Consider the following 72,089-nt stretch of genomic DNA (forward strand, 5'->3'; position numbering starts at 1 on the left):
CAGCCAATGGACTCAGGTAGTTGCCTACCAGGGTGGCATTCACAAAGGTATGTGTGCCCTTCAGGGATCGCTTCAGGCTGCGGCCTCCTCATTAACAGTAGCCTTATACCCACCCCAGCATTCCACCCCACATCCTTCCTCTACTATATTCCCATTCCAAGACCCCCTACCAAGTGCAAGGCTCCCCTCCCAAACCTGTGCCCACCCTTCCCAAATGCAAACCCCTCTCCCAAATGAGAATATTGAGGTGTCTGGCATGCCCAACAGCTGCCCCTTCCAGGGTATGTTCCCCTGGCAGTGTTCTGTAGGCTAGCTCGGTGGCAAATCCCCCACCTTCACAAATGTGGAATGTCCAATGGCATGAACGTTTTATTGATTTCTGTGATTCTGATGTTTACAATGTGTTTGATACACATGAGTCCTGCCACTGTTTCTGATCTGAATGTGAAGCAGTCATTGTGTTTGTGATGTGTCACTACATTTATGGCTCCAACATGTAGTAGGATTTGTCATTAGCAGAGATTATAGAGCTCCAGTAATATGTACCATTGATGATATGGGATGAGGTAGCAGATCATATGGAGGGTATTTCGACTATTCTTGGACATTGTGAGCCTCATTTGGCATAAAGGTCTAGTGATGGTGTAGTTTAAATATGTTTTGCAGTGACTGACTTGGATCTCCACACATGGATGTATATATGTAGGCCTTGTGTGGTAGGAGTTGTAATAGGCATATATTTCCACTTATCTGTGTTGCCCATTCACCTAAGGCTTCTTCTTGTCTCACACATTCACAATCTGCTGTGGTTGTTGAGACTACTTGCACTTCCACTATCCCATATTTAGCATGACTGTTCTTTGGGATAATGTTAGTCCCCGAGTAACAATTAAACCATAGTTACTGTGCACATGGAGATTTTGAGGCATGTGCATTGTTGACTGTGACACAGGACCTCAAGCTGTCAGGTATCCATGTGGTGGAGTGAGTGTTATGTATGTGGAATACATTTTTGTTTTGTAGTACTTAATGACATCTCTTACTTTCATGCTTTCATATTCTGAACAGGGTAGAGACAGTGAGACCAAGTGTCTAGCTACTGCCCAAAATCAACTATATGTGTGATGAACACATATTTTGACAAGGATCACAGTGGCCATAGGGACATCTGTGAGGCAACAAATGATTTTACTCATGTGCACAAAAAGTTCTGGACGTAGAAGCCTAACACATCCATCGACTTACTTACTGAGTGACGTATTTGTCAAGTCAAGTCAAGTCAAATAATGCTTTATTCGAGGTACACTCATTAAAGCAAGTACACAGCAAAACATTTAACAATCAATTACAATCTTTACAACTAAAAAGTAAGACTTTAAAATTGAGACTTGATGGTAGAATACAATTTAAATGCATTTACAGTGTAAAATTCTATACATAAAATGATTTAAGAAGTACAGGTGTAAAAGTTTATCCGAATTAAAAGTTTTAGATAAAAATAACAGTTTAAAATGCAGACCGACTAATAAAAAGAAACACAATCAAGTGGCTATCAATCTTTGCCTAATAGACCACGCCCATCCAAGGTACTTGGCTATAGCTATCACTAAAGGCATTAAAGTGCTTGTGCGAATGATTCGTAGGGCAATGGTACTACTGGTGGTACCCAGATTTTTGCATGTAGGTGCTAACCAAATGCGTCTTGGGTCAGAGTACACAGTGCAAGAAAATAAAAAATGACCAACTGTTTCTTTAATAGCACCACAAGCAGGGCAGCTATCGTGCAATCCACCACCCCACCTTCCCGTTAATGATCTAAGTGGAAGTGCTCCTGCTCTTAGTTGGAAGAGGAGTTTCCGGTCACCTGGCTTTGTTATAGCATCCCAGTACGGTTCAAGGCAAGGATATAACTTGGCTTCTAAAAATCCTCCAGCCATGGACTCTGCACTAGAGCTGCTCCAGGTCCGAACAGCAACCTTCTCCCAGTAGATTTCTTTTATGATTTTTTTAGCTGGGAAGGGGGTATCTGCTGGATTATTCCACAGTGCCTGGAGACCCAGTTCGCTCAAGGTTAGACAGAGAGTTTTAAGCCACCCGATTTTATGAAACTCGTCCTTTTTGATGATGTCTAGGAAGCCCTCTGCATAATGCAAAAGCTCAGGCGTAGTCCAAAGCCTTCGCCAATACAAAATCGGACGAAGTCTAACCAGGTCTCCAACCGCTTTTCTGCCCAGATCGTACCTGAGAGGCACCAGTGGTGTGCTCTTGGGGACACCGGTGATGGCCCGGAAAAACTTGTTTTCCGAAGATTGGAGGGCTACCACCTTCTCAAAACCCCACAGCTCAGCACCGTATAGTGCAGAGCCGAGTGCCTTAGCTTCGTATACTTGCAATGCAGGTTTTATTGGTCTAGTCAAAGATTTTCTATGTTCTAGACCAAGTATGCCAGCCAATTGCCTGTGCCTAAGTGAAGCGATGTGTATATGCTGGGACCATCTAAGATTGTTAGATACACGGATTCCCAGGTATGTAAAGGCTTCCACTTCCTCTAAAGGACAACCATTCATGATTAACTTGGACTTAAAATTCCGGTGCGGGTTAAAAATCATGAGTTTTGTTTTGGTCACGTTGACTTCCAGACCGTGCTCCCCACAGAATTGGTTGAAAATAGACAGAGCACGCTGTAGACCACTCGGTGTCTTAGATAAAATCAACGTGTCGTCTGCAAACATTAAAATAGGAATTTTCGTGCCAGCTAACGAGGGAGCATCCACGCTCGAAGACAACATACGAGCAACAACCCCATTAATATATAGTGTAAACAGTGTGGGCGCCATCGAGCACCCTTGGCGGACGGCACGCTCAACTGGGAAATCTGCAGTCACCATTCCCTGACCCCCCCCCACTGGATCTTAGCATAATTAGCTTCGTGAAGCCTCATTATCATGGTCAACAGCTCTTCTGGTACACCCTGCTTCTTCAGCACCAGCCACAGCTTGGACCTAGGTACTAGGTTAAAGGCAGCCCTCAAATCGACAAAAGCCGCATACAGATTGCCCCCTACCAGTAACACAGTCCTCCACTGGAGCAAGGTGAAGCGGAACACCTGGTCAACCGTACTAGTTGACCTACGAAATCCCGCTTGGAATTGGGACAGGGCGTTGTTCTCCTCGGCCCAGTCAAGGAGCCTGTTTACAACTAGAAGGCCAACTACTGTTTGGATAGTGTTAATAAGGCTTATGGGCCTGTAATTACCCGGCTGGGATTGATTGCCTTTTTTGAAGACAGGTATTATTACTGCACCCTGCCAGGATGTTGGAACAGCTGTGCCCAGAGCGATTGCGTTGGTAAGGAGATGAATATACTTACACCATCGCTCTTTGTCATTGATAAAAATATCAGCTGGAACACCATCTAATCCTGGGGCTCTGCCACTGGACACTGTATTAAGGGCCATCATTATTTCTTTAATACTAAAGGAGTCATCTTTATAATAAACGGGGCTTAAATCAGCCACCACAGCGGCATGTTGGGTTTCGGCATATTGGGGCTTAAAATAATTCACCCACTCCTCTTCTGGCACATTATTGTTAGGAGGTTCAGGTAGTCCCTCTCTTCCCCATTTTACAACATTCCAAAAATGCCTAGAATCTTTCCTATCGCTGGCTGCCTTTAGTTCTAATCAATAGAGCTCATCCCATGCTTTCTTTGCCTTTATTATACTATCCTTATAATCCTTTCTGGCAAATCGGATGGCCATAGATTGCCTCCCTTTTATAGCAATTCCTAGAGCTAACCGGGCTTTCTTACATTGGGTATTGTACCATTTTGCCTGCTTGCGGGGTCCTACTCTCTTACTTCTCACAGGTTTTACAAAATGATTCTTGATGGCACAAAAGAGAGTGTCATGAATTGCAACTACACTGTTTGAGCCTGGATGAGACGGGTTAATTTGTTCTATGGCCAATATTGCTTTATCAGCTTCGGTGTTAATACTGGCAATGGCCTGTTGGTTAGTTGCAACATGTGCCCATTTTAACCTGCGCATGTCGTTTGAGGGGACAATCGAAGACGGAAGAGCTCCCTCGGTGTTTGAGGTCACACTGGTAGAGGTCCACCATTTGTGATCTACACACAGCGGGTTGTGGTCGCTCTCAATCCGCCATTTGACCTCCATGTCACAAACCAGGGACCATATCTTTAGACTGCATAGTACATAATCGATTCTACTTCTACTCCGACCATTGTCAAATGTACAGGACCCAACCTTATCACTCAGAGTCCTCCCATTTAGTGCTCGCAAACCCTTTTCGTAACATATAGCATTCAGACAGATGACATCCTCAAACCAACGGGAAACTGGTTTTAACTCTAATTTAGGTACTCCCCATTGCCTATCCTCTTCATCTCCTAGGAAGTCATCTTCGATTGCCAAGGGTTCAAAAGTTCGATTTAGGTCACCAGCAATCACAATATTATTATCTTGAGAATGGGTGTCAAGGAGGGAACCCAAGGCCGCTAAAACCTCTGACCTCCCACCCTTGCTACCCCTGACATAAACATTGTAGATATCAAGATAACCCAAAATACCTGAGGCTATTCTGATGAGTTGAATATCTCTGTTTCTGGTTTCTATAACCTTGACAGTTAGCTGAAGACACTGGCGGACCCAAATGGTTAAACCACCCATAGGTCTCCCCTTTGCACCCTTGATGCATGCACAGAATAATTTAGATATCCATGAGCAAAGAATGGTTCACATAGCCAAGTCTCCTGGAACATGCATATATCAAAACTATTGACGAAGTCTACCCAGTCCTGAGAGTCTAGCTTGGCACGTAACCCTGCAATATTTCATGAGACCAACCTCCCCAGCCCCTCCATGCTACCACCAGACGATGTAAATGTATTAATTGCATGGGAAAGTGGGGTGTGACCTTGGTCGGATACACTTGGCATCTCTAGGTGTAAGCTGCTTGTAAAACAGACCTACTCGCAGTATCAATCACTCGGATAAGCTTCAGGGGTGGGGCATCAATCTGCAGTGGAAGCCCTACTGCCTCTACGGTTACTGGGACTTCTATACATTCCCCATCATTCGGAACCACTAAGATTCCACCCGTTGGCATAGGTAATACCGCTTTTTGTCAATCATTATTGTCTAGCCCAGAACAATTCCTAGCATTAGTTCTTCCTACGGTTTTTGGAATTGGGGGCAGAATATGGGAACAAGTTTTCCTTAGTTGGATCTGGGATTTAGATGGAGCACTGGATCTGAACTCCAAGGTAAAGAGGTTATCAGCAAGGAATGCAGATTTTAAAGTTAACTCTATAGAGTCACATGGGAAGATCGGGGAACTTAACCTTTTTTTCTCCACGATGTCCTCCCTAATTACCGAGCGACATCCTCTAACATGGCGTAGCCAGAGGATAGCCTTGTTAGTTAGGGAGTCTGGGTGCTCGTTGTTACCCAACTTCGAAGGTTTTAATTTAGGAACGTTGGTCATATATATTGTGTTCCTTTTATAGTGGGTCTTATTAGAGTACAGGTTCCCCCTATTCCGAGGATTATTGTCATCAACAATTGTCAGACTCACAACCACCCCTGCTGGTTTAGCTTGTGTACAAACTAAATCAAGCGTTTTTTCCCTTACCTCTTGTCTTCTGCCCTCTCTTCCCCGAGCTTGGGTTAAAAGCCCTACATTCCTATCCTTCGGGAATGACGGGCCAGTACTCAAACCAGCAGCATTCCCCGAGGTCTGATCACTGCACTTGTTTAAGCTTTTAGCTAGCGGAAATTTAGTTACTTCATGGGATTTTATGGGGAAAAAAGTTTGTGCAGCAGGTATAACATTGGATGTTGTTCTAGTTACCCTCTCACATTTGTCATTGACAATAGAAGTTAAACTAATGACCAAAGCCCTCAGGGACTCTATTTCAGCCCATAACAGCATGACAAGGTTAGTCAGAGCACCAACTTCCTCGGTTGGTGCCTTAACACTACTATTGGCAATTTAACCTGTTCCATGCTCATGACAAGGTCAGCTCGTCATGCAGTGCACTGATCCTGTGCTAATGACGAGCTGACCTTGTCATGAACAATGGAGTTTTCAATAAATCAGCACAGGAGGGGAAAAGCCTTAGCAGCCAAGGTGTTAAGGGGGCTTGCGGGCTCATTGTGGATTTCGGCCAGGACCGCAAACCTATTGCCAAAAAGTACTTGCGAGTCAGGTGGCAGAGGCTGGTTTGTGCTTTTGGGGTCAAGGTCGAAGTGGATAGACAACTCATCATTATTAGGAGTCTCTACAGAATGATTTAAACAGTCCCCAGTTAAGTTTATCATACTGTCCTTAAGTTTTCTTTTGGCCTTGAACATGTCTGGGATTATAGTTGGGAGTGCAGCGGGATCATGAACTTGCTTTAAGGGGATCCGCCCCTTTGGACTTGAGGCAGTCTAGCTAATGCCTTCTTGCTCAGACACAAGAATATCTCTGCACTCATCCACAAGAGCATCAATACGGTCCATTACATTGTTTCCGGCAGATTGATTTGACTTTTTAGATGGTTTCTTCCCCTTACGGAGCTTCGGCGGTTAACCAGATCCATTCCCCCCCTCCATTGCTTTTCTTTTCCCCATATAGCTTGTATATCGGCCAGTCCCCGCAAAGATCCACTTACAAAGTTGTAGCGAGTGAGTCCTGGGTAGATGGTTGTTAAGGATGTGGCCCGTCCCGTCCCTGGTCGTCCCTGGTCGTCCCCGGACAGCCACAGACGGCCCGCCCTCTGCCCGGGCTCCGCCCGGCACGTCCTGCGCGCGTCCTGCGCCGCGGGAAACGGAAGTTGTTAGATAGTGCCGTTGAGGGTGTGGGCGGTCCCAAGCACAGGTGATGACCCGCACGGACTCCTGGTCAGTGTAGTCCTGTGCCGCTTGGAATATTGGCCCCACAGAAGTTAGGCCGCAAGTTCTTGGCGCAGAGCCCCTCCTGGGGCAGCAGACAGCTCAACTGACGGTAGACAAGCTCGGCGAAGCATGACCCGCGCCAGCGGGTTCCGCAAGTTATTTTCAGGTGCCGGTGAGGGTGTGGGCGGTCCCAAGCACAGGTGATGACCCACACGGACTCCTGGTCAGTGGAGTCCCGTGCCGCTTGGAATATTGGCCCCACAGCAGTTACGCCGCAAGTTCTTGCCGCAGAGCCCCTCCTGGGGCAGCAAACAGCTCAGCTGACAGTGGACAAGCTCCGCAAAGCGGGACCCGCGCCAGCGGGTTCCGCGAGCTATTTTCAGGTGCCGGTGAGGGTGTGGGCGGTCCCAAACACAGGTGATGACCCGCACGGACTCCTCGTCAGTGGAGTCCCGTGCCGATTGGAATATTGGCCCCACAGCAGTTACGCTGCAAGTTCTTGGCGCAGAGCCCCTCCTGGGGCAGCAGACAGCTCAGCTGACGGTGGACAAGCTCGGCGAAGCGGGACGTATTTGTATCCCATTGAAGGAACTATCTGGCCTCCCCGTATGTGCATATCAGTGAGTCACATATTGTACATAGTCCAAATGTGTCATCTACACCCATATGTCCTATACGTGTACATTTGCACCCCGTCTTTTCAGTCATCCCCGTGGTTACACTGGCATCAGAAATGGTGGGGAGATCACAAGGAATGCAATTGAAACAAATATGGGAACGGGTAGTTCCAGAGAACTTATATACATCCGCTGTACACATGTTGTTACATGCTGGTGGGGATTGTGAAGCTGCCTATTACATGAGGTATAATCCACTACCTACCACCAAAATGGCAGCTACCTGGTGTCGCTTTTATGACATTCAATTCCCCAGACCAGTGCAGGCAAAAGTTGACCGCGCGGTAGGTGATATCTGTAACAGCCGATACAGCCATTGGGTTACATATTTAAATTTGAAGGTCGCGGTCCAATGGATGTGTCCATGCATGCCAAAGACTGCATATGTCGCGTACATGTACGGAGTCATGGGCTGAACTCTTCACTTGACTACTGACACTGCTGCAGTTGACACTTCATTGACTTTATCTGCTGCTTGCCATTTCTGTGAGCTAATATGTCCCTGCAAAAGGGGTGAGGGCCCAAGCCTTCTATCATGAGAAACTGGGGAAGCTGGTAGAAGCAGTCCTCCCCCTGTTTGGCCAGCACTATGACTCACCGGATGAGCAGGTAACTTCCTCACATACTTTATTTAGTCTGTTGATCTGCATTGCTTCTTGTCTCCCAGGCTATGACAGGGCTTTGGTTTCTCGTGAGTCATATGATATGAGATATGTTGAATTTCGTGTCCCTACATTACACATCCATGTAATGGATAGTTAAGCACTTTACTCTGTGTACTTCACATCATTATTGTGATGTTTATTTAGGCACAGAACATTCATGGGTAGCATGTACATTTCTGTGCATATTTTCTGGTATTTGTGCCATGTACCACTTGTGTTACAAAATTCTGGTGGAGGGTGGGGGGTATTTCTAGGCTCACAGTCTGTGCTGTTTATGTGTCCTGTAACGAGCAGGTAAGAATGAAGTGATGCATGTGTACACTGGTTGTACTGGTGCAAGACAGATCTGTAGTCATTACAGTATGCTCTTGGAGATTTTATTCTGCAATAGCCTCCTCAGAGTGCCACACAAATGTAATGCCACATTTGGGACGACACAAAGATATACAATCTTCTTTGAAGTGCTGTGTAAGTGTTGTAAATGTTGTTTGAGTCTACACTGCCTGCAGAGGGCAAGGGTTGATGCAGATTTGTGCCAATTATTGGCCATGGCAGAGGCTGGGAAACACAGTTAGCTTGGGCTGGCCATGTGAGTAACGAGTTCAGGTCCATTTAGTCCTGCTCATCCTTGCATGTTTTCAGAATGAGTCATTCCCCCAATGCTATATTAAGATTTACTGTGCAGGTAATATTTTTTGCATGTTCTCTGAGCTCAGCCCCTGAACTGAGACTTCTTTAGTTTGGCCCACACTGTGAGTGTGTGTGATTTGATTAGATCATGCCATTTAGTTCCACTGATGTGTTGTTGCTCTCCATATAGCTTGCATTGTGGATGCCTAATGCTGAGTGACATGTTGCCTGTCCTGGTAGTTGCTCTTGTGTGAGAGAATCAACTTTTGGGGTTTATCAGTTTGCTAAAAGACAACAAATAAAACTGTGTATTCTAAAATGTGTAAATGTCATCCATGTGTCAGTGCCACATGTTGCAGAATGGTATGTCCTGTGATGGTAGTAGTAACCACTCCAATCAGTGACACATTGTATGTTATCCCTTGCAGAAGTCGACACATCCAGAGCATACCAGAGTGGTATATGTCACTGTGACACATGCAAGCCATTTCATTGTGACCTTTCTGTTGGGTGTTACTATGTATGCTGCTGTCAGGCTGTATGTAGGGTATGCATTTTCTTAATGGGTCAGGCGGTTACTTGGTTGATGCATGCCCAAGTGGTCTCCCCTTCAGAAGGTCTGAATGTTTTGGTGTTTTCCACTGTTGCTCAGAGCAGACTACATTTTGGATGGCCTTGCCCTACATAGTGTTGGTGGTCTGTATTCATCAGTGTAGTACACTACCAGGATAGAAGATAGAACGCTGATGACCCCCCTATAAGTGGTGCTAAGCATGTGAGGAGTACAAATGTAGCTTATTATCGTTCTGTTACTTGCTTAGGATAGGTATCTTAAAACTGTGTGAAGCCCATTATCGACCCATTTCCTATCAGTTACAATATCTTGCTTAATCTCGTGCTCCAATGCAGGTCAATGCCAATCAGAAGCAGGGATTGTGGAAAGCCATCGTCCAGAAAGTGTGGTCCCTGGGAGTCTATCGCTGGCGCAGCATCCACTGCAGGAAGAAGTGGGAGGACCTAAGATGCTTGACCAGGACCATTGCAGAAGTTCAGATGGGACGTCCTCCCCAGTTTGTAGAGGCATGCATCAGATCCTGACCCCCTAAAGGTCCGCAACCTGGCAGTTGCCTACCCGGGGCTTATGGGCAATTGTGGGCCCAAAAGTAGCTAGAAGGAGGTGAGTATTGTGCTGAGTTTCGCATTGTGCATTAACATGTTCCTCCTGTTACAAGCTGCAGTTTACCCATCAAACTTGTAGGTGACTCATGTCTCAAGGGTATGTAACGTTTACAACGCAACTTTTACAACGCACTACCATTACAACGAAACTTTTACAACGCAAAAACTATTACAACGCATACATTTACAACGCATGTTTTTACAACGCAGATACTTTTACAACGCATACCATTACAACGTAAGTATTGGTAAGTATATAATTATATTTAAAATGTTATATGTTTGGTATTTTGGGTAAAGGGGTATTTTTAGGGTTCAGGGTCAGTTTTGGGTTTTTGGGTAAAGGGGTATTTTTAGGGTTCAGGGTCAGTTTTCGGTTTTTGGGTAAAGGGGTATTTTTAGGGTTCTGGGTCAGTTTTGGGTTTTTGGGTAAAGGGGTATTTTAAGGGTTCAGGGTCAGTTTTGGGTTTTTGGGTAAAAGGGTATTTTTAGGGTTCAGGGTCAGTTTTGGGTTTTTGGGTAAAAGGGTATTTTTAGGGTTCAGGGTCAGTTTTGGGTTTTTGGGTAAAGGGGTATTTTTAGGGTTCAGGGTCAGTTTTGGTTTTTTGGGTAAAGGGGTATTTTTAGGGTTCAGGGTCAGTTTTGGGTTTTTGGGTAAAGGGGTATTTTTAGGGTTCAGGGTCAGTTTTGGGTTTTTGGGTAAAGGGGTATTTTTAGGGTTCAGGGTCAGTTTTGGGTTTTTGGGTAAAGGGGTATTTTTAGGGTTAAGGGTCAGTTTTGGGTTTTTGGGGTACAGGGTAAAAAAAAAAAAAAAAATTAATTAAATGAAATGAAATGAAATTAAATTATATTAATTTTACTTATATTACATAAAAAAAATTATTATATACTTACCAATACTTACGTTGTAATGGTATGCGTTGTAAAAAATTGCGTTGTAAATGTATGCGTTGTAATAGTTTTTGCGTTGTAAAAATCTCGTTGTAAAGGTAGGCGTTGTAAAAGTATGCGTTATAACGTCATACATCCGTCCTAAGGATTATTAGTTTTGCATGTGTAGGTAGTGACGTTGGTTCATGATGTTTGGGCAGCACGTTTGTCTTGTGGTTCTGATCCAGAGCTGAGTGAAGTCACACGTGAGTCTTCAGAGTTTCACAGACACATTGCGGAGTAATGTGACATTTTGCCTACATATGTTTGATGTTGTGTGTGTCAGCTATCCCACACAGAGCATGTGTCGTCTTTGCTTTGCCACAATCAACAACATTTAGCTTGCCCTTCTCCCTATGATGTAGGTTGTGTATGTGCTAGGTGTGTTGAAGTTAGAAATGTGTGTTTCCACACATGTACTGTGTCAACTCATTCCTTTGTGTATTTCACCATGGACATGTGTCCATTTTGCAGTGTATACATTTCATCTTCTTCCTCTAAATGTGTGCTTGATGCTGTTGGTGCTGTGTTTGCATTCATAAATTGCACTTACCCATTGCCTACACATGCCTGGCACTTGGTTATTCCATTGTTTGTCCCTGATACACATTAGTTTCCAGGCCCAATGCTCTTTGAATTTGTCAGGCATGGGCAACATGAAGTGTGGCCCCCTGCCCCAGGCTTTCAGGCTTCCGCCGATGGATGCATAGGTATCCTGCAGAGAGTGTTTTCATTGTGCTCTAAGGATGTTTTGAACACTGCTTCGATGTAATCCCATTGAGTGACATTGCCTTTTTGATGTGGGATATGTGCGAGAGTCAACTACAGGTTTGTAGGTAAGAAGATTTGTTTGACTTAGAGGACACATCAATACTGATGTTACGTTGAACTCACAAAGGGAGCAGGGATGTGTGCATTGCGATCGTGTCATATTCACTGAAGTTTCTTGGATGGAGTTGGAATTCCAAGGCCTCTTAGTAGTTGTAGTCAATGCAATGTGACTAACAAGACTTGACAAATGGTGAGCTGCACGACTGGTTAAGATGAGTAGTGACATGCCAAACAAATGAGAAAGGTCAAGTCTTGTGTGTGACATACATTGTGGTGCACAAATAAAAGCAGACATCAATACCAGTACAGACACTGTCCAAATCGCCTACTATGCTGGTCAGAAAAGTGGACCAGATCTGTAACTCTTTACAGGCCCATTGCACATTGCCCATTTCCCGAGTGGCTACCTTACCAACCCAACCCTGGGTGTACTTGTGCACTTATATATATTTCAAGAAGGAGGGACTTGGAGCGCATAAAGTTCCAGCCCACATTATCCGATTAGCTAATCATGATTACCGGGGTATGCACTTTCTAAGTACAGATTTGTTTGCTTAGGGCAGTTAAGTTTCACAGAGTCTGCAGGGAGCATTATTTTGTGGAACAAAAATGCCCTCCCACACCTAGATAGGTGTCATGCTTCATCATTACAATTCACAAACACCACATGGGTGATACAACATATATCATGAAATGCCAATACACCCTGTTGATCAGCGAGGAAACTTACACACTGAGGGTATAAATGAGGACTCCTCCAGTATTTTGCCTTGTGACACGCTTATTAGTGTGCTGTAAAATATCAAAATACAGGGTCAATTGACCTGTGTTAACCATCTGGGGAACGGGCGGTTAAATTGCACCCACAATCTCCTTTGGAAAAAAAAAGGGTGGCTATGCCGTACTTATGAACTCCTGAATAGCAACACACTGGAAGACCTACTCATGCCAGCATCCTTGGAAGTGCTGAGTGTGGTGAGTCTCCACTCTTTAAACTGTTTTACATCAACGTTGATTGGAAGCAGGGGTGTCTCGTGCAGTTAAAGCCCAGTTTCAACCACTGGAGCAGAAACCCTAGGGTAGGACATTTGGGTCGTTTTTTTTTATTTCTAATGGGAAAGAAATCTTCTCTCTCATATATGTGTAAATGTAGTAGCCATTTTAACAATGGAGCACAAATCTGTGAACTCAATGTGGGCTAACATTGTCAGTCCAGTCAACCTTAGTTTTAATAGTCAGTTTGACATGAAATCACTTCGATTATAATCTCATGATGTGGTTTTTAGGTCTCGCCTGAGCCAGCGCATGCGCTGCACTGGGCGAGACATATAGTAGGGCTCTGAGAAATGCTATTTGCCGGCGATCAGCTTGCTAGAACGCGCACAAGAGCGCGCTTGATGTGCACAGCTGTCACAGCTTCTTTGATGAAGCGCTCGAGAAAGCTTTACCCTACCCCCAGCTGGCATGCGGCTTCTGTGATCCAGCGCTCATGAATGCACGTGCACACAACTGCCGTTTGCGCCCTTGATCGCAATCGCGATTACTTTTACTTTCGCGGCCGTGTGCCTTTCACGGCCGTGCAGCCAATGCTTGTTTGATTCAGTGTTCTCTCATAGACCTCAGCACGACATCCACAATTGAAGCTACGACTGTGGTTCTTGAGCAGTCATCCTTATAAAACCTTCGTGAGGCATAGGCATGCCTGCCTTTACTTGTTTAAATAATTCCGCTTATTCACTTTTTCGTTGAGTCTTTCCTTTACAAAAGCAGAACAGAAACAGAAATATTGCCTGCCTTTAATATCCCCTCCGCACATTCAGCCGCCAGAGTTACAGGTGTGCCTTTGTGTCCTTAAAATCATTCCATGCTGAGAGCCCACAGCCCAACAATGCGTGCCATTTTCTTCCCTCGCACTGTATGGTCACTTACTCAAGGCGGCATCTTGAAAGGCTGGGGATGTTGCTCAGGTGTTTCCGTGTTTACTCATTTGAAATGTAGAAATCAGGAAGTTCTGTATAAAACCTGAACTTCGTGACAGCATAATCCTTTTCTGTTACTCGGGAAAGATTGTCTTTGTTTCTGAAGCATCTGTTCCTGGGTTTGACTTTGTGTACTGCAGTGGTATAACATGTGTGGTATTTCTCCCTAATTGAATAAGTGTAGAAGCTCAGTATGACATGATGGAATGTATAAGGTTCTAGAAGGTTGTGTGGTCATAGTGTTTTAATCTGAAAGAAAGCAGTAGTTGAAGCTGCTGTGTCAGACAGGTTGGATGGGATCTTCTCTCAAGAATAAAGCTACATTGGAAATACAACTCCTGAGTTCCTGCCTCTTAAATTTCACACTAGCGTAGTCGGCAAGCAAGTTGGAAGAAGGAAGATCCTAACACCTCTCAAGTCTGGAAGTCCGTGGTGAGGTCTACTCCTTTCCCATTATTTTTTTACTTTACATTTGAGATTCACTCCTTAAACAGATCATTTATATTCTTGCGTGTTGGATCACAAAAAAGTTTAATTTAACTTATGAAAGAACATTTTAACATGGATTCTTTAAAATTATTTGCACACAAATGCTCGCTATAAATTTTTAAATTACAGCTGGGAGCAATCGGTGTGTACTTCTTGCGAGAAAATACCGCATTCTTTTAATGCAAGCGTGATTTATCAAGTGTAGACTCTTTATTTAAACATTTGTGGAGACTAGTTTGGCAACCTTCTTCGTTTCTGAAAGAAAGCAACAGTTAAAGCTGCTGTGTCAGACAGGTTGGATGGGATCTTCTTTCAAGAATAAAGCTACATTGGAAATACAACTCCTGAGTTCCTGCCTCTTAAATTTCACAACATACTAAGGTGTAAGTGGTGTATCAAAGACGGCTGTGATAGAAGATGTAGGATTACGTACATTGCACATACGCATTTGTGCAGTAACGGGTCCTATGAAGAATGAAGTGGTTCACCCATCAAAATGGTCCTTATGTATTTGCCTGACATTTGTACAGTCCAGCCAGATGTTTACTGCTAGTAGGCTTCCTTCCTGCTTGTGTTTACCTTTTATCTGATTTTCCATGCATGATTCCAGTTAGTTGTTTTTCCTTATTGGGTGGCTATTCTGAACACTGTTTGCTTCCAGCAGGTTTCTAATGCCTCTCTTGTGTTCTGGGATATTTCCTGGTTACAACAGGGCTCCTTATTGCTTCTTCTTAGCCTACAAGGATGTATGTCCTATTATACCATACAGTTTTGGGGCTTATGACTTCCATTTTTCATGTTAATACTATCACAGTGTCAGCCTCAACTGGTAAAGTCGCACTCACTCTTGTCCTGTTACCATGCTGGGGTCTTCGGTGCTGTGCACATATGAAGTGCAGTGCATGGGAGGTCTTAGGATGTCGGCTATGCTTTGCGAAGTTTCTGTGTCTCTACTTATTTTCTAACAAAGGAAAATGCCAATACTAATAGTTGATTTACAAAATAAATTCCAGATGTAAAGACCACAGTTCAATACATATGTATGCTACTGAATAGCAATTTATTTAAAACGTTTTGTTTGAACACACTTTTAAATTAATCATAGGGTTCAAAAAGACAACGCAAAGTATAAAGGTGCCCACCCAATTTTTAGTTGATTTGGCTACATTCGGTGTTGGATCTAGCCCTGATCTCTTGACTGGGTGAGAGTACTCTGCTTAATTCAGAGACTCTGTCCATCACCACCCCTTGTTGTAAATAATTTTGTCCACCCTAAGCGTGGAAGGGTATACTCAGATGTGAGTCCCTTGCTCATTGCACCATCAGGATTCAAGCAAGCCGGGCCGAAGACGGCTGTAATGCCAGAAACCGGTCCCCGGAAGCTTGTTTCCTTCCCATTGTAAGAATTGGCTATTGTAGTCTGGTCTGCCCTGTTCCCATGATGCACTGGGCCAGGGACAGACTAATTTGCATACAGCCAGGTTCTGAAACTGGGATGGTGCAATGAGCTAAAAAACGGTGTTGGATCTAGCCCTGATCTCTTGACTGGGTGAGAGTACTCTGCTTAATTCAGAGACTCTGTCCATCACCACCCCTTGTTGTAAATAAGCTTATGAGGTGAGTAGCAGCTCCCTCAGCTGCTGATACCCTAGGCAGCCTTGGAGTGATATTGAGAGGCGGGAGCAACAGGAAGAAGTAATTAGTTGACTGAGTGTTTTCGGTTTAGACAAAGTGCTTTGACTCTGTCCATAGAATTCCAATGATCACAATTGCTCAGTTCAGTTCAGTTTTATTATTTCAGTATAATGGGATGAAAGAGATGTACAAATACTGAATGATAAAAACTACAAAACATAATGATCATATTAAAGGAAAATAAGAACTAAACGTAGAAGCATCAAATAAAACATTTAAAACATGTAATTACTACACAAGCATTAAAACACAATTCTTTACTTTGTGGATACATGTACAAACAAGCATTTGCATAGCCAATAGGTCTCGCTTTTTGGACCTGATAAGTACTTAGTTATGCAGCAGAATATCCTTGGTGCAACAACACCAACTGTTGCATTGCTAAACACTTATAAGGTCCCAAATGCAAGACCTATTGCCTGTGCCAATGCTTGTTTCAGTAGTGATTCGAAGATTTTTTTTTCCTTTGAACAATTGTTTATTGTGTCAATGAGGATGGTAATGTAGACATACATGTGTCACTCACTAACTGCAATCTAATTTATATTTTGTCCAAGGAATTTCATCATTGAGACTGATGATGTTCGACGAAAGGCGGAATATCCATGCTGGTTCATGTTTAGGTATGCTTCTAGCATATTTCATTGTATATATCCTCTGCAGTGAATCCCTCAGTGAGGAAACGCATGCTCATATTTGTATTCGTTTCTTGCAGCTTATAGTGCTGCGATGTTTGTTTATTCTCAATTTTACAGGTTGTGTGGTCACCCCTAAGCATTGCTTACCACAGGCACAAGTGATCAAGTAGACATATTTCTTTAGGTGTGTGATTGCTGTGTCCACATCTAATTAATCTTCAACGGTTTCTAACTAGAGCTTTCTGTGAAAGTACAGGTGATACATGATCCACATGGGAAATGTCCCTTTACTGAGGATAGATCTGATAGTAATCTCTGGTCTGATCCCTCATGTTCTCGTGGGCGTATTAGTATATCCTTCAGTTTAAATGCAAACCTAGGTGGTTGGAAGTTTAGTTGCCCAGTTTGTAAGATTTTCCAGGGTTTTTACATTATTTTTGTATCTTTTTTGACTGGGGTGTGTAAGTAGTGACACATATAAGATTCTCGTCTTGTTGTCTAGTACTTGGCTCTAATATTATCTCACTTATACAATTCCTAACCCATTTACGTGCAGTTTTTACACATTAACTAGAGTATTGTCTTGATTCCAAATCTACGTCCAGCTTTTGTGCCTGTGTTTCAAAATCCTTTAGTCTGTTGCAATTGCGCCGCTGGTGCCAAAACTGTACGAATGGTAGGTTGTCGCACAGGTATTTTGGGTGGTAATATTGTAAAGTAGAAGGCTATTCCCGTCTGTAGGTTTTTTGTATGAGCTGACTACTAGCCCGTTGTCTTTCTTCTTGATCAAAAGATCCAGGAACGGTTGTTCCTTCTCACTGATTGTTTTTGAAAATGTGAGCAACAGGAAACCTCTATGTCTTTTTTCCCCACAATTTTTTTTTTTATTGGAAATAATGTCTTCCTCAATCAGCAAAATATTCTTGTTGCAGTTTTTATAATTGATTACTACACACACATTTTTGTCTCATCTTGTAGTGTCCTCTTCAAAGCACACACCCAGCCCTGAGGAAGACCTTCGTGCTAACCAGCAGGCCCCTTATAACGGTCGAAATTAGTCAGCGTATTGTAATAAGTGGTCAAGAGGCGAATATCATCATTCAAGATTACATATTTTTTGTGAAAAAGAACGCAAAATATATCTAATTTAGGAACCCGATAGAAGAAAACATTTGCCTTCACCATCATTCTTTTGTCCCTTACCCCACAGGGCCACCAGATACTTTCAGGATCAATTGTCTGAGGGAGTGTAATACACCCCCATATCTACTGTTTGTGAATTCTATGTTGGACACGCATGTTTTAGCATTATATATGTAAAAGATATAATATATGTAAGCAACATTCTGTAAGATTTGCATGTCTAAATTTATATGAATTGGTACTGTAAAAACGTTAGAAAAGTATATTTTTTTTATGTAACAAGAATCTATACATGAAACAACCTGATAAAAAGAACCAATGGCAGATCAAAGATGTCTTGCCTGTCATAGTATACTTACTATCTGTAGGTGCCTAGATCTTTATTTTTTAATAAGAGATAGACCGAGAGATGCCAACTTAAAGACTAGAATCATGAGAAAGTGAGAAAGATAGAAAGGGGTCAAAAGAGTGAGGAATGGGAGAGATCACACCAAGACACAAATCAGAGTCCCTAATTGCCCTATGGTCCGTGTAAGGTCTACACCCTGACCAAAGTAAAATATCAATCTATGGTGGGGGGGTACATCATAAGTATATTAGTAAATTCTGCAACAGAGCATTCAACACATGAATAAAGAACAGGTCTGAAAGTAGACACGTAACATTGTGAGTTCATAACCAAGAGCAAGTACAGACTATGAGTGATAATCACACTAAGTGAGGGAGAGGCAGCATGACATGGCTAGTGGCGTATGAGATATAACGCTGCTAGGGGACCTAGCAAAAAGCCACAATGTGCTCTGTCTAATGTTACTGCAAGCTGCTTTGAAAACCTATTGATGTTTTTAAAACCATGTAGGGTTAGGAAACATCTACCTCATGGGAAATGTCCTTTTGAACTAAGGCTTTATTATAAAAAGCCTTACGAACAAAAGCGGCATCACTATCATGCCCTAAGACTAAGGGAAGGGAAAGGTGTGCTTTTAGGCACAGGGAAGAGGCGGTTTTAGAGCTAAGGGTGTGGGGAGTGGTTTAGGGCTAAGAAAAAGGGCGGCTTTAGGCTAAGGGAAGGGGCAGTTTTAGAGCTAAGGTTGTAGAGAGGGGTTTCGGGCTAAGGGAAGGTGTGGTTTTAGGCTAGGGGAAGTGGCGGTTTTATGGCTAAGGGGATGGGGATGGATGTAAGGCTAAGGAAAGGGGTGGTTTTAGGCTAAGGGGAGAGGCGCTTTTATGGCTAAGGGTATGGGGATGGGTGTAAGGCTAAGGAAAGGTGCAGTTTTAGAGCTAAGGTTGTAGAGAGGGGTTTCGGGCTAAGGGAAGGTGTGGTTTTAGGCTAAGGGAAGCAGCGGTTTTATGGCTAAGGGGATGGGGATGGGTGTAAGGCTAAGGAAAGGGGTGGTTTTAGGCTAAGGAGAGAGGCGGTTTTATGGCTAAGGGTATGGGGATGGGTGTAAGGCTAAGGAAAGGGGTGGATTTAGGTTAAGGGGAGAGGCGGTTTTAGGGCTAAGGATGTGGGGTGGTTTTATGGCTAAAGGTGTGGGGGATTAGAGCTTAGGGTATGAGGAGGGTTTAAGAGTGTGGAGGTGTAATGAGTACTGCCCAAAACACTCAGCCCCATCCCAGGGAGCAGCGGCACCCATGAGGCAGGTGCAGCCTGCGCCTTCCCTGAATAAAGCTGCAGCTTTGGTATGGGCCTCGGACTGTTGGCCTCGCTACCAGACATGCCCACAATGTCTTCAGTCACCGGTGAGAGGAAGAATGGAGCATAAAGTAAATACTGATCATTGAGGCAGCTTGTAAAATGACCATTAGAAAGGTAGTCAAAAAATAAGTAAGTGAACTGAATAATTACTTGAAGAAGAACTTGTAAGTGGCTCGATTAAGGCATTAATTGTTATAGTAGGTAGCACTCTACATGCCAGTGTACTACTGATATACTTTGCTCTATAAACTTGCCTGATAATGCCGGCTTCAAATGAATGCATTCATTATGAAAGGCATCAGCATAATTGCTTTCATACTAACATCATATATCCCTCCCTCATACCCCTTACCTCGGAACCCATGAATTAAATCTTGGAGCCCACCAGTAAGAGGTCAGAGTCCATGGAATAGATTTCAAGTCTTCCATTTGTACATTGCAACTCTTCTGGTTTTCTTGGGAAGTCACTAGCCATTTCAACTTCAGTTCCAATTGGTTGTATCACAGCTTCAAGATAACCTGCATGCAATCAGTCTGAAGTCAGAACACAGCAGATGAACCTCATAAATAACCACAGAGAACTCTCAACCCACCAAGTGTGACGTAGCAACCATCAGCCACCATCAGGGCCCACCTGCTGTGCATGAAGAATCGCCCAATGGACATTAGAACCCTTCCCCTGCTAGTTAAAAAGCCCACTTGCTTAGTATAAGTATAAGCATGTCAAAGCTCAGACTCCACCAGCCATATCTCAGAACAAATAAGTTGCACTTTGGCAGTCACCAGCCAAGCTGTGGTGCCCACCATGACCCAAACTTCAGATCCCAGGATGGCCATCGCACCAACTAGCTGAAACACAGTTTCCAGCATTCAGGCCTAATCGGCCTAAAGTATTGTTCTTCCATCCTCTTCTTTGGAGTCACAACTAACCGTACCTCATTTCTTGGCAGCCAGACCTCAGCTTTCAACATCTCTTCCGGACACTGCAGTGATTTTCTGCTTTCACCAACTGGGTCACAATTCTAACTACGAATGGTGGAATTCACCAACCAATCGGACTCTATGGTTGACTTGACAGACTCGGAAACCAGTTAGACCTCACATGGTCACTTACCAACCAGACATCATTACTGTTACCTGGATTGTCCGTAGCTGTGCTCTTGACTCTTTGCCACCGGATTACCTCCGCTGCGCGAGTCCCGCAGCGCATTGGGATCAGCAGGACTCGTTAAGGAGGAATTGCGAGGGGAGTTGCTGCGTGCAGGGCTGCAAGCGCAGAGGCAGGGACTCCATCTCCCAGGAGTCCCTGCGTGCCCGATAGTTTCCACCTGGTCCGCTCTCCCTGCTGGACACGCCCCGCGCATACAGGATTAATTGCACTAGTCTTTCCTGACCTGTTGGGACATCATTTCTGTTACCTGGATTGTCCGTAGCTGTGCTCTTGACTCTTTGCCACCGGATTACCGCCTCAGCTCGCCGGACCCGCTGCGCGGGTCCCGCAGCGCATTGGGATCAGCAGGACTCGTTGAGGAGGAATTGCGAGGGGAGTTGCTGCGTGCAGGGCTGGGGGCGCAGAGGCAGGGACTCCATCTTCCAGGAGTCCCTGCGTGCCCGATAGTTTCCACCTGGGCCGTTCTCCCTGCTGGACACGCCCCCCGCATACAGGATTAATTGCACTAGTCTTCCCTGACCTGTTGGGACATCATTTCTGTCACCTGGATTGTCCGTAGCTGTGCTCTTGCCTCTTTGCCACCGGATTACCGCCTCAGCTCACCGGACCCGCTGCGCGGGTCCCGCAGTGCATTGGGATCAGCAGGACTCGTTGAGGAGGAATTGCGAGGGGAGTTGCTGCGTGCAGGGCTGCGAGCGCAGAGGCAGGGACTCCATCTCCCAGGAGTCCCTGCGCGCCCGATAGTTTCCACCTGGGCTGCTCTCCCTGCTGGACACGCCCCCCGGATATCCCAACCCTTACTTTAGCCAGATACCCAACCGGGAGCGCGCCCGGGAGCGTCCCGGGAGAAGCCCGGGACAAGGGCGGGCCGTCTGTGGCCGTCAGGGGCTGCAGGAGGCTGGGCTGGGCCTACTCTCTGACATCGCGTTACTGCCACAGGAATACTGACTCAACTTGTAAGCTATTTATGATATCTTGACTTGCTTACTCTACTATTCATTGTCATAGTCTGTTTCAGGTCCTGAGAAATTTTGTTCTGGTTACATTGTTTTTCCTTTTTTAAGTATATTGCCTGTTAAGTATGCCTTCCCCCTCAATTACCCCTGACCAAAGCTCCCCCCAGCCCTAGGTGGGGTTAACAATTTTGGGTCCCCTAGATAAATACTTTAGCCAGGCAACTCAAGACATTGATAAAGAGATTGCTTTGGCGGAGCGACGAGCCGAGCGCATGCTATCTATAGAACTCCTCAAAATTCCCTTGGAGAAATGGCCATCTCTGGGCTTCCCGGCATTGGTCCCTCCCTTATCATCTCTAATCCTGCCAGCGGTATTAGAAACACCCTATGCTTTCCCCCAGTCACCTGACCCAATGACTAACTTCTCTGCGGGTGATGAAGGGATCATTCTGATTCCTACCTCACCTACTATATTAACTGATTTACCCACTAGTGAGGCAAATACTGCCCAATTGAGTGTGCCACTCCACGTGGTTACCAACAAACCGTGCACCAAAAGAAAAAGATGTATTGCCCCGAAGAAGTGTTATCCTCCTAAAAATCCCCAAAAAATTAGGAAAATTGGAATAGGCTTGTGTACTCCTTGCGAGCCCAAAGGTGCTGGCTCAGATGGGGTCGAGATTATTAAGGACAGAGTTACCCCGGCTAGCTCTGCATTCAATCCTAGTGACCCTTCAGTGATGGGATCGGCCGAGACTTCACTTCCTGCTCCACCCCTGCTCCTACAGTTGGAGAGGTTGATGAGGTCTCTCCTGACTCCCATCGAAGAACAAGTAAAAAGACTAGCCGATCGATTAGACCATTTCGAGCAGGCTACCCTAGATAACTTCTTTTCCACAAAATCCCTAATCAAGTCCCATCTTAGGACGGGGGATAGTAATAACCTACCAAAATCAAGTGGGCTGGCTAACAGTGCATCTGCCGCTGAGCCTCTTCCCCCTGTAGCCACTAATACAAATAGGCCCAGGTTGACGGGACAAATCCCCAAAGACTAACTTACATCCACCGGACCACCAAAGTAGCAATACTTCTCAACCCAAAAAGCGCCCAGATACTGTAGACACGGGTACCAAAGATAGTTCCAAAACTGGCAATCCTGTAGTGAATAACTCTCAAGCCCCGTCAAGCATTTCAACATCCCGCCCTGTTGTTCCTGCCCTTAGTTTGCCCGATACACTTCCTATGAGGGCTCCTCGTGGGGCACCGCCTATGAATCTTCCTCCAGATTCCTATCCTTTTGTTGCTATCCTCACCAATGTACCACCTTTGCAGGATGGGCAAAGAGAACCCTTCCAGATGCTGAAAAACAAGGCAATGCACTGGCTAAGGAGCAATAGACCATTGCCCAGGGAAGTGGACGGGTTGATCGTTGGAGTAAGAAGGACAGATTGGATAGGTTGTACTCCCAAGCGCCTGGAGGGGGACTGTATAGTTGTCAATTTCCAGGATCCTAGGGTGGTACGCTTGATCACGAGGCAAAATTGGGGCACAAGTAATGCTGGAATCGGTGTTGTCGATCTCACATTTTTCTATTCAAGACCAACAGGCATTCAATTTGGTATTGTCCCTGAAGTAGGTTGTTACAATAATCTCCCCTCTCTAGGATTTGTTCCTTTCGCTGCACCCTTCCAACGGGGAAACCATTGTAATGTACCAACGTATAATCATTTTGAAGTGATGGCAGATCCGGGGTGGACTCATTGACCAAAGGGAAAAAATCTCCAGGGCTCGGGGTATGATGAATTTATTTCCGATTATACCACGAACAACTGGGAAAAAATGAATTGTTGGGATATGTGTGGGGAGTCTGTATCAACCCTTTTGACACTCGAAAATGTGGAACTAAATGATATTAGTACTAGTTGGGAAACTGTGAATCTGGTGGCAATATGTGGGGAGTCTATTCCAATTCCCGGGGTATCTGATAATGATGACCTAATAATAACTAACACTGTTGGTATTCGGGAGGTTGTGCATAATAATGAGGGTAAAAATCGAGATAGGGAGGGGCATGAAGGAATTCTAAGAAGCCACTCTGGGGTGCCCTCTACAGAAGCAGTTCTTATAGATGGTCCCTGTTTAGGGAAGATGGTTTCATGGAACATCGCGGGGTTGAGTAGCAAGCTGGCATCCCAAAACTGGATAGACTTCATCAATGGCTTTGATGTATGTCTATTCCAAGAGACATGGGCCTGCGAACCCATATTTCTCCCCGGCTATCTAAACTTTGCAATCCCAGCTACTAGAAGCGGCAGGGGCCGACCGATGGGAGGCCTTACAATTTGGATACGGCAATGCCTACAAGCAACAATTAAAGTGGTGGATTTGGGTTGCATGGACATCCAAATGATAAGAATGGCATCAGAACACTGGGGAGGGATAGATATCTATAACATCTATGCTAGGGGCAGTATCATAGGAAATTCACCTATTATAGAGGCTTTGTTAACTTCCCTGAAAATGCAGTCCATGGGGAATAAAGTTGTAGTAGCTGGTGACCTAAACAGGACTTTCGAACCATTGGATAGCTCCGATGATCCCTTGGGGCAAGAGGAAGACATGCAATGGGGCGATCCAATCTTAAATTTGGCCCCGGTCAGGCGGTGGACAAAAGATATATTACAACTGAATGCCATTTGCCTGGAGCAAGGACTAAGAGCCCTAAATGGGAGAACGAAGAGCGATAGGGAAGGTGCCTGTACATTCGATAATGGTCGCAACCAAAGCAGGATAGACTATGTCCTTTGTAGCCTAAACCTATGGCAGTTGGTATGCGACATGGAAATCAAGGGCCGATTGGAGAGCGATCACAATCCTCTCTGCGTGACCCATAATTGGTGGTTGGTCACATCAAGGAATCCTCAATCGGTTGATGGTCCGCTGCCTACTATGGCCAACAGCATGCGCAGACTTAACTGGGCGAGTGTATTGGCTAATGCAGAATCTATGGCATTTATAAGTTCTAAGGTGGACATTGCAATCACCGCTATGGAGGATGCCAACCCAGTAATCCCAGGGTCTAGGGAAATAACTGACATACATAACAAGCTCTTTTCCCTTTTAAAACCGCACTTCTTGAGGCCCCGTAAGACAAATAGTAAACTACTACCAAAACCGGCTACGTGGTTTAATCAACAGTGCAGGGGAGCGAAGTTAAGTTTGGGCAGAGCAATTAGGAACAGGGACAGGGCAGCGATTAGTGGCGCCAGGATGCACTACAAGGCTAACATATCCCTAGCAAAAAAAACATGGGACGAAAAGCATTGGGCCGAATTAAAGGAGGCATCGGGGGCTAAGGATTCCAGATTATTCTGGAATATTGTTAAGTGGGGTAGAGGTGGAATCCCAGACAAACCCGACAATAACGTTGCTGAGGATGCCTGGGTGGATTATTTCAAACCCCAATATGCAGAGACTGCAGAGTTTAAGAATGTGGAAGCAATTTCAGCTGTATTCCCTACTGGGAATTTATTTACCCTCAAAGAAACCGAAGTAGCAATATGCACTGCTCCCGGGGGGAAGGCCCCGGGTTTAGATGGTGTACCCTCTGATGTTTTTGCAAACGACAAGATGAGGTGGGCCAGATATGTATTCCTTCTGGGAAATGCTATTGCGAAGGGAACAGCTGTCCCCGAACTATGGAGGGGAGCGACCATCATACCTATATATAAAAAGGGGGATCGGTCTCTCCCGGTTAATTACAGGCCGATAAGCTTGATCGCAACTGTCCAAAAAGTGGTAGGGAGGATAGTGGTAAATAAACTAACGAATTGGGTTGAAGAGAACAATGCCCTGTCCCCGTATCAGGCTGGCTTTTGGCGGGCTACAAGTACAGTCGAACAGGTGTTTCGCTTTGCTCTGCTGCAGTGGGGGACGGTGGCGCTTGGCGAAGGCAGCCTGTATGTTGCTTTTGTTGACCTGCGGGCTGCCTTCGACCTGGTCCCAAGGAGATAGCTCTGGGCAGTTTTGAGCAAAATAGGTCTTCCGGCAGAGCTACTTACCCTGATAATGAGGCTGCACGAATGTAACTTCGCCAAGGTCCAATGGGGTATGAATGGCGAATCCTCTGCTGACTTCCCGGTTGAGCGTGGAGTGCGACAGGGGTGCGCAATGGCTCCTCTGCTCTTTTCCCTATTTATAAATGGGATAGTGGCTCCGATGCTGGATGTCAGTGTAGATGCGCCATCGTTGGCGGGCCTCAGGGTTCCGATCCTGATGTTCGCCGACGATACGCTAATTCTGTCCAAAACTCCGGCTGGCATACAGCGAGCTCTAAATATTTTCGATCTTTTCTGCAGGGAGCATGGCCTGGAAGTCAACGTGGGCAAGACCAAGCTGATGGCCTTCTCATCTAAACGTAGACCCCGACAAAAAATATTCCTGAATAACTGTCAGCTTGAGGAGGTTACTGTATTTACCTATCTTGGGATACAGATAGCAAATGACTCGAGATGGTCCCAGCACATAGAAAGGGCGGTTTTGAGGCATCAACAGATCTCTGGGGCACTTCGGGTGGAACATAAAAAGTCGAAGTCCAAGCCAATAAAACCTGTCCTGGCTGTATATGACGCCAAGGCTCTTGGGTCTGCCCTCTATGGGGCAGAGCTGTGGGGATTTGGGAAGCTCCTCCCTCTACAGATATCAAAGAATAGGTTTTTTAGGGGAATCATAGGACTCCCGCAGAGTACACCAATAATCCCACTTGGTCTTGATCTAGGGAGAAGATCAGTTAGTGACCAAGCGAGGTTGCGCCCGATCCTCTACTGGAGACGCCTTTGGACTACCCCGGAGATCCGGCATTATGCAGAGAGGTTCCAGGCCATAATTAAAGCTGATATTTTCCACAAGATAGTTTAGCTAAAAATCTCAGGACTGCGCTAGGCGATCTTGGCCTCTCAAATTTATGGGACAATCCATCTGGGGAACCCTTCCCAAGCAAAAATACTATTAAGGGCCTATACTGGGATTGGGTAGCCGGAAGACTCTGGAATAAAACGAGACCTGACTCCATGACGGGGCGTTTTTTTTAAATTTAAACTGTATCCTGCCTTGGAACCATATTGGGACAGCATTACGAACCCAGGGGACAGGAAGCTTCTCTTCCAGTTAAGATCGGGTGCCCTTCCTTTGAGATCATTGACTGGTCGGTGGAGGAGTTCCATCACCTCTTGCTGCCCAATTTGTGGTACAGCAGACGAAAGTATAGGCCACTTTCTGTTTTTGTGCAAAGCTTACGCCGCCCCGAGAAAAGTCTGGCTAGCCCCGTCTGTAGAAACCTAGGGACATCTAGGGGTGTTGAGGCACTACGAATACTCTGTACCTCCACCGATATGCCTGCTGTCTTGGCAACAGCAAAGTACTTGGGGTGGGCATGGTCCATCAGACGGAGGGCAATCCTTAAAAAAGCAAATTGATTGGGGTATTGTCTGTAGTTTCTGTGTAAATTATGCATCAAAGTTTTTTATTGTATATGTCTGCACAATTGTTTTAAAATTTTGTATAATTAGGATATAATCTTTTAAATGATGTTTTTTAAATGTATGTTTGTGCTTTTATGAGTATAACTCTCGAATAAAGCTTTGATGATGATGACGACTTACCAACCAGACCGCAGTCAGCTCTACAGACACAATAATCTGCCCTGAGAAAAGCCAGAGAACCCTTAGAGGTGTGGCGCCGCGGCCAGGGCGACTGATGCTGAAATCTGGGGATCAGGGTTCGATCCCCGGCTCCGGCGGCAGGTTAGCCCAGCACCATGTGACTCTGGGCAATAGCTTGCTTAATCTTCCCGACGGCCCCCAGCGCCTAGAGACCCTTACGGGTGATTGTGCGCTTTACAAATGTGGATTATTATTATTATTATTAAGACATAACAGTGAGAATTTAGGACATTAAAACCAGCACTCTCAACTTACCAGTTGGGGCTCACAGGCTACTAGTCCAGTCTTCTTACTTACAGGCAAGGCATTGTGCTTACAAGCCACAGTGGGGCACTAAGAACGTGGAAGAAGTTAGATAGTGGAGGTAAAAAGTAAATAGTTGAAGGGGACTGGAGGGAGGACACAAATACCTGTATTGTGGTAGTTAATAAAGGCTAATTTTGGAAGCTTTAGGGGAGGTTTAAGTAAGGTGGGAGAAGGAGGCAGATTTGAGTTTAGCATGAGGACATATGCATTGAGATGTATGTGTGATAGAAAGAGAAAGGGGTTGGTTTAAAGGATTTGCAGGCAAGAATGGAATCCATTCTGGCACATGTAACCAAATGAAAGATATCGAGAAGGAGGCAGTGGGAACTGAGAATGAGTGATAGAGTGCAGTGAAAGATAGAGTAGGATGGTGAGAAAGTGTGATGAGAAATGATGGTGACCAAAAGACTGCAAATGTAAAACATGAGTGAGAGATTTTGGAATAGGAATACGAAATGGTAGATGAGGGAGACACATATTTAGATGGGGAAGTTTGATACAGTTGAAGGAAAAGTGGTACACATTGGTATCAAAAGGAGGAAGATGCGGGTGGGTGAAGGTGATGGTATGCAGTAGCAAGTAAAAAGAGACTACATTTTTGTAAATAGTTGCTCATTGAAGCTGGTCTCTGAAGCAAAACCAAAGGGGATGATGGACACAGTGTTGAACATTGCAAGCACTCACCCCCAGTCAACTGATCTGGGTTTAATCCATCATCATTCTTTAGCTCACTCCGCCAACCCAGTTCAGACATGGCTATACCCTGTGCCTCATGAGAACAGTGCAGCCCGAACTGCCACTCCATGTCTTCCCTGGACCGGAAACAAGCATCCTGGGACCGGTTTCAGGCTCACAGCCCTCATCAACCAGGCTATTTTGAATCCAATTGCAAAGTGAGCAAGTGACCCATGTCTGGGCATATCCTGCCAACTTAGGGAGAACAAAGCAAAACCAAAGGGGATGATGGATGAAGTGTTAAACATTGCAAGCACTCGCCCCCAGTCAACTGATCTGGGTTTAATCCATCATCATTCTTTAGCTCACTTCGCCACCCCAGTGCAGACATGGTTATATGCAAATCAATCTGAACCCGCACCTCATGGGAACTGTCCAGCCCGAACTGCCAAGCCATGTCTTCCCTGGACTGGAAACAAGCATCCTGGGACTGATTTTGGGCTCACAGCCCTCATCAGCCAGGCTATCTTGAATCCAGTGGCAAAGTGAGCAAGGGACCCACGTCTGGGCATATCCTGCACACTTAGGGCGAACAAAGCAAAACCAAAGGGGATGATGGATGGAGTTTTGAGCATTTGCAAGCACTCACAACCAAGTCAACTGATCTGGGTTTACTCCATAATCATTCTTTAGCTCACTTTTCCACCCCAGTTCAGACATGGCTATATGAAAATTAGTCTGACCCTGTGCCTCATGGGAACAGTCCAGCCCAAATTGCCTAGCAATGTCTCCCCTGTATCAGAAACAAGCATCTTGGGACTGGTTTCAGGCTCACAGCCCTCATCAGCCAGGCTATCTTGAATCCAGTGGCAAAGTGAGCAAGGGACACACGTCTGGGCATACTCTGCCAACTTATGGTGAACAAAGCAAAACCAAAGGGGGTGATGGACGGAGTGTTGAACATTGCAAGCACTCATCCCCAGTCAACTGATCTGGGTTTGTTCCTTCATCATGCTTTAGCTCACTCGGCCACCCCAGTTCAGACATGGGTATATGCAAATCAGTCTGACCCTGTGCCTCATGGGAACAGTCCAGCCCGAACTGCCAAGCCATGCCTTCCCTGGACCGGAAACAAGCATCCCAGGACCAGTTCCAGGCTCACAGCCCTCATCAGGCAGGCTATCTTGATTCCAGTGGCAAAGTGAGCAGAGAACCAACGTCTGGGCATACCCTGCCAATTTAGGGCAAACAAAGCAAAACCAAAGGGGATGATCGAGGGACACGCCAAACACGAATGTGCATTTGTTCTTAGGATTAAAAAAAGAAATCAACCCACAGCTGGCTCCTTGCTGTGGCATAGAGCTGTGTGTCAATGACCCACTGCAGAAAGGAGTCAGACATTGTTTTGATTTTATCCTTAGAAAACAAATATCATAGCTCATTCATTGCATAATGCTCCTCTTGAACAGAAAGCATTGTGAAACAAAGGAAGTCTAAAACTGATTCAAAAACTGGTAATTGAAATTTGGTAGGACCATGAACAATCCTAACCCATCCCCTTATGAGCATTACATCCTGGTTCAATTCTTCTGCTGATGTAATGGGAGCAGTGTTGGAAGGGAGGGTGGCAGGATCTGTGCTGCCCCGATAGGTTTCTCGTCCACTATATTCTCTCCCAGCAACATAAACAAATGATTTGAGCTGGAAGCCTTGGCTTATGAAACGCTGTGGGCAATAATAGCTGTCCTTACCTTCCAAAGCCTCACCCTGCAGCTCAAACCTTGAATTCATTTGGGAGGAATTAGAGAATTCCTTCTTGGTCCATCAATAAGTGTTTGACGCTACCAGTCACTTACATATTAATGAGGCAGTTTAAAAGGGATCAACCAGCCACCTCATTCAGGATTTGCAAGTACCCAGAAGAGATCCTCAATAGTCAAATTCCTTCCTAAAGGAGTTTGTCTCCCATCGGTGTGGTGCAAAAAAAATTCTCGTATATATATATATATATATCATATGGGCAATGAAGGAGTTAACAACTGGTAAAGTCGGAGGAAAATGGTATATAATGCAGTTAGAAGCTAACTCCCTGAAAGTATAATTCCCCAAATCGAACAAGGAGATAGAAAAAGAGAAGCTTTGAAATGTGTAAGCAGACGATCTATCCTGGCTAGTATTATTTCTCTGACAAAGCATTGACTTCAGTGAAGCAGGAATGTTATAAGAAGTTTTATTTAATTTTAGCTGAACCCTGCCAAAACTGAATTCCTTCTATTCATCAAGCAACAAACTGTCCTGCTTGGGCTCTACCATATTCACCTTGAAAACTTTTAACTCCAACTTTCATTCAATATCAAGTCACTTATACTACTTCTGGGCACCGACCTCGGTCTCAAAGAGCACATTCCAGACAGTTGAGTCCCTTATTTAAAGTTAGGCGGATCCTGTCGACCTTACCACAAGAATGTATCATCGAGGGCCTGAAGGAACTCTACTGGCTACCCTCTCTGTCCCTCGCGATCTTCAAGAACAACTGCACAATCTACAAAGCCATTGTGACCAGCACTCTGCAGAGCACCCTATCTATTTGTGTAACAAGCTAGTTCACCATTGTCAGTGGCTGCTAACACAATGTAGCCAGAAAACAACCAGGATCTGGACCACGATCCCATATCCATCATAACCAACCCAAACTAGATCCAATTTTGGAAAGAAATGAAGTCATACCACTTTAAAGAACACAAATCATGATACAGCAAGAGTCCATTTCCACTTTTTGACCCCAGCTACCTGTCCAATCACCAGCTGACTATCTTTTCCTTCTACCACATTCAGCGCTTTAGTGTATTTTGACTAGGTTTGCATGATACAAATGGCACACATATACATGCCACATTCAATTACCTCCAATGACCAATTGTGGGTTTAATTTAACTACGGAAAAAATCACCCCAGAATAGCAATATAATATTTGGAAGCCCTATGTTTACTACATTGCAACCGTAAAACACAGATTTATCACATCTTGATAGAAGTAATTTATGGACACTTATCTCATCATTAAAATGACAGATTATTTTTAATCAAACCTGAAGCAAGGAGTAGAATAAATTCAGCTGGAGTGTTTATCTGTAATGTCACATTGTTTGTAGTGTCTGATTTTTTCTTTTCCATTTAACCATTTTGATCTTTCAGCACTGAGCGCTGGAGTTCATGCAGTCTGCCTTGACAGTAAACTGACAGAAAGTTTGCTGCAGATTAATCCTTTAGAAAGGACAAACAAGTGTGAGAGGCTTAGCCTCATAGAATTCCTGCTAGACAGGATGCTAAAATTCTCACTTATTCTAAAAGGTGTCGTTTGTGGGCTAAATAGGCTAATGAAATATTTATAAGTTATCATCATCATTATTATCTGTTTTGTTGCTAGCAATATGTCGAAAGAATGCACATTACAATTCACAGATTATCTTTAAAACTTAAAAATACAAATGTCACAGTACATGAAGACTTTTATATTAAAACATCAACTCGTAGACCATTTATATATTTTCCAGAATCTCCAGCCTACCTGCACATTATAAAATGTATCGTACATCTAAAGCTTGAAGTACAGCAGTGCTGACCCATTTATGACTTCTAATATATTCCAAAATAAATAGGCATTGGCAAAGACACTAGGTCTAGCGTTGGCTGTTCTACTAATTGCTTCGTTGTGTCATGTTTTTTTGTGAAACTTTACCGTTGGAAAGAATGCTGGGCTCTCAACAACATAAAAAAGAAAACATTGGCTAATAGCGAAAAAATATTTTTTGTCTCAAAAAGCATGCATTACTATAGGAACTGACGTGCAGATATACTCCATGTAAAGAGCAGAATGCCGTCACTTACAGTGAAATTAGCCAGTGACTGAAATTAGCAGACACACTCACTGCTCTTATTCTATTGTTGCAGAAGAATAATGTGAAGGGCACAGCAACAGGCAAATGGATGAAAAAGGTCTGCTGAAAACCCCTAGAAGTATATTGTATAAGTATGTATTTTAGAGTAAAATCAAAAGGTCCAGTCTAACACCAGATCTAAAAATGACGATGGAGTGAGTGCTGTTCATTGGCAGTGATCAACATATTTCATTTTATAACAACCTGCACAAATTGGGGCCAGCTCTCAATTCAATAAAAATATGGCTTATTCGATTTCAAATATAAATCATAAAAGCACAGTTTATCACATAGTATTACAAGCAGCAAATCACAAAAGTATAAACTGAATAAAAACTATATAGAAGTCATATATTAAGAGCCGGGTTAAAATTCCACATTGTTTTCCTAGAATTAATCATGCATTTCCAGTACGTAACTACAGAAGTAGTAAGCATTCATATTGTAAGAGTTGTAACATCAAAAAGCCTGGGTGACATTGTCTCATGCCCAGGATTTATATGATGGGATCGATCCACCTTTTTCTGGGAACAGAATACAATTTACAAAACAAAAGAATATGCATCGTAGACTGTTGTGACAGATCGTCGCATGGGCAAGCGCCCAAGATTGTAGACTAATCGTTCATAACAGGGAAACTTGCAAGCCTTTGAAAAATCTCCAGGGGAAAAAGAGTCAGCACCATCCTGTCATAAACCCCAGTTACATATACGAGATATCGCTGACTGCCATAGCATGAAATCAACAACTGGTTTTCCTAGACCGTGGGCTTGACAATTTCTTGTGAGAGGCTAATTGACCCTAGGTGCATTAAGCAATCAGCTTTGAAAGTTTTTCTTGGGATTGATGTGATACTGTCCAGTCTATATATTCAGGATGGCCTTTATTTGACATGAATATTTTGATTTAGTTTAGCCACGGAATACAAGATGCCCTGTGAAGCTTTAAACAATGATTAATAATGTCCCTTGAAACTAGTGTGTTTTGTTACCCATATTTTATGCCATAACAAAATAGATTAAATCCTAATTAAGTCAGATATGTATGGCATCCCAAGCTCAGTGTGGCAAATGTAGTAGCAGTGCTATTGGGGCCAGCTCTCAGTATGTATAAATATTCCTAGTGGTGATTGCCATTGGGTAGCTATAGTTAGGGCTTTTGGATTTTGGAGGGGGGGATTTTTGGTTTGCTTTTAATTTTTTGACGTTTGATGAGTCACAAAATGTTTTTTAAAAGTCTCATCCACCTCAAAGCCTATCAGGAAAGTTTTGGTTGATCCATCAAGTGGGGTCACAAAAGGGGGTTAACAAAACATATTTTCCCCATTCAATGTTCCACAGGAAAAACTAGACACAACTGCAGCCAAAATGGCTTAAAGGAATTACCTCAAATTTGGCAGAAAGCAAGATTGTGGTCCAGAAAGTGTACTCTTTGTGATTTGGTGTCAATCCGTTGAATAGGTGCGGAAAAAATTAAGGTTAAATAATAATTGTATATTTTATTGTATATTTCACCACACAGAATGAATGAATGAATGAATCAGCATTTCTTAAGCGCATGGCTACCCGCAGGCTTCCCAGCGCTAATTGCAGGACATTCAAGAACTACGAGCGGCATTAGGGGAACAATACGTTTTTGTTTTGTTTCCGGAAGGTCACATGGTTAGCCTCCAGACGGACCTGGAGGGGAAGGGAGATCCACAACTTGGCAGCATTGTAAGAAAAGAGATGTCCCCACTTTTTGATTTCCATATTTGAGGGACTGCCGCCTGATGTTGACTGTCCAACCGCAAGACCCTATTTGAACGATAGGGGAGCAAGATGGAGCAAAATATAGGAGGTCCCTTGCCTGCTACAGCCTTGTGTGCAACACACAGAGCCTTAAACTTGTTTCTATCATGGATAGGGAGCCAGTGGAGAGTGGCCAGGGTGGACTTCGCCGATTGGCGATGAGGGATTTTAAGGATTATGCATACTGCACAGTTTTGGACAATCTGTAATTTTGTAGTGGTAAAATGTGGGGCTCCTAAATAAATAGCATTGGCATAATCCAGCCGGGAGAGTATCAATGCTGGTACCATAAGTCTTCTAGCGTGGAAAGGTAGGAGAGGAAGAACTTTTCGCACCATCCTAAGGATACCATAACAGCTAGCTTCCAACTTCCGTTCTTAATCTGGTCCTTGGGTTGGGTGCAGGGCCAAGGCAGATTGGCCATAAGGATCCTACGTTCAGGATGGGGGGTTTGCCAAGGAACATCAGCTCTGTCACGACCCCATCCAGTTTCAAATATGAGCATTTCATCCAGATTGCCACTTCCTCCAAACACAGGGCCAAACCCAGTATTGTGTTGTCAAAATGGTTAAAGGAGACAACCAACTGTGTATCATTGGCGTAGGTAACAATGTGGACTCCAAAAGGATTCACTATCTCTGCCAGGGGGCTCATAATATACATTGAATAAAGTGGGGCTGAGGAAGAATATGTGTGGGACCCCACATCTCAGGGGCATGTGATCAGAGAAAGCTTTGTCTTCTAAAACTTGAAAGGACCTGTCCTCCAAAAAGGATTGCAGCCACTTTAAAGCCCCCCCTCACTCCCACCTCCCTTAGTCTCTGGATCAGCAGCTGATGGTTAACAGTGTCAACGCCTACACTAAGATCCAATAGAAAGATCGCAGCACAGCCTGCACCATCTAAATCTTTACTAGATCTTTCCACATCTGCCAAGAGGGCAGTCTCAGTACCTTGTTGAGGTCTAAATTCGGTCTGTGAGGGATGTAGACAATTTTGACTTTCCAGAAATACAGAGAGAACTGAATTGACATACTTCTCTGCAACCTTACCAATTCAGGGCAATAAAGATATAGGACAGTATTTTCCCTGTACCTCTGGGTCTAGTTTGGGCTTTTTTAATAGTGCTTTTACCATCACACAATTCCACGGGGGGGACAAGTCCCGTCAGAAATGAGGCATTAATCAGTTCCAGAATAACTGGGGACACTGTGTCAGAGACTTGCTTTAAAATGGCCGAGTGGACTGGATCTATAGGAGAGCTAGATTTTATTTGGGCAAGAATACCTTGCAGTGATATCAGGTTCAATGGTCAAGTCAAGTCAAAGATAGCTTTATTCGATTTCAATTTAGAAAATCACAAAAGCACAAGTGAATACACGTTAAAAACAGTAATAATTAATCATCAGTAAAAATTTAGAACAAAGCTATACCAAGATGCAGTTCTGTTAAAAAAAATTCAATTCATTGTTAGTCTGCATCTAACTACACTTTTTAAAAACATGGATACTAAATACCTGGACATCTTATCTTCTAACATTTGGAGTTTCAGTAGGGCAGGTCTACACTGTCTCAGGCCCCATTTCTTTAACAAGAAAATTAAATACTTTTTCCTAGGCAGCGAGTAAAATGTACAAAACAGAATACAATGTATCGTCGACTGTTGTGATATATCATCGCAGGGGCACAAAGTCAGGTTTTTAGACCAGGTGTTGGCTTCGGGGAATGTAATTAGTCTAAAAAAGCTTCCCCCCTGAAGCGTGTAAAATCCGAGTGTAACTACTCTGGGTGAGAATTAGGTATTGCTGAATACCCTGACCCTGCAAAATTAATTGATTCTCCAGGACAGAAACCTTGTTGCCCTCTTGCTGCCATCGTTTGTTCTCTAGCAAAAGGAGACAAATTTCTTTTTCCTTGAAATTGTTGCTAAAGAAGTCAGGAAGTCAAAATATTCGGGGTGTCCGATCTCTCTTAGGAAGCCCTTAACATAAGTAAACCAATGAATTTTGAGGGCTCCCTGGAGGTTTAGACAATCCTGGATTATATCCCTGTTTAATTCGGTTTCATCAGAGGTCCATATCTTATGCCACAACAAAACAGGACTCACTTTAATAGGAACCAAAACATAATCCAGACCTAATTCCTTGTGGCATACGTATGTAGAGGTTGACTTAGGGACAGCTAGTAAGTACCAGAGGAAGGCATTTTCACATGATTGGATATCACGGGTATCTGTAATCCCCCATATTCCAGCTCCATATGTTGCAGTGGACACACATTTTGATATATAAATGTCCAGCAAAATGTGTACTGGTCGGCCCCCTAGTTTGATGGCGCAGTGTCGCACCGCTCCGATAGCACGGGAAAAAGTTAGTTTCCTCGTGTTGGCTGCTGACGACCATGTTCCCTTCTTATTAAAATTAATCCTCAGATAAGAAAATGTATTAGTTGATTCTATCTTCGACTTTGCATAAAACATATTGCACTGAACATTTCTTTTTGTTGTGCAGATACTAAAGGTTTTACCAATATTAATTTTTAAACCTCTGGCGCCCATATAGTCTGAAAAGGTGGTAAGCGCTCTCTGAAGGCCCACTTGGGTCCTGGCCATAATTACTGCGTCATCTGCATAAAGTAAAATAGGGGCTGGGCATCCTCTGATTTGGGGTTAGTCCTGTTTATCTTGCGTGAGATGAGATGCCACGCTATTTATATATATATGTTAAATAGAAAGGCGCAAGAATGCAGCCCTGTCGGACTCCTTTTTTTATGGGGAAATTCGATGTACATTCACCCTATCTTCCAAATCGTACTTTTGCACCAGCCCCCCGATATAGTTCTTTAATAAAATTCAGCATATTTAATTCAATGCTTAGTTGTTACAAGGTATCCCATAGGATTTCATGGCTCAGGCAATCAAATGCCGAACTTAGGTCGACAAATGTTAAAAATAGCTTATCCTTTTTTGCCACTACATGTTTACCTATTATTATTGCCAAATTTAACCCTTGTTCCACAGTGCCTAGTCCTGCTTTAAAACCATACTGGAACTTTGAGAGGATGCCTGTGTCTTCTGCCCATGTCTGCAATCTGTTTAATATGACTCTTCCTGCTACTTTCAATAGGGAGTCCAGTAACGAAATTGGCCTGTAGCACTTTGGATCATTACGGACCCCTTTCTTAAAAATTGGGACCACAATGGCCTCTTGCCATGTGGGAAGGAACCCTGTTTTGTTACTGCTGTTTAAAACGTTAGTCAGAAGGGGTGCCCATAGTTTAATATTAGTCTTATAAATATCTACAGGGACCCCATCTGGCCCTGAGGCTTTACCTGCAGCGCTTTCAGCAATAGCTACTTCTACTTCGGACAATGCAAAGTCAATATCTAATGGGAACAATCCTTGTGGATTGTTCTCTGCCGCCCCAAGGGTTTCAACATGCCTACTCCCTACTAAGTCGTCTTTTTTATATAACTCAGTAAAATGGTCCACCCAGATGCCTTCTTCTATTGCCATCTTTATGGAATCTGTTTTCCTATCCACAAAGAAAGGGGCATTCACCGCCTTCCAGAATCCAATATTATCTTTCAAGAGGCAGGCTTGATGTAAAACTTGCCGCGCCTCATGCTTCAGCTCCTTCTTCCAATTTTTTATTGCATTGTAATATGTGGCTCTGGCCTTTCTTATGTCAGTGACATTTTTTGGTTCTCTTTTTAAGTGTCAGCTTTAAAACTGCATGTGCTTTGCTACACCTTGAATCAAACCAACCCTCAACCTTAGTTCTCGAACATTTTCTCATAGTTCCTGTGAGGGCTTTACAGATTTCTTCTGAAATACTACGAAAAGCCGAGGTAACTAAAACACAATCATTATTTTCTGAGAGGCAAGTCATAAAATCCTTGTACTTATTTTTTATTAAGTTTTCAAAGAAGGCAGTGGGCTCTACTTTATTCCCTTCTATGGAGTAACCATTCAATTTTGCTAATGTTATCCTGTGGCTATATAAGTTGTCAATTACATCGTTGTTCTTACTGCTTCGAACTATAAAGATTAGGGAAAAACTGTTGGGGAAGTGGTCATTTATTGCAATGTCACATGTTTTAAAACGTGCAAGAGTGACTGTTCGAGACCAAAGCAAAATCTATCAATGAGTTGCACCCCCTACCGTTAAATGTGGGTACAAAACCAACCTGTGGGCTACACAGATCATTTACAAATCCCAGATCCAGGTGGAAAAATAAGTTATTAAAAGAGTTCCCAATAGTGGTGTGTGCAAAATGAGTGCAAGGGTCACCTTTAAAGTTGTCCAGTCCACAAACGCTTGTGTGACTATTTGGGCATAAATAGCAATTGAAGTCCCCCATCCATACCACACATTTCCCCACAGGACAATTTTCATCAGGGTTCTGCATACTTTGTGAGAGTTCCTCAAGGGCATTGGTTAATTCTGCCTTTGGGATATCATTAAGTACCAGAGACTGATAGTAGTTTGATCCCATGTTAGATTTTTTGACCGTGACTTTACAGTATTTGATATATAGGGACAGAGGCCCCCTGCATTTCTGCCCCTTATTGACAACTTAGCGCGAGTGTGAAAGGTACGGTAACCATTTATATGGATATCTTCCCGCTCCCAACACTCCTGAAGACAAATAATGGAAAAATTTCGTATTTGAGCTTATTAGATAGACCCGCTATGTTCCAAGATAGAAATGTAATAAGATCTCCCTTATCTGAGATCTTACATGGGGCCGTATCCACCTTGGAAACGACTAAGCTATTGCCATAAAACGTAGGATCCAAATGGTCTCCTATGTCCTGTTGGTGGTCTAATAGGACTTGTTCTTGGTTGACATCCACGGGTGTTGCCAACGGTTTACAAGGGATACCTACGTTGTGCTCATGGATGTTAAGAGCACTCCTCGATCCCCCTTCGCCTATTACAATGTATATATTTTGAGGACCATTACCTGTGTTACCCAAATTGGTTTCAATATGATGGTCCACAAAGTCACTTTTCTTTGTTGTACTGTGCGTCTTAAACGGATTTTGGTTTTGATTTCCACCCCCCCTGTTTAATACTTGGTATGTTTTCCTTGGTCGACTGTAGTCAGTCCGCCATTTCTAGGCCACTAAACCTGTTTTGGATGGGAATGTCTCTCTGGCCGTTTAATGGACCATGCCAACCATTTTCCACCCTGCCCTGAGTGTGGTGCGTAACCCGTGTCCAACCGCCTCCACAGTCAGGTGAGTTAGTTAATGGGTAAAAGTATGAGAGTGGTCGAGATTCTATGGATGGCCTTGTATTATGATTTCTCCAAGTGCAGATATAATCCACCGTACGAGGATCCCTAATATTTACCAGCACGCAGTCACCTAAAATGGTTTTTGGACTATTTCCCACCCATGCGGTTCTACGTACCATCAGTATTTCAGTATAATATGTGGGGGTAAGGGTCGATTTATATTGAGCCAGTGTGTCACTTTATTCTTTAAGGACATAAAAGATTCCTGACTGGAGTTATTTAATTCTGGGACTCCAGTCAGTACTACAAGGTATGGGCTAGTTTCTGGTGGTAAATTAATTCTACGAACCCCTTGGAGTACCCCTACAGACAGGACCCTCCAGACTCTTTATGTTTAATTTTAGGTGATAAAGTTCCTCTTCCAGATGGATGGGTGGGTCTAGATGATTCTACCGAAGGTTTTTTCGTCGGTAGATTGGGGATATTTAAATTGGGTTGCTGGACAGAGGGCGGGGATTTATAAATTACTTGTGCATCGAGTACAGCACTTGACTGGCCAGTGCCCGAGTATGGCATCTTTGCCTTCGTAATGTCCGACAAACCCCTTGTGGCTAATTCTAACAGGGAGAGCTGTTGCTCAATACATAGAAGTCTAGTTTCCAGTGGTTGAAGGGAAAATCTCAACATTGCCCCCAGTTTTTGCAACAAGGGATCATCATCCATCTCAATCTCAATTCTGCCCAAACTGCCAAACCACTTCCGGAAACTAAGTCTTGACTCAGTACATCCGGAGGCGAAAGGGCATGCCTAATCGGGGTGTTCTGGGCATTATCCCCCTTGTGCTTAGATGATATATCACTTTTACCTATGCCTTTAGCTACTTTGGGTTTTCTACCTCCAGTAACAGTCGTATTAGCCCGCTTCCTCTTCGGTATAGCTCCCTCGCGTCTCTCCCGTAGTTGCCTTTTGTTTGTTTTCACTGGCAAACTAACCCTTATTGGTGCTAAGGTTGCCTCTGTGGCTGCTGATAATTGTAGGTTAGTCGCAGGCAAAATGTAAGACTGTTCCTGGGAGCTGGGCGGGCTAAAAATAAGTACTTGGGCTTTGGTGGTATTAGTTCTGATAGAGCGCGCGAGGTCACCCAGCCAATGATTCCGCCGTTTCCGGCTTCAGGGCCCATATACTTTCAATTCACACTATTCATTGACAGGGCGACTTCACGGGCTGCTACCAATTATGTGTGTTCCCTACCGTTACTACTCAATGTACCCGACTTACCATCCACCGACACGGGTACCTATGACTTCAATGGATCAGGGGCCTAGCTGTAAAAAGGAAAGGCAGCAAATGCAATTTCAAATGACATTCAATACTGTTGTAAATGACCACGGACAACTGGAAGTTTTAAAATGTTTATCTAAAGTTCGTTATCGTCCAGCATTAAACTTACAAGGATAAGGCAATCAATAACCAAGATAATGAAAAGTACATAACTATAGAGAAATAAAGTCAGGGTAATCATTTAAATGCAATAATGAGTTACAAGAGAATATGCTATGCATTCAAGGCAAGAAATCTTTAGAAAATTTAAGTAAGGCCGTTCTAGACCATATCAGGAAATGACAAAATGCAATGCAAAATGTGAGTTCTAACAGATAGGATAACATAGGAACAAGTTTAAGAAAATTATGCAATTGACTTTACGTTTCAATAGTTTGCGGCAAAAGCATGGAAAATCAACATATGCAAGAGGTGTCTTTATTTAAGCAAAAGACAGAAAAATAGAAAGGTGCAAGTTTAAAGAACTTAGAGCAGTATTTACCTAGACTGGTGTGGAAACCAAACCCTGGCCACGGGTCAGTTAAGGACAGGAAACCCTCAAGGAAGGATACCCCTCAAAGGACAGCAGGTGCAGAATGGACACCCAGGACAGGACAGGATACCCTCGGAATAGGAATCAGGACAGGACCTCAGGACAGGACAGCAAACCCTCAGGACAGGACCGCTCAGGACAGGACCGCACCCGCAGTTTGGAAGCAACGCCTGCGCTCCACCCTCTCTGCAGCTATCGATTAAGACCCCGATTGGGTCAGCGAACTCCAAGCCAAGCGCTTCGCCAGCACTTTAAGGTTCAGTAAAACCTTAGTCTATGGTCAAATTCGGACAGAGTGCTCCGCAGCTCTCTGTATCTTCAGTCACCTATTGAGTGCGTTGGGTCAGTGACAGGTCAGCTAAACCAGACAAGTCGGACAATTTCCCTAGGTGAACCCAGGGTAGCTATACTCTTTTGGGACGGTGTACCACCCCCCAATGTTGCAAAGTGTCAGAATCCCTCAATTTGGATTGGTCCTAAGGTAGGATTTGGGTAACACACCAATCAAAACTCTCTATTTAGATGCCTACTTTACATATTTGGGTACCGCCTAGCAAGATTGGGGTACCCATGAGAAACTGTGCAGAAATATGAGTGACAATTTACATTGTTGCCGAGTTAGGACAATTGGCTCCGTTTTCCTGGGTTTTTCAGGTCAGTTCTCAGGAGCATCTTGCCCATCACTGCCAGCTGGCTAAGTTCCATCAGCCAAAGTTGTCAGGTCCCTGGAAAGGCGATCATGCACAGAAGGGACCTCCAAGATGGCTCTTTGTACAGACAGACCCCCATTCCCCGCGGTACATGAAAAGTAAGCGAGAACAAATGAATACATAGAAATAACGTTATGAAATCACATCACAGGGTTGTACTTTCAACTTATCATCATAAAATATACGTATGCAGTCTAAATGTTAGCTACATTTCAACAATGACAAGAGCAGTGGCACGAGCAGTACCACATGATTGGCAAGCTATGTATTACGCATGCGCATAAATTTCCCTCCACTTCTGCAGACCCGTCAGGACACGTGAGTGTGGCTGACGCATGCGCAGTAACTAAATACAAGCGGCGGCCATATTTTACAGACACGGATTAAATTCATTAGGAATACACATAGGCAAGCTTCTTAATCCTTATTCAAACTTAATATAAACGTTAGTAAGACGTACACTTATTACCTTGTTACACATACACGAGGTTCATGACTTCGGCAAGTCGCAAAATATGCGAAGCTTTGCTTCATCAATCCCCTCTTTGATGATATTTACTATCATCACAAAATAAAAGGAACCAGATGCCAACTTTTCTTTCACACTTTATACAGTTCTATCTCTTCCAGCAATCGCTCCATCTTTTCTCTTTCAGTTTTGTTAGGGTGAGAGTTCTTCACCTTTTTATAGATCTGATTATTCATCTCTTCTAATTCGAGTTCATCCACACTTCGTTTCACCCCTCTTGCATTCACTTCGTGCTTTCTGGTGTGCTTACGACATTTGCAGCAGACAAATATGAAAAATAGGATGAGACCTATAATTCCAATTGGCATCAGTACTTTGAACAATAAGCTTTTACCTAAGCTAGCAAACCAATGACCTACATTTGAGAGACCATCTACCAGTCTCTTCCAGGCACTATCAACCTCGAGTGGTTTGAGTTCCTTTGCCAAATTAGTAATGTTTTTCACATATCTTTTGATCTGTACACTTTTATCCGGAATATAAGTGCAACAATGTTGCGCCTTCAACATCCGGCAGACTCCGCCCTCTTTCGCCAATAAGGTATCAAGAGCAAGTCGATTCTGCAAAACCATTGATCTGATCGCAACCATTTCAGTATTGACCAGCAGAAATCCATGAGCTGTTTCAGTAGACAGCACATTCACTATAGTGGACAATTTGCAAATTCTGTGAGTGTTCAGAACCACTCCCACTCCAGGTATCAGTGCACTGAAAATACTACCCATAATTTCACCTATACTTTCTCTTTTACTACGCACTAAGCCATTAGTATTTTCACTGCTTCCAGCATTTCCATTCACATGGTATATTTTCGGGAAGACAATGCCAAAATAGCAGCTTCCATACCAGTGATCTGGCAATTTGAAATAAGCCTTGTCCCCACAAATATAATAAATTCCAGGAAACACAGGCTCTGACCCATTTTTGAAACCCCAACCTCCAATTACCTTGTAATTATGTTCGCATTCACTGGAACCAATGAAAATGTTATTATAATAGCTAGTCTTCTCGCGGTGAAGACATAGCTTGCCTTTCTTTTCAAAATCCAGCAACAGAGCAGGACCCGCCCCACCAGATGAGGTGCCTTCCATGTTCTCTGCCCATTTTGGCTTTTTCTGACTTTCGTCATTAGCCTTCTTTTGGATTTTAATTCTCCTTTTCTCTGCCATGTTCAGGAACATCTTTTCCTGCTCACGCAAAGAACAAGTCAAGTTATCTCTGTGTGCATCAGCTATGTCAATGTTACCTATAGTCAGAAAGTAGTCTCCCATATATCTTATTGTGTCACTTTTGGTATGTACAGGATTCAAGTTCCCACGTATAGGAAGTTCAGAAAAGATCACATCATTGTTAGAGTAATAGTACTGTAACGGTCCTCTTTTGTAAAATAAACTAGCTAAAATGCTACAGGAGATTCCATATGTCAGCGGCAGGTGATGGTATGTCACGCCTTCAGCTACAGAGGTAGGTAGCTTCATGCAGACATAGCAATCTTCAATTTCCATAGTCTCTACATAGTGTATTAACAAATTTGCGAAAACATTTAAGTGTGTCTTGTTCTTAACTCCATGATAATGTAGTCCTCCCTCATCTGATGCTTCTAAGTCTTGTTTTGTTTGTCTCAGTGCTCTCTCATGTCTTGCTACACTCTGTGTTGTCAACTCCTCACTGTCAGTATTTACAATTTCAGTAGGGACAATATTAGTATCTTTACTTACAGCAAAGGGAATGAAAATTGTTAGTCCTATCCAAAGTAATATCAGGACAACTATACTACAGACACATACCTTGCAGCATGTTTTGAAACGACTGCAACTAGGGTTACCATTCACGTTTGAATCAGACATTTCGGCTTCAGAAGAAGTTTCTCAACCCCTCTTTGTGACCTTTACACCAGTATCTTACTTTGTGCAAATTCACAGTGGCTCGTCTTCTTCCTCGTCAGAGTACTCAGGGACGGGCTCTCCGTCGCTTACGTCAGTTATATCAAGATCTTCAAGTTCTTCCAACACAAGTGTCCATTCAGGTGACTTGTACTTCTTGTTTTGTTTCTTTATTCGATCACTCCTTCGGTTGGAGGTATCTTCTTGTTGCTTAGCTATGCGTGCACTTCTCCTTTCTTCTGCACGTTTTTCTTCCACTGTCTTTATCCTCAGTCTCAATTTCTTTACGAACCTGGGCTCAAGATGTTTTCTTTTCTTAAGTCTTTTGGTTGGTACTTGGACTTCGTTTTCTTCTCTTGCCCTTTTGTTTTCATTCGCTGTTGGCAATTCTGTTTCAGTTTCTTCTTCTTCTATCTGACTAATTCCAGGACTAGCATCTATTTCTTCTGCCTGGTTACTAATCTGGCCTTGTTCAGGTGAATCTTGTTTTTGTTTTTCAAATGTCTCTGTTTCTTGTTCCTGAACTGGTTCTTCTACTTCTGTCTGATCCTGTTCAAGCACTTCGATCTCTGGACTTTCTTCTGCTCGAACTATTATACTATGTCTAGTCTGGCCCTTTCCGATATCAGGAGTCAGTGGAGGAGTATCAAACACTTGCACTGTATCCTGCACTTGTTCAGTATCGGGCACTTGTTCAGTCTTATTCACTTGTTCTGTATCAACCACGTGCTCTGTCCCTGTCTGACCTTCTCCTTCCTCAGTTTTGATGTGAATCTCAAGATTCTGAGGTTCTTCGCCTGTGCCTTGCTTTTCCTGACTAGTCCACTCTCTACCTTCCCAAAGTCTCTCACTTGTTCGAATAGGGTCTTCAGTGAGGTCAATCAATGGAATCCACTCTTCTGGCCATATGCTGGGCAGCTCGTCTTCAGCTACTTCTGGCTCAGCTTCTGGGACCCTTTCAGCAGGCTGGACTCTTGGTAGTTCGTCATCAACTATTCTTGGGCCAACGTCTGCTGATTCTGCAGCTCGACTGGTACTGGGCTGTACGTCGTCAGCTACTTCCGGTCTGGCTCCTGCAGAGTCCTCTGTTGGACGTCCTTCTGCTTCAGGCACCTCGTCTGGTGGTACCTTCTGGGTGTGACTGGTGTGTACCCAGCGTGGAACTCCTGCACACTTTACTGCTGTGGTAGTTACCAGGATCACCTGACGTTTTTCTCCCCACCTTGGCTCCAGGCAGCTCTTCCGAGCATGCTTCTTTATCTTCACCCAGTCCCCTGGGACCAGTTTGTGGAGAGGAGTCGTTGGATTGAGGATGGCGTCTTCTCCGATCTGGCGAGAGATAGAACGCACTTGGTCACCCAATCTCTTGCAGTATTCAAGCACCAAATCATCAGTAATACTCAACAGTTTGCTTCCTGGCACCCATGCTTGTCTCATCACTCTTCCCATAATGATTTCATGGGGACTTAGGCCTGTCTTGCGATCAGGAATACTTCTGAGTCCCATCAGGACCAGGGGCAGGGCCTTCACCCAGGTCAATTTAGTTGCATCACACAGTTTTGCTAGTCTGTTCTTGATAGTTCCATTTATTTGTTCCACTACTCCAGAAGCCTCTGGACGGTAGGCACAGTGAAGCTTCTGTGAAATTCCAAAAGCCTTACAGAGTTCGTCGATCACTGCATTCTGAAAATGTGAGCCTTGATCTGATTCAATAGTGACTGGAACCCCGAACCTAGGTATCAGTTCTTTTAATAAACACTTAGCTACTGTTTTTGCGTCATTTTGGGGAGTAGGGAAAGCTTCCACCCACTTTGAAAATAAACAGACCATGACCAGGACATATCGTTTCCCTTCACAACGGGGCATGGTGATGAAATCAACCTGTATCCTTACAAAGGGACCCCCGGACCTCCCAATTTTCCCCAGTTCCACCACAGTCCTCTTCCCTGGGTTCATCTTTTGACATGACAGGCACCTCTGGCAGAGGGACTCCGCTACCTTCCTGAACTTTTTACTGTACCAAGTCTGTTGGAACACTAGAATCATGGCATCCCTACCAATGTGTGATCCTTCATGTATTAACCTTGCCATGGTGCTAAGTAGGTGTCTAGGCAACACAGGCATACCAGTTGGACCTAAGATAACACCATCCACACGTCTTGGTCTACACCCATCGTCCTTCCACTTCTCTCTTTCTTGCCAAGGTGCCGCCTGCTGCCACTCTTTCACTTCATCCCATGTAGGCACTTCTTCAAACACCTGAAGTTGGCAGCTGGTTCCTGGCCCCCCTCGTTTTGGATTTACGATATACCGATCTCTTGCGCACCATTGGGCCACTCGATCAGCATAATCGTTTCCCAGTGATACCTTGTCCATGCTCTTCTTATGAGCAGCACATTTTACCACTGCCAGTTCCTTTGGTAACTGGATTGCCTCTAAAAGGTCCTGAACAACTTTTCCATTTCGAATAGGGGTACCTGATGAAGTCAGGAACTCCCTCTGTAGCCACAACTGGCCAAAGTCATGCACGACCCCATAACAGTACTGACTGTCAGTATACACTGTTATGCCTAAGTTCTTCCCAATTTGGCAAGCTTTTATCATAGCAATCAATTCGGCTACTTGTGCAGACTTGATGTGATATAGATAACCTGCTTCCTCAATTTTCTCTAAGGACACTACTGCATAGGCAGCACTCAGGCCTCCTTGTTCATGCCTTAGACATGAACCATCCACAAAAAGTTCTTTATCATGCACAGGCAACGGCGCTTCTTTTATGTCTGGGCGTGGCTTGGTGTTGAATTCTGTTAGATCAATACAATCATGTTCATCATCCACCCCCCCCTCCATATCCTTTGGGTCGGGGAGTAGGGTGGCTGGGTTCAGAATACTGCACCTAACAATGTTTACATTTGCAGCACCCACAAGAATCCTCTCATACTTAGTCAGCCGACTAGGGGTGAGATACTGAGTTTTTGTTCTGGTCAACAAAATTACCACTCCATGTGGGACATACACAGTTACCGGATGTCCCATTACAATTGACTCACTCTGCTCTAAACTGGCACAGGTAGCAGCTACTGCTTTCAAACAACCTGGTAATCCAGCAGCCACTGGATCCAGGGTGGCAGAGAAATATGCCACAGGCCTTCTGGTTGTGCCATGTTATTGAGTTAGGACAGACAACGCGCAATTATCGCGAGTGTCACAGAATAGGGCAAATTCTTTAGAGTAGTCTGGCATTCCCAATGCAGGGGCTGTACACAGACAATCTCGCAATTTGGTGAAGGCTGTTAAGCTTTCATCATCCCATTCTACAATCTCTGGTGTTCCTCTTTTGGTCATTTTTATCAAGGGCCTAGCTAGGACTGCAAATCCTAGAATCCACTGCCTGCAGTATCCTATCACACCCAGGAACATTCTGATCTCTTTCTGAGTACGGGGCAACTGCATCTTTTGAATTATTCTCACTCTTTCAGATGTCACTTTCCTGACACCTTTCTCTATCTGGTGTCCCAGATATTTTACCGATTTTGCACAGAACTGTAACTTATCAGGGGCCACTTTATGTCCTTTTTCACACAGGTGATTCAATAGGGCAATAGTGTCAATCACACAATCCTTATGACTTTTAGACGCCACCAAGAGGTCATCTATATATTGCACTAGGACAGAGTTCCCAGGTAAGACCAAAGTTTCCAAACATTTTTTCAAGATCTGATTAAAGATAGAGGGGCGCTCTGTATACCCTTGAGGGACCCGGTTCCAGCAATACACGTGACCTTCGAAGGCAAATGAGAAAAGAAATTTGCTATCCGGATGCAAGGGAATGGAAAAGAATGCATGACACAGGTCTATCACAGTGAACCACTCAGCATCCCAGGGAATCTGATACAGAATCACTGCTGGGTTCGGGACAATAGGGCAACAGGGAACTACTATCTTGTTGACTTTTCGCAAATCCTGCACTACTCTGTACTTGCCACTAGGTTTCTTGATGCCCATAATCGGGGAGTTACATGGGCTACTCATCACCTCCTGTATGATGTTCCCTTCTAGCAATTTCTGTATTTCCACAGTAACACCAGCTTTCACTTCTGCATTCATTCTGTAGGGTTTAGTATTGGGGTACACTGCATTGTCCTTGATTGCTATCTGTATGGGGTCCACATTTTTCATTAACCCTACATCTTTCCCAGTAAAGTCCCACACCTCTGGCTTCACTGCTTCTTGGAGTTCTTTGGGTAAGTCCTGCATGGTCATTCGTTTAATTTCTGAGTCAGGGTGGACTAACATTAATTTGTAAATCCCGTCTTCATCTGGGGTCTGAATTTCAACACCCTTTGGTGTGCAAAAGATGGTACAGTTCATTTTGCACAGCAAATCACGTCCCAGTAAGTTTACTGGACTGGTGTCGCAAACGACAAATCTATGCATTTCCTTAAAGTTTCCAATTGAGATCTCCATGGGCTTGGTAACAGGAGTACTAATCAATTGATTAGATACACCCACTACTTGGATGGCTTCTCCCGAGAGGGGTAGGTTTGGAACGTCCACTATCCTCACAGTAGAACGGGTAGCGCCAGTGTCCAACAGAAAGGTAACATCATTTCCGTCAACCTTTCCTTCAATGTATGGTCCGGACTGGTCTACCGGCAAGGAGGCGCCAAGTACGCACTCCTCGTCCTCCCCTCTCAGGCCCCGTCAGTACTGGTCATCACAAAGGAAGGTATCATTTAAAAGATACTGCGAAGTTGCTGCATTTCTGTTCTCATTGCTTTCCCAGACTTCTATCTCATCTCCCTCTGCCTGTTTTCCCCTGTATACTTGCTTTGGTGCTCGGGGCACCTGAACTGTTTTTACCTGTGGTTGAGTCTTTCTTGGTCTCTCTTTCTGCGTCTGTGGAGTTAAATCAGGAGTTTTGGGGTTATCTTCGGGCAAATATGGACACTCGTTACGCCAGTGTCCAATTTTGCCGCACTGATGGCAGGGAAATTTCTTCATAGCCTCTTCCCTGCTCATTTTGGGCCGGGGCTTGCCTCCTCCCCCTCCCCCAGGACCTTCGTTCTTAGCATTTTTGACCATGTTACTCAACTGCTTTTCCTGCTGTTCTGCGAGCTTCACCTGAGCCCACATCACTTTCTCCTTCAGAGCTTTTTTCTTTTCTGCCATCTCGTCCTCGCAGTACTTTGCGTACCGCAGGACCTCGTCTACCTTTTTGGAGTGCCAACAGATTTTGTTATCTTTTATCCACTGACAAATTTCAGGTCTTAAACCGTTTACAAACCTGTAAATAAAGTGCGTCATATCCTTCATCTCGATGTTATCTATACCACTGTATGTTTTAAACACCTGCAACAGCCTTTCATAATAGGAGTGCACTGTCTCCTCTCTTTCCTGTGTTGTTCTATCTATCCTGGTCCAATCAGTTTCCTTTGCTGGCACTTTTAGTTTCAGATGCTGAATTACTTGCTCATATTTTCTCATCACTTCTTTCGATGGTTCCCCTGTTTTCTCATCTCTCGGGTATTCCTCACTAGGCCAGGCTATGGCAATTTTACACTCGGTCCATAGATCGACCGGGACCACAATGTCGAAAAAACCATCCGGGTCTTTCCACAGGCATTTTTGCACCTTTACGAACCTTTCCACTTGCCGGTACCATTCAACTGGCTTCTCGCGCAGTTTCGGGAAATCGTTAGTAAAGGACACAATATCCTGTCTGGACCATGGAACGTGCATATACCTCCCACCTGGTACTTCACGCATGGGGCATAATGTTTCGGGCTTGTCTACTTCTCTCAGAGGGAACTCAGGGGTAGCTTGTCTCGATCGGGCCTCATCTTTCTTATGTGCCCACCTCGTTTTCCACCTTTCCACGTCTCCCCATTTTTGCAAAACTGCAAGCAACTCTTTAATCTGCAACTTCCTCCCTGTCACATTCAAGTTCTCTAAATCCTTGTCGGAGAACTCAGCTCGGTATGGTTTCTGCAAGGGCTTCGATCTAGATATATCTATCCCCATACTAGCTGCAGTGTCGGTCAGTTTTTCGTGGAGCACCCTAGTACTCCGAGTAAGGCTTTTACACATAAACAGCAATTCTTCTTCGGAATAGGTATTTAATCTGTCCAATCCCACATTTCCTGCCATTAATTCTTCTATTTCTACTCTCAGTTTGTAGAGGTCTAAAGGTTTCGTTTGCGGAGCCTGTTTTTCTAACTCACGACTCCAATTTTCAATTTCTTCCGGCGTTACCAAAGAGACACTCCTGGTACCCGTTGCTGATTCTAATTTAATTTCTTTCGTATCGAAAGGATTATGCCTCTTCTGCACTCCCTTCCCTGCTTGTTTGTTTGGCAGGTCCAAGAACACAACATCAGACTCACACTCACTGGACTGATCGTCTATCAGTAAGGGCTCTTGCCTCGGCGGGGCCATTATCGGGTTCATAACTGGAGTGTTCGGACCTCCTTGACTATTCCCGTACAATGGAACCACAGGTCCGATTGTTACCGGAATAGTCAAAGCTTCAGGACTGGTATTTAACTGGGAGATTTTCTGAATTATTTCTGACCTTTGTCTAGCTATGGCCTCTTGCTCTCTTTCATCTAATACCCTTCCTAAAGTTCGGTCAGGTATCATCTGTGGGGTCAGTTGAGGCGTAAAACTCGGGGCAGTAGGATGCGTTTCACTTGGTCCCCCACCATAATTTGGTTTCGGGACCAAAGTTCCTGTCCCAAATGACCTGCGCTCCTCCCCATATGGAGGCTGCAAAAAGGGCACTCCTGAACTTAATGGCTTCTCTTCGTTTTCATAAAGAGGTCTGGGGTAAAAGAGCTTTTCACGGGAATATTTTTCTTCCGTGTTCACGGGCATTCTAGGATATATAGTCCTCACTTCTGGGGGTTCGGGCTTCTCAAAATAGGGCAATACCTGGCCACCTCCCCCCCTACATAGGTATCTTTCCTCCTCTTTGATAGCTGGACGCTGGGGATTCTCTCCTATACTGGAAGGTCGGGCTCCCTCATTATAAGGGGGCGGACTTCTCGTAAATATGTCATCTAACAATTCATCGTCTGACTCTTTTCAGTCCTTTTCTCTCCCCCAGAAGGGTTACCTGCTGGCATCATGGGAAACAGACCCTCAACAATCATACTCTGTCTCCACTGTTTCATCCTTTTATCCCTGGTCTCTTGTTTCAGCCTGGGGTACCACTTGGTCAGACCTTTGTCCATTCGGGGTTTCTCTCTTTCGAAAGCCTCGATCTCCCATTCCTCTAATGCCTCATACTGCGTTAGTCTCGGTCTGGGATGTAATTCATTCATTCGGGTTCTCAAATTAAATAAAATTCTGCCATTAAAAGTACCGTCTAATGGAAAAGCCAATACTCCGTCATCTTTTGTGTACTTCACCCAATTCTCCAACCACACACAGGTATTGTACCCTCGGTCAAACATCATGAATGAGGCGGGAGTATTCGGTGGCGGGACAATAACGCCCTCTCTAGATTTAATCGGTGCCCCATTGGAGCACTCCCCTGCCTTCCGCGGGAGCGTTTAGACCTCTTGTGTTTTAATCCCTGCACTTTTACTTTGTAGCGCTAATCCGCGCTTTTTAAATTTCACATTGCCTACCTGTCTCTGGGGTCCTGTCCTCAACTCCGCCGCCCTCGCAGCCGAGCTGATCGCTGCTGCGGCCGCTCTTTCCTTCGCCTGCCGCCTGGAGCGGACGCTCCTCACGGCCACGCCCACTCCTTGACCATGCCCCCTTGGGCCGGTATTTAGGAGCTGATTGATAGCTCTCTCCCCATTGGAGCACTCCCCTGCCTTCCGCGGGAGCGTTTAGACCTCTTGTGTTTTAATCCCTGCACTTTTACTTTGTAGCGCTAATCCGCGCTTTTTAAATTTCACATTGCCTACCTGTCTCTGGGGTCCTGTCCTCAACTCCGCCGCCCTCGCAGCCGAGCTGATCGCTGCTGCGGCCGCTCTTTCCTTCGCCTGCCGCCTGGAGCGGACGCTCCTCACGGCCACGCCCACTCCTTGACCACGCCCCCTTGGGCCGGTATTTAGGAGCTGATTGATAGCTCTCTCCCCATTGGAGCACTCCCCTGCCTTCCGCGGGAGCGTTTAGACCTCTTGTGTTTTAATCCCTGCACTTTTACTTTGTAGCGCTAATCCGCGCTTCTTAAATTTCACATTGCCTACCTGTCTCTGGGGTCCTGTCCTCAACTCCGCCGCCCTCGCAGCCGAGCTGATCGCTGCTGCGGCCGCTCTTTCCTTCGCCTGCCGCCTGGAGCGGACGCTCCTCACGGCCACGCCCACTCCTTGACCACGCCCCCTTGGGCCGGTATTTAGGAGCTGATTGATAGCTCTCTCCCCATTGGAGCACTCCCCTGCCTTCCGCTGGAGCGTTTAGACCTCTTGTGTTTTAATCCCTGCACTTTTACTTTGTAGCGCTAATCCGCGCTTTTTAAATTTCACATTGCCTACCTGTCTCTGGGGTCCTGTCCTCAACTCCGCCGCCCTCGCAGTCGAGCTGATCGCTGCTGCGGCTGCTCTTTCCTTCGCCTGCCGCCTGGAGCGGACGCTCCTCACGGCCACGCCCACTCCTTGACCACGCCCCCTTGGGCCGGTATTTAGGAGCTGATTGATAGCTCTCTCCCCATTGGAGCACTCCCCTGCCTTCCGCGGGAGCGTTTAGACCTCTTGTGTTTTAATCCCTGCACTTTTACTTTGTAGCGCTAATCCGCGCTTTTTAAATTTCACATTGCCTACCTGTCTCTGGGGTCCTGTCCTCAACTCCGCCGCCCTCGCAGCCGAGCTGATCGCTGCTGCGGCCGCTCTTTCCTTCGCCTGCCGCCTGGAGCGGACGCTCCTCACGGCCATGCCCACTCCTTGACCACGCCCCCTTGGGCCGGTATTTAGGAGCTGATTGATAGCTCTCTCCCCATTGGAGCACTCCCCTGCCTTCCGCGGGAGCGTTTAGACCTCTTGTGTTTTAATCCCTGCACTTTTACTTTGTAGCGCTAATCCGCGCTTTTTAAATTTCACATTGCCTACCTGTCTCTGGGGTCCTGTCCTCAACTCCGCCACCCTCGCAGCCGAGCTGATCGCTGCTGCGGCCGCTCTTTCCTTCGCCTGCCGCCTGGAGCGGACGCTCCTCACGGCCACGCCCACTCCTTGACCACGCCCCCTTGGGCCGGTATTTAGGAGCTGATTGATAGCTCTCTCCCCATTGGAGCACTCCCCTGCCTTCCGCGGGAGCGTTTAGACCTCTTGTGTTTTAATCCCTGCACTTTTACCTTGCCTCACTACTTATCATGTGCTTTTACCGTTCGCGCAGCGGACGGGCGCAGCGGGCGCGCCGTTTGCGCGCCAAAGGCGCGCCTAAGGCAAGCCCGTCTGCGCCCGTCCGCGACCGGCCGGGACCAGGGGCCACAGACCCTGCCCCTCGTCTGGCGTATTCCTCGGCTCAACTGTCTTCTCTCTCTGCTTCTATTCCCCTCTCCCCTTCTGCAGCTCTCAACCTCTCCTTGCATGGTATCTACGCCCCCTCACTCTCTGGTGCTGCTCTGCCTTCTTTTCCCTCCCCAATTCTTCCTCTGCCCTCCCTAGCTCGTGTTCCCCCTGGCCCTCCTCCTGCCTCTGCTATTCTTTTAAATACGCGCTCCGCCGTAAAAAACCAAACCGCCCTTTTTAATTTATTGGACACTGATCCCCCGGATTTCCTTTTCCTCACTGAGACTTGGTTTTCTGCCCATTCACTCCCTGATCTTCTTGCTATCCTCCCTGCAACCCACTACGCCCTCCGCGCCGACCGCCCAGATGGAAGAACTGGGGGTGGCGTGGCGATGATAGCTCGCCGCTCCTTGCAATTCCAGCTCCTCTCGCATCCTTGTATTCCCAGTGTTGATTTTCTGGTGGCCCGCTCTCTTAACCTCCCGGTTCCCCTCACGGTGATCCTTCTGTACCGTCCCCCTCATCACATGCCTTCTTTTGTGTCCTCTTTGCAGGATCTCTTGGCCACCCTGGCTGTAAATAATTCTTCGCTTATTCTGCTGGGGGATTTAAACTTTTGGCCGGGTGATCCGCGGGAGGACTCTCTCTCTAAAGATTTCTCTGCTACTCTCTCTTGCTTTAATTTTTCATCTCACGTTTCGACCCCCACCCATACCCACGGCCACATCCTTGACCAGATTTGGTCTCTACGCTGCAACCCTTTGGTCTCTTCCATTGCTCCCTGTGGCTGGTCAGATCATTTTTTGATCTCTTTTTCCATCCCCTTAGGTCAGCCCGAGAAAGCCATCTTGCCCAAGAACATCTGGGCTCGGAGCTGGAATAAGGTTGACCTCAATGACCTTTCCTCCTCTCTTTCCCTATCGGCCCCCGTTCTGACCGACCTCTCTGTGGAAAACCAGGCGAATGCCATTCACATCTGGCTTTCCTCGGCCTGTGACCAGGCCGCTCCACTTAAAAAGATCAGATCGGCCCGCCTCCACGATGCCCATAGGTGGTTCTCCAACGACCTTAGATCCCTTAAGCTTGAGCTTAGGCGGTCGGAACGTCGTTGGCGTCGCAACTATTGCCCCACTCTCCGCCTGAACTATAAGGCTCTCCTTAACAATTATAAATCGGCCATTTTAGCGGCCAAATCTAAATATTTCACGGACCGCGTTGCCCTTTCGGCCAACAAATCCCGTGAGATCTTTTCTTTGGTCCGTAGCCTTGCCACCTCTGACCGTGCTGGTCTTTCCCCCGCTCCTTCGCAATCTCTCTGTTATTCGCTGAATAACTATTTCATTAATAAAATCATCACCATTAAGGCCAACATCCCGACTGTGCCTCACCTCGATCTACCGGACCATTTCCCTCTCTCTTCCTCTGTTCTCGATCATTTCACACCTATTTCACTTGAGCGGTTTCTTGATCTTCTGGTTAAGGTCAAGTCCGGCTCTCCGGCGGACTGTGCCCCTGCTCGAATTCTCAGAACCCTATATACTAGCTGTCCCACCCCCCCCTTAACCTTCCTTAACTCTTGCTTAGCTCTGGGTTCTGTCCCTTCTTTCTTTAAGTCTGCCATTGTGCTTCCTATTCTGAAGAAAGCTGGCCTGGATCCTTCCCTTCCATCGAATTTTTGGCCGATCTCCCTCCTCCCCTATCTAGGGAAGATTCTTGAGAGCCACGTTACATCTTGTCTCTCATCTTACATCGAGGAGAACAACATCTTGGCCTCCCACCAGGCTGGCTTCCGACCGGGCCATTCCACTGAGGGTGTGGTCCTTGCGGTCCTTGATGAATTGAAGGGCAAGGCTGATGGCAATTTTCCTCAGGCTCTAGTCCTTCTGGATCTGTCCGCTGCGTTTGACACGGTCGATCACGCTATTCTTCTTGACCGTGTCAGCGCAGCGGGCATCCAGGGCTCCGCCCTCTCCTGGATCTCCTCCTTTCTTCAGGGACGCTCACAGGCAGTCCACCTCTCCGCCTTCTCTGCCCCCCCCCTTCCGGTCACGTGTGGGGTACCCCAAGGTTCTTCTCTTTCCCCTCTTCTCTTCAACCTTTATATCCGCCCTCTCATCTCTTCGCTTCTTGAGCTGGGGGTCTCTGTATATAACTACGCTGACGACCTCCAGCTCGTCTTTGACCTATCCTCCCCCACTCACTCTCTCCCCAAGCTCAGCTCTACTCTTGTCTTTATTTCTCAGTGGATGAGCTTCAATCATTTGAAGCTCAACCCTGACAAGACAGAGCTCGTCCTCACTGGTGGTCCCTCTAACCCTTGGTCCCCAGCCTTTTGGCCCCTTTCTTTTGGTCCTCCACCCTCCCCTGTTCCTTCTGTTCGGACTTTGGGCATCAAGATCAGTAATGATCTTTCGATGCACGCGCACATCAGTTCTGTTGTATCCTCCTGCTTCCTTTCCCTCCGCCTCATTCGCAAAATGTCCCGGTTTTTTTCTGTTGATGCCCTTAAAGTTATCATCACTGCCCTCATTACATCCCGCCTGGATTATGGTAATGGCCTGTATGTAGGCATTCCTGCCTACGAGACTCGTCGTCTCCAGGCCATCCAGAACCAGGCGGCCCGTCTTGTCCTCCGCCTCCCTAAATTTTCCCACATCACTCCTGCCCTTAAAACCCTCCACTGGCTCCCCGTTCAGTTCAGGTCCCAGTTCAAACTTGCCTGTCTGGCCTTTCGGGCGCAGGCCCGCTCCGCTCCTTCCTTTATCAATTCTCTGATCTCCTCTCACGCCCCCACCCGCTCCCTCCGTTCCTCTTCCCTTTCTCTCCTTCACGTCCCCCGTTTCCGTAAGTCTCGCACAGGGGGTACTCGGTTCTCCGTGCGTGCCCCGCAGATCTGGAACTCTCTTCCTATCTCTATTCGCTCTATCCCTATTTTCTCTCACTTCCGGAAAGCCCTTAAAACTCTTTTCTTTCGTCAGGCTTTCCCGGTCTAAATTTTCCCCCGCACTTGTCGGCAGACAATGATGTGTTCCTCAGCGCCAGGAAGCCGCTTGGCCACAGTGCGCTTTATAAGTTTCTTTTTCATTTCATTTCATTTCATTTCATTTCATTTTCATTTCATTTCATTTCATTTCATTTGTCTGTTTTGAAATAATTCTTTATCCTATTTACAAGGGACATCTTTCTCTTTCCTCCGTACATAATATCGTATCTATTGGCTTTCCACTGATCCCTTTCAAACCCTTGGTTTCTCGGATCGGGTCTAGTCTCTGGACAATACGAGTGCCACATACGATTTCTACGCTTAATTCTGTTTACAAAGTTACCTCCAATCAGAATGCGCCTTGCAATTTCGTGCAACCAATGGGGTGCACGCGTTCAAATAGTTTCGACCAATGGGTGCGCGGCCCCTTCGTGAGACAGTTCTCACTCCTCGGCGCTTCACCCCTCCTTTACAATTCCAGCCCCGCTACCTGCCCGCTGTTTCTACCAATCCCAGCGCGGCACGGAGTGACGTCAGAGACGCTTCGCGGCTGACTCCCTCCCTTCACAAGGTAACGGAAACTTTCTTTCTTTCTAAAGTGCTCAGTGCTTGGTTATTTTACAACAAATACACATTCGCCACAGTGCTCAAGTGTCTAGACAGGATAGCTTTGTTTTACTGCAAGTAAACTACTTCCATTTACTTTTCACGCGCTGCGGGCAGATCTCTTCCACCTACCCTTCACTCTAGCATCGGTGAACCTGTTATTCCCCTAAACTCATCCACTTCTTTCCGGGATATATCCGAGTCTAAGGTTTCCCAGCGGACCCCTCTGCTTTCACCCAAGCTCCGAGGAACCTGCTACTCTTCCGATGTGACCCTTACTAGGTTACGCCACTATGGGAATTTTGCCAATGAACCTCGTTACTGACATTTTTTCACACATGTATTCAGAAAACCCTAGTTAGTGCTTCCCGGTTATCCTAACCTGCACCTAACTTTCCTTAAGCCTGTGACCTCAGGACAATGGATTCTATTCACCACTTGCCCTTTCAATTCCCCGGGGAGTTCGGACAACAAGAAACAATACGGTTTACAAATGCATGGATTAGTACATATAACAGTATAAGAACAAGAATAATAACAATACAATAATTCATGAATTTCAGCAGCGTATTCACAAGAGAGTGATCAGTCCCCTCGGAACAGCCGCTCTTATAGCAGCATTAACGTACTAGCAGCTACCGACTTAACTAGTCTAACTAGTCCTACCTAACTTTTAGCTAGTCCCTAACCATCCTCTGATCTACCAGAAAACTGATAGAGCGCGCGAGGTCACCCAGCCAATGATTCCGCCGTTTCCGGCTTCAGGGCCCATATACTTTCAATTCACACTATTCATTGACAGGGCGACTTCACGGGCTGCTACCAATTATGTGTGTTCCCTACCGTTACTACTCAATGTACCCGACTTACCATCCACCGACACGGGTACCTATGACTTCAATGGATCAGGGGCCTAGCTGTAAAAAGGAAAGGCAGCAAATGCAATTTCAAATGACATTCAATACTGTTGTAAATGACCACGGACAACTGGAAGTTTTAAAATGTTTATCTAAAGTTCGTTATCGTCCAGCATTAAACTTACAAGGATAAGGCAATCAATAACCAAGATAATGAAAAGTACATAACTATAGAGAAATAAAGTCAGGGTAATCATTTAAATGCAATAATGAGTTACAAGAGAATATGCTATGCATTCAAGGCAAGAAATCTTTAGAAAATTTAAGTAAGGCCGTTCTAGACCATATCAGGAAATGACAAAATGCAATGCAAAATGTGAGTTCTAACAGATAGGATAACATAGGAACAAGTTTAAGAAAATTATGCAATTGACTTTACGTTTCAATAGTTTGCGGCAAAAGCATGGAAAATCAACATATGCAAGAGGTGTCTTTATTTAAGCAAAAGACAGAAAAATAGAAAGGTGCAAGTTTAAAGAACTTAGAGCAGTATTTACCTAGACTGGTGTGGAAACCAAACCCTGGCCACGGGTCAGTTAAGGACAGGAAACCCTCAAGGAAGGATACCCCTCAAAGGACAGCAGGTGCAGAATGGACACCCAGGACAGGACAGGATACCCTCGGAATAGGAATCAGGACAGGACCTCAGGACAGGACAGCAAACCCTCAGGACAGGACCGCTCAGGACAGGACCGCACCCGCAGTTTGGAAGCAACGCCTGCGCTCCACCCTCTCTGCAGCTATCGATCAAGACCCCGATTGGGTCAGCGAACTCCCAGCCAAGCGCTTCGCCAGCACTTTAAGGTTCAGTAAAACCTTAGTCTATGGTCAAATTCGGACAGAGTGCTCCGCAGCTCTCTGTATCTTCAGTCACCTATTGAGTGCGTTGGGTCAGTGACAGGTCAGCTAAACCAGACAAGTCGGACAATTTCCCTAGGTGAACCCAGGGTAGATATACTCTTTTGGGACGGTGTACCACCCCCCAATGTTGCAAAGTGTCAGAATCCCTCAATTTGGATTGGTCCTAAGGTAGGATTTGGGTAACACACCAATCAAAACTCTCTATTTAGATGCCTACTTTACATATTTGGGTACCGCCTAGCAAGATTGGGGTTCCCATGAGAAACTGTGCAGAAATATGAGTGACAATTTACATTGTTGCCGAGTTAGGACAATTGGCTCCGTTTTCCTGGGTTTTTCAGGTCAGTTCTCAGGAGCATCTTGCCCATCACTGCCAGCTGGCTAAGTTCCATCAGCCAAAGTTGTCAGGTCCCTGGAAAGGCGATCATGCGCAGAAGGGACCTCCAAGATGGCTCTTTGTACAGACAGACCCCCATTCCCCGCGGTACATGAAAAGTAAGCGAGAACAAATTAATACATAGAAATAACGTTATGAAATCACATCACAGGGTTGTACTTTCAACTTATCATCATAAAATATACTTATGCAGTCTAAATGTTAGCTACATTTCAACAATGACAAGAGCAGTGGCACGAGCAGTACCACATGATTGGCAAGCTATGTATTACGCATGCGCATAAATTTCCCTCCACTTCTGCAGACCCGTCAGGACACGTGAGTGTGGCTGACGCATGCGCAGTAACTAAATACAAGCGGCGGCCATATTTTACAGACACGGATTAAATTCATTAGGAATACACATAGGCAAGCTTCTTAATCCTTATTCAAACTTAATATAAACGTTAGTAAGACGTACACTTATTACCTTGTTACACATACACGAGGTTCATGACTTCGGCAAGTCGCAAAATATGCGAAGCTTTGCTTCATCAGTTCTTGTAGCGGGCTCAGGTTTACGAGCTGTCGCCAAATGGCCCATGGAAGATCTTTTAGCCATGGCCAAATCTTGTGACACCGGACGTTCCATTAAGGTTATCCCTTGATCTATTACAGAGTTATCTCTCGTTATGAAGTTGCCCAATGTACCTGTTAAGAGAGTCCCTGCAGTAGTGGCCTTACTCCTACTCTCACGTGCCGACATGTTATTATATGGGTCTCCGGGCAAACTTACTACTAGGTCAAGATGTACACAATTTAACTAAAGCGGGCAAAAAAGGAATGGCCCGGTCCGGTCTTTCTCGGTCTAGAATGGGATAAAACGGGCCCGCCCTTGGCCCGGGCTTAGCGCGGCGCGTGCCCGCGCGTGTCCTGCGTTATGCGGAAATGGGTGTGGCTAAATAGAGGCAAGGAGTGGGCGGGAAGAGTCCCCAGCTGCGGCCGGTGTTGTTTCGCTACGGCTGCTGGTCCTCGCAGTCCCGCACCATGGCTCTAAAGAGCGGCAGTAGTCCCAAAAACAAGCAAAGATGAGCAAATAAAGTGCAGTGCAGAATCCGAAGGGCAGAGTCAAACCCCACAACAAACTGCTAAGAGCGGCACCTGCGAAGCGGTGGCCATGAGCAGTTAAGAGTGGGCGGGAAGAGTCCCCAGCTGTGGCCGGAGTTGTTTCACTAGGGCTGCTGGTCCTGGCAGTCTCGCACCGTGGCTCTAAAGAGCGGCAGTAGTCCCAAAAAACAAGCAAAGACGAGTAAATAAAGTGCAGTACAGAATCAACAGGGCAGAGTCAAACCCCACAACAAACTCCTACGAGCGGCTCCCGCGAAGCGGATGCCGTGAGCAGTTAAGTGGAGACAGGCAGGGAGTGGGCGGGAAGAGTCCCCAGCTGCGTCCGGTGTTGTTTTGCTACGGCTGCTGGTCCTCGCAGTCCCGCACCGTGGCTCTAAAGAGCGGCAGTAGTCCCAAAAACAAGCAAAGACGAGCAAATAAAGTGCAGTGCAGAATCCACAGGGCAGAGTCAAACCCCACAACAAACTGCTACGAGCAGCTCCTGCGAAGCGGGGGCCACGAGCAGTTAAGTGGAGACAGGCAGGGAGTGGGCGGGAAGAGTCCCCAGCTGCGGCCGGTGTTGTTTCGCTACGGCTGCTGGTCCTCGCAGTCCCGCACCGTGGCTCTAAAGAGTGGCAGTAGTCCCATAAAACAAGCAAAGACGAGCAAATAAAGTGCAGTGCAGAATCCACAGGGCGGAGGCAAACCCCACAACAAACTGCTACGTGTGGCTCCCGCGAAGCGGGGGCCGCGAGCAGTTAAGTGGAGTCAGGCAGGGAGTAGGCGGGAAGAGTCCCCAGCTGCGGACGGTGTTGTTTCGCTACGGCTTCTGGTCTTCGCAGTCCCGCACCGTGGCTCTAAAGAGCGGCAGTAGTCCCAAAAAACAAGCAAAGACGAGCAAATAAAGAGCAGTGCAGAATCCCAGGGCAGAGTCAAACGCCACAACAAACTGCTACGAGCGGCACCGGTTCAATGGAGGAATTGCCTTAGAAAGTGTTCTAAATTTGAGAACTCTTGACCAATGAAGGTAAATTTTGCTGGGACCCTGCAGGAGGAAAGGAGGTGTAGATATATTGTATTTTATTATAAAAGAACTTTGCAAGTTGGTTACAGCGAGATGACGCATCATCAGTCAAGGCAGGTGGATCAGGCCGTTTAAGAAGAGAATTTTCAATGTGAAAAAGTTCACGACGGGAGTTGGATGCCAATGTAATTCTCTCTTCATAGTAAAGAACTTGAGCAGATTTTATATTTTCTTTATAGGTTTTGATTGCTTCTCTATATTTAACTTTCTTAACATGTGAAAAATCATTTCTCCCTCTTCTCACTAATTTATTACAAGTTTGCTTAAGCTCCTTAAGCTTAGGGGAATGCCAGGCAATTCAATTGGTTCCAGCCTTGCTGCAGATCCATTTATTAGGAAGAACAGTATCTAGTGATGATTCAAGCCATTCATTAAGCTTGTCATTAGTGGGATTTGAATCAGATATTGGTCTGGTATTCTTTATAGTTGACGCCCAGGACTCTATTGGGTTTTAGGACCACGGGCAAACCTGTCTCCTTGCTTTCGGTGATGACTTAATAGCCGCCTGTGGGCCCCAGGTGAAAGGAATCAAAAATTGGTCTGACCAGGGGACTGGAATAGGGTCCCGAACAATAAGACTCTCCATTTTAGAAAAGATGGGGCAAAGTAAATGACCTTTAGATTGGGTGAAACCAATAATGTTTCGGTTAAATTGGAATGCCCTGAAAACATTAACATACTCACACATGGCTGGGTGTGAAAGGTCATCTAAATGGAGATTAAAATCCCCTAATAAGGTAAAACTGGGGAGAAAACAAGCTAGATTAGCTGCCACATCAGGGAGGACTTGACAAAACTGCCCATAGTCCCAGGGGGCCGATAGATTAAAATCCCAGAAATAGTGCAAACATGTGAAATACCGATTGTGAAAAGAAAACTCTTGCAATGAAGAAGCGGGCTTGTGGAGATTCAGCATTTTAACTTAGTTTTAAATACAATAGCAATGCCGCCACTTCTACCTGAAACCCGGTCTTGTCTCTGAATAGCATAGCCCGAGGAGAGCTCCTGAGCAAGGTCAGGATCTGCCTAACTATTCAGCTCAGTTTCTGTTAGAAACAGAACATCACTAGACTCTTCCAGGAGTAGCAGAATTTCTGCCGAGTGTTGTTTGGGAATAGAACGACAGTTAAGTAATAAATTTTTTAGAGTATACTGGAAAGATTTAGCATGTGGAGAAGAACAGAATTTGAAAGAACAGTGGGGGGCAGTGGTAAGTATGACTGGCAGGCAACATAGTATGAGAGCACTTACTCGGGCTTGACCCTCTGAGGTGGATCAGCTGATCCGCGGTGTATGTATAAGTTTATTTAGAAAACCCAGCAGGAAATGTGGCCCCTGGTCCCGGTTGGGAATGGACGGGCACAGACAGGCTTAGCTTAGGCATGCTGTAAACTCCTTAGCACACGTTTGATAATTCAAATGATATACATGAGTTTCACCATACAACAAGATTGCATTCTTAAATAATTAGATCCTTATTAGTCAAGGTATTCTTGGGTTTTCTTTTTATTTCAGGAGACGTCACAGCCAACACGTGTTTCGTCGTTAGGGGAATGTAACCCACGACTTTCTCAAGGCTGTTAGGTAAAGAAAATGAGCATTGTAACTTATAGTTCTGATAATCATATGATATTATGAACATTAACAAACATTTAGATACTGTTGACATATTAACTATGTTGATGTGATACGGTGGTGTTCAACATTGTGCCGTTTCAATATAAAGTACATTGACTGTTATTAACGATGCATTTTTAAATAATGCTCAACTCGTGATTGACATGGTGTTCTTCTGTAAATGCAGAAGGTCTATGGCCCATTTTAAAAATATGGAGAAACCAGTGTTTTTATCTGTCACCGTGTTGTACGAATATCAACATGCAGAACGATCAATTCCAAAAGGATAGTGCTTCTAAGTTTTAATTCTACTTGTGATGTCATGCATAGTATAGGAAATACTAAGGGTACCTAGTCTTCTTTATATTGTTGTTTCTGTATTGAAAGAAAGGGCACAGAAATTAGGCGCCGACCTAAATAAAAAATAGGCGTCTTTACAGTTTAAGTTCTTTTGTATCCCATTAAGTTCATTTGTATCCCATATACTTACAGTAGTTGAGGTGGTAATTCCAACCCTCAAGGGGTTCTGTTAGGGGACCTTATTCGTATCTCGTGTTTCTTATTGAAGTACTCAGTATTATGGTTTTCAAATGTGCAGCTGTAATTCAATGAATACATCCAATTATAAATCTGTCAAAGTTTATCCTATCTGTATTTAATCACGTTTTTTTGAGTTCGTATTGGGGATCTATATGTTTAGTAAATATTCCGTTTTTAAATTTATCAAAAACGTATGCACATTTGTCTAATAGTCATCTTTCAGGGAGTTAGTAGCCTCCAGACTGTACATTCACGTTATTAATACTTATTTACGATAGTTACGCCACGTTATCTTCGCTTTATGCAAAGTGGCAAAACACGTTACCACCTTATAGTGGGACATTTAATTTTCGTGTTTTGCCTCAAGTTTATCTGTCTTCTTAAATCAGTAAAGTACCTAATCATTTCGAAGCAGAGAAGGGGGAGGGATTGTTGGCGGCGGTGGCGCGTTTGCATTAAAAGCGCTTGGAGTCTTTTTCCATGTTTATGCAAAACGCGCGTTTCACTACCCGCGTTTCAAGTTTATTTCAGGTTTGTACAAAATCGCGCGCTTTCTTACCTTTCGCTGTTATTCTTGGTTATTAGACTCCGTCCCCTCTGCTGTATGTATGAAGCAGTCCCTGCCATCAGTGGTAATGTACTATAAGTAACATGGGGTTTACGTGCCATACCACATGATCAGGTGCACTTCCGGTTTACCAGGTTAGCGAATAGCTGTAGTTTTACCAAGTTTGTAGTGCGATCGGTGGCGGCCATCTTATCCTGTCATCTATGTATATTAGCTCAGTTATCCCGAGTTTAATAATGTGGTTACCTACCTATTGCGGCCATTTATAAATTGGTCATTCGTATATTGTATTTTATTTTGGTTGGTTGTATTTCTGTCAATAATATTATTCTCAAGTCGAGTGGTTATAATATTTTTATTACGAACCCTGAATGATCCGGTTTCATTACTATAAATTGAGCTTTTTCGGTTGTTATGGTCCTGCGTTAATCAAGTCCCCTGTGTTTGATAGATACCATGATTCTAATGCCTATAGTGTTAACTATGTGTGTTCTGTTATTGTGATTTAGATATTGCACCTAAGTGTCAATGTAATTCGTGACATATAGTGATAATGATTTGTTTTATCAATATTAGTGAGGTCATATGTTGATTTCTTATTCGAAAAGTACTGTGATAGTATGGTGTCTCCATGCAATACTGGTGGAGTCCTATGTTGACTTCTTATTCAAAAAGTTCTGTGATACTATGGTACCTCCACTCAAACTGGGACAGAACATATTCATGAGTCATTAAGTGACTTTATCATCATATGAAAAACATACAGTACAGGCATATGTATACATTCTTAGATACTTTATAGTTTTTACTGGGCATTCTTACACACTTTTGATTCGATATCTTACATCTCTAAGGTGTTTTATGTGCCTAGGAAGTAATGAAGCTCGTTGTCAATGTTAAGCCCAAGTTCCACACTTCTCAGTGTCTGTATCCAGGTTGCCTCCCTCCTTCTCAGTGATAATTCCCTGTTTCCCCCCCTTGGGTGGGTGGGTACATGTTCAAATCCAAAAAATTGAAATGTGTGATTTGATGTTTGTGCCGGGCAAATGGACATGTGTGCTGCTACTGGGTAGCGCATGTCTCCCTGTTTCACTGCCCTTATATGTTCATTTATCCTATCTCTCAAAGGTCTCTTAGTGCTACCAATATATCTTTTGCCGCATTTGCAGTCTAAGGCGTAGACCACAAATTTGGTAAGACATTTATAGCAGTGCGGATACTGTATTTCTTGTCATTTGGTCCATCAAATTCCTTTCTCTTTTTGTAAGCCCATTTGCAGGCCGCGCATTGCCCACAGCTGAAGAATCCTAGTTCTGTGAGCCAGTTGGTCTGTGTTACATTTGTCGGGTAACTAGGGCTTAGTATATTCCTCAGTGTTGCACCTTTTCTGTAAGTTAGTGTTGGTCTCTCTGTTATGTACTTATTCAGTGTTGTGTCCTTCTTAAGTAAATGCCAGTGTTTGTTAAGGCTTCTACGTAAGACAGTGGACCAGTTGTTATAGCCTGTTACTAATCTGATCTTGTCTTCCTTGTCCTTCTGTTTTGTTTTTTCATTTAGTGTGTCCATTCTGGTGATTCCATCTATTCTATTTACTGCTTTTAGTAATTGTCTCTTGTTGTACCCTCTGTTTAGAAATCTTTGGACCACGCCCTGTTTCTGGTCCTCGAATTCTTTATCATTGCTGCAATTGCGGCGTGTTCTGACTAGTTCCCCGTAGGGGATTGCTCTTTTTTGGTGTTCCGGGTGTGCACTCGTTGCGTGCAGTAAAGCATTGCAAGCTGTGCTTTTCCTATACAGTCTACTTTGCATTGTTTTGTTCTCTATGAAGAGTTCTACGTCTAGGAATGGGAGTTTGGTGTTACTATATTCCATAGTAAATTTTATGTTCTGGTCATTGTTATTTAAATATTGATGAAATTCATGTAGTTTCTCTGGTGTACCTGTCCAGATCATGATACAGTCATCAATGTATCGTCCCCAGAACAATATGTCATTGTTCCATTCGGAGACTGGTAGGCCCCAGACTCTCGTCTCCTCAAACCTTCCCATTACTAGGTTGGCATATGAGGGAGAGAATCTAGAACCCATAGCTACACCCTGTTTTTGCCTGTACCATTTGTCTTTGTATAAGAAGACGTTGTTGTTCAGTATGGTTTCAACCATTTCCAAGTTCATATCTGTGTGTGACCAAGCACTGGCAGGTCGCCTGGATAACATTCTTCTAACTGCATTTAGTCCTATGTCTCTTTTAATGCAGGTGTATAAGGAGACTACGTCTAGTGTGACTAGCAGCATATTGTCCTCCCATGGTAAGTCTGCCATGGTCCCTAAAATATGTTTAGTGTCTCTGATATAAGATGAAAGGTTTAATACCAGAGGTTTTAGAAAAATGTCTACATACTCCGACAGTTTCTCTGTTGGCCCCCGATGCCCGATATAATAGGTCTACCTGGAGGGAAAATGTGGGGTTTGTGTACCTTAGGAACAGTATATATGCATGGGTATCTGGGTCGGTCTGTTTTCAGATATGCTTAATGGTTGTCATTTATTAAGTACATCCCATGCCATTTCTTTAAAAGAGTGTTGATGTACTCTGTTAATTTCCATATGGGGTTTGTTGTGATTTCTTCATAGCACTCAGTATTATGTAATTGAGTAAGGATTTCATGATCATAATCATTACTTCGCATTATCACCATGTTGCCTCCTTTGTCTGCCTCTCTAATTGTCAGGTCTTTGTTTTGGCTCAGTTGTAGGAGTGCTTTTCTCTCGCCATTGGATAGGTTGTCTCGGTGTATACGTGTTACCGTGTTTCTTGAGTGGTGTTTGTCTAGATCTGCTGATACTGATTTGAAGAACTGATCTATGTTATTGCCTGCTGTAAGTGTTGGTGGCCATGTGGATTTGTCTTTTAGTCTGCTTGAGATGTTGTAATCCATATTGATATCTAGATCCCTCATGATTCTATCTGTAAGTATCACTTCATCTTCACATTCTGTTATTGATAATAAGAGTCTAGTGTCCACAATATCTTGAATACAATAATCACCATTTGTCACTACACCCAAATTTTGCTGCAATTCTTTATTTTCTGGTTTATTTAGTTCAAAATGTTTTTTCAGTTTCAAGCGGCGCGTAAACTTAAACAAATCAACCTCAGTAGTACAGTAATCACCAACATTATTAGGACAAAAACTCATGCCTTTCTCAAGAACCGATATCATGTCATTATTGAGATCAAAGTCACTCAAATTCATAACTGTAACATTTCTTATTTCTTCTGAGTTTGGTTCCAGGATCTGGTTTTCATTCCCTGCCTGTTTGGACCTGCTCCCACCTCTTTTTCCTCTCCTTGTTTTCCTTGCTGTCCTGTTAGTCTGTTCTCTCTGTTGCCCTTTTTTATTCTGTTGATCTCTAATAAAAAACTGTTGTTAGGGTCTGCTGCACTAGTTGCTCCCATCTGACCTTCATTTTCGCTTTCACTAGTGTTGATGGTATCTAGGGAAGTCATGCTAGAGCTGACCGAGATGTTTTCACCTTGATTTTGGGGTCTTGTTTTGGGGACTAAGTGGTCATATTTTTGGGCGAAAGTAAATACCCTTCCACTTACATAATCCCTTTCGTCTCTCTTGAGTTTCCTACTTTTACATAGTTTTATATCTGTGACATGTCGTTGTAATATGTCATTCAATATCTGATATTTTTTACTGGTTACATCTGGCTGGTTGAGTTCCTTAATCTCTGCCTCCAGTTTGTCAATATCTTGTTGGAGCTTGGCCACTTTTCTTTCACAGTTTTCAATTAATATCATTATCAAGTTATTTGAGTTACTAGTTAATTCTTTTTCCCAGGCTGTTAGTAGGTCTGGTTCTAGGTCCTCATATGTTGGAATAATTTGAGATCTGAGGCCTCTCGGTACCCTCTTGACTTTTATATACTGTTTTAGAGTAGCTGCATTCCACCACCCGGATGTTTAGCTGATTTTCAATCTTTCTAGTCTCACAAATTTTTCTCTAAGGCCCTCCTGTCTGGAGGGTTGTCCACCATGTCCTGAGGATGTACTGGGTTGTTGGATCCCTATATTGTTAAAAAGGTCTTCAGCTTCTTTATCTCTGTTAGTTCTATCGTTATTTAGGGAAGTCATGGTGTTCCTATAGGCTGCCCCTAGTAGTGACTAATTGTTTGGTCGCAATTGGTGGTATTGGTTCTAGGTACTGGCGCCACAAAGGAAAATCCACCTATGTTATTCTCAATGAATAATTCTTAGGACGGTGCTATAAGGAGAAGAGAACCACACTCCCTCTTCTAAAATAGGCTAGGGCCACACAAAGTTGTAAACTCCTTAGTACACGTTTGATAATTCAAATGATATACATGTGTTTCGCCAGTATGGTGTCTACATGCAATACTGGTGGAGTCCTATGTTGACTTCTTATTCAAAATGTTCTGTGATAATATGGTTTCTCCACTCAAAACTGGGACAGAACATATTCATGAGTCATTAAGTGACTTTATCATCATATGAAAAACATACAGTACAGGCATATTTATACATTCTTAGATACGTTATAGTTTTTACTGGGCATTCTTACACTCTTTTGATTCGATATCTTACATCTCTAAGGTGTTTTATGTGCCTAGGAAGTAATGAAGCTCGTGGTCAATGTTAAGCCCAAGTTCCACACTTCTCAGTGTCTGTATCCAGGTTGCCTCCCTTCTTCTCAGTGATAATTCCCTGTTTCCCCCCCTTGGGTGGGTGGGTACATGTTCAAATCCAAAAAATTGAAATGTGTGATTTGATGTATGTACCGGGAAAAAAAAACATGTGTGCTGCTACTGGGTAGCACATATCTCCCTGTTTCACTGCCCTTATATGTTCATTTATCCTATCTCTCAAAGGTCTCTTAGTGCTACCAATATATCTTTTGCCGCATTTGCAGTCTTTTTGAAATGGGCCATAGACCTTCTGCATTTACAGAAGAACACCATGTCAATCACGAGTTGAGCCTTATTTAAAAATGCATCGTTAATAACAACAGTCAATGTACTTTATATTGAAACGGCACAATGTTGAACACCACCGTATCACATCAACATAGTTAATATGTCAACAGTATCTAAATGTTTAATAATGTTCATAATATCATATGATTATCAGAAATATAAGTTACAATGCTCATTTTCTTTACCTAACAGCCTTGAGAAAGTCGTGGGTTACATTACCCTAACGACGAAACACGTGTTGGCTGTGACGTCTCCTGAAATAAAACAACACCCAAGAATACCTTGACTAATAAGGATCTAAATATTTAAGAATGCAATTTTGTTGTATGGTGAAACACATGTATATCATTTGAATTATCAAACGTGTGCTAAGGAGTTTACAACTTTGTGTGGCCCTAGCCTATTTTAGAAGAGGAAGTGTGGTTCTCTTCTCCTTATAGCACCGTCCTAAGAATTATTCATTGAGAATAACATAGGTGGATTTTCCTTTGTGGCGCCAGTACCTAGAACCAATACCACCAATTGCGACCAAACAATTTGCCTTAGACATGCCCGCTGCGCTCGTCCACTGGGCAGTTGCGTCATCCATCTCTTTTCTAGTTGAGAGTGCGTGTCAGCGTCAAAGAATGGAGCGCTAACCAAAGGAATGCTGCCCGTACAAAAATGCTAATTCAGAGCCCCCCGAGCATTAACATAACTCCAACAGTGTAAACAAGGGTGAAGTGCAAAATAGTTATACTAAACTCCTGATACACAAAGATTAAAACAGTGTAAGGAGAATAAAACAATTAACTGCCTCCCACGCCTAGAGTTCAAACAAATGCGCTGCTGTGCAGTCGCGTCATCCGCATCTTTTGTAGTCGGGTGTGTGTGTCAGTGTCAAAAAGTGCAACGCTGACCAAAGGAATGCTGCCCGTGCAAAACTGCAAATTCAGAGCCACCCAGAGCTATAACACAGCTCCAACAGTGTAAACAAGGGTGAAGTGCAAAATAGTTATATTAAAATCCTGATACACAAAGATTAAAACAATGCAAGGAGAATAAAACAATTAAATACCTCCCATGCATAGCGCGGCTCGAGTTCAAACAAATGTGCCGATGCGCAGTCGTGTCATCAGCCCAGTTTGTAGTCGGGCGTGTGTGTCAGCTTCAAAGAGTGGAGCGCTGACCAAAGGCATTCTGCCCGTGGAAAAATGCTAATTCAGAGCCCTCCGGAGCTATAACACAGCTCCAACAATGTAAACAAGGGTAAAGTGCAAAATAGTTATATTAAAATCCAGTTACACAAAGATTAAAACAGTGTAAGGAGAATAAAACAATTAAATTCTTCCCGCCACCTAGCGAGGCTCGAGTTCAAACAAATGCGCCATTGCGCGGTCAGAAATTCTGCCCGTGCATAAATGCTAATTCAGAGCCCCCCAGAGCTATACCACAGCTCCAACAGTATAAACAAGGGTAAAGTGCAACATATTAATATTAGAATCCTGATGCACAAAGATTAAAACAGTTTTAGAATAATCAAACAATTAAATGCCTCCCGCGCCTAGTGCGGCTTGAGTTCAAACAAATGTGTTGCAGAGGATTCATTTATTTTATTTATTTATTTGTGATTTGTAATGCGCATGGCTGCCTCAGCAATGAGGCATCCCAGCGCAACCAGAGACCCGAGAGAAAGAGCGAGAGAGCACAACCTAAAAACCTAAACATCAGAGAGTGGAAGCAACCAAGTTTTTATAGCTTTACGAAACACCAAAAGATTGGAAATAGCTCTAATGTGTCCTGGGAGCGAGTTCCAAAGTTTTGCCGCTAAAAAGTGGAAGGAACGGCCCCCTACCCTTGCTCTCCAAACACGAGGAGCACAGACAAGCGCAAGGTCGGCAGATCTCAATGCTCGCCCAGGCACATAAGGTATCAGCAGGCAAGAAAGCCCACCATGGATCTAACAGATCAGAAGGTATGGTCTGATTGGCTGACATTCCATCAGCAACGTTGTGGGGCAGTCATTTTAGCACTCAGGGACTCTGTCTCCTGTTGGGGGCCAAAAATATTTCTTTTTATCGCCACATTGGATGGGCGGAGGATCAATGAATCCATGATGCTGCGAAAAACAATGTGCTAGATTCTACCCATTTTCAAAAGCAGTCCCTAGGGTGGGTCAGTATCCAGGAGGAAGGCAATCGCTCTGACGAGGAAGACAGCTCTGTTCCTCCCCTGGCAGGTACACAGAAAAATGCTGCTATTGTCCAGGTAGGAGCACAGTGTGCCTACCCGGAGAGTCAACAGCATCTGTGGGGGTATTGAGGCCTTCCAGCCGGCCCCAATGATATTAATGTTGTGGTTGCCCTTGTGATCACGGGGCCACAAAATATACATAAATGTTTTAAAAGTCTGGCTCCTTCCATGGTTGTGGCTGGGGAGCCAGCAAGGTGCAGGGGGCTGCAGGGCTTCCCCTGAGGCCCCTCAAGATTTCAGTATTGTAGGTGCCTGGGTGGGCACTACCCACTTCAAAAATAACATTTCCACCTCCCACCAGCACTTAGTATGAGTAGCCAGCAGGGACCACGAGGGCCTTGTGGCTTATCCCTCGACCACAAAATTATAAAAATAAATATATATACAAAGAAATAGTGGGTGCCCCGGATGGATACCAGGGCACACAAATAATAATAAAAAAAGAATAAATAAGCAGCAATAGACACTCATTTATTATTCACTGT

Source organism: Lissotriton helveticus, chromosome 4_1 (genome assembly GCF_964261635.1).
Source record: "Lissotriton helveticus chromosome 4_1, aLisHel1.1, whole genome shotgun sequence".
Classification (NCBI taxonomy): Eukaryota; Metazoa; Chordata; class Amphibia; order Caudata; family Salamandridae; genus Lissotriton; species Lissotriton helveticus.